Consider the following 60,000-nt stretch of genomic DNA (forward strand, 5'->3'; position numbering starts at 1 on the left):
ACACACACACACACACACACACACACACACACACACACACACACACACACACACACACACACACACACACTAATAGTGTAATGACTTGTGAGATTATCACATTCAAAACTATGATATTGATTTTATGCCTATTAAATTTTTACGTATTTACTATTTACCAGGTTAACTGCCTAACTAGCATACTAATTAGTAAATAGTACTCCGTAATTACTAAAATATTTTAAAGTTATAAAATTTTATTTGTTTCAAATTGAAAATATTACCCTTATTATTACTTAGTAGTTAGTAGTTGCAATTTCTTAACTTATTCTTATTAATAGTATTACATTATTAAATAGTTGAAAATAAATATGTGAATTTGTAAAATGAATTTAGAAGGAATACATAACTTAAATTAGTGAAGGAATACATAACTTAAATTAGTTAATATATAATTTTAATTTTTTTTCTATTTTTTTATTTTTAAGAGTTATGGACCGGGCTGGGCTTTAATTTTTATTTTTTGGACTTGGCCAAACCCAATTTGAACTTTAATTTGAATGGGTAACAGGCTAGTGGCGGGCCAGACCAGGCCGACCCATGCCTGCACATTTGACACTTCTAGTTGTCAGCAAAGTAAGATCATGATCGGCCACCGCCCGATTGGTGCCTGGTTGGTGGGGTTGCATGTCGAGCATCCGCGTCCATGGCATGGCCAGCGGGGGCCTTGCGCCCCCGGCAGTTCACCCATCATCGAGTGTGGCGAAAGGGGTACGTCAAAGGTGTTAAGGAGGTGGTAAGGAAAGAAGGGTGATGTGGTGTAGATCAAGATGGGTTAAGACATGAAACATGTGGGTGGTGGATTTGAAGACAAAATTGTTAGTGTTTAAATGTTGTAAAACTCCAACTTATAATTGGCTTTATTATTATGGCAAATTAGATAGGTTAGGTTTAGTGTCATAGTGTTATAAGTAAATACCTGATGGAACAGACACTATAACAGAGCTTTGGAAACTAGTCGTTAGACTTCATCGACCTATCCGAGATTATATGGCAGAGCAGTTACAACAAGTGAGGTGACTTTACAAGAAAGTCCTTATCTCCTGAAGAGTGAGTCAGCGAGTCGGACAGCAATAGTGTGGATCTCCAAGAAGGGATTTATTGGACTACTGATTGCGCAAATCTCCATCCTCGACAATATACTATAACTTCTACAGACTAGGTCTTTACGGTGTGTGGTACACATTGGGTGAGATTGCTCTTCTCCTACCTTCTGTAAGAATTGTTGGTGAGATAGTAAATTGGACGCACTGATGGTGGTCCTCCAAACGTAGATACAGATTGTATCGAACTAGGTAAACAATACCTTGTGTCATTTACTTTCTGCATGTTTAATTTCTGCATTATATCGTATTCTGTTGCAATCACTGTTAGAACACACGTTTAGGGTTTTCGCGATAAGAACGAACTCTCAGAATCGTTGAGTCGGAAAGTTAACTAGTAATATAGAATATCACGTATACACGAAATCACAAAAATTTCCATAGTATACTTGGCAAGTAGGGAAAGGGATCTCAACACTATAAAAGGTCATCATGCCTCCCACTTTGGAGATCATTGTCTAGTTCACGACATCCCTTAAAACCATCAATATACAAAATAAAATAGTTTTTATGAAAAATTTAAAACTTACTATAAATATTATATTATAGTGTAAGTATATTAATTATTTTTAGTTTGAATTTGAAAGTGGAGGTTAAGAGTGATTGAGTGATATAAGTTTATATATTTATTAGTATAAATGCGTCAATTTATTAAAATTAAAAGTTTAGAATGTTAATTTAAAAAGATTAAAATTTTTAATTGAGCCCGTTTGATAAGATTAACAACCGGAGATTTTAAAGTTAGGGCTACAAATTTTATATTTGAACAAAAAAAATCAATTAATTCAAATCAATAAGCTTGACTATCAAATAAAACTAGCCCAAAATCAAATGAATTGGTTTGATTAACATCCCTATGTGCAAGGCCACTATATGATCTGTTTATTAAAGTATTAGACCTCCAAATCAACAACTCTATCATCACAACGTACGACTCCATCTCGACAAGACCACCGACCCACCTGAAAACTAAATACCAAACCAAAAATGAAAGTAAACAAGACAAAAACTACTAATCATCATACATGCACTCGAAAAAAAAAATGAAAATGAGAAATCGATTAACATGCATCCACACACTACTTAAATTTTCACAATGTTTGACTAAAATGTTTTCTTATAACAAAATAACAATTTGTCTTGACGAAGGATATCTTAAATCACTAACAAAATAATAGAAATTATAAAATTTTAAGTGTATATATCATTATCGTACTAAAACGCCATTGATTGAGTGCTGTATTTTAAACTCTTACATAACATTATGAATTCAGTAAAATGGCTCGTTATCTTTCGCATTCGAAGTGGCATCTTGGTGTTGTCAAGTATATAATCAGAATAAGGATTTGGAATTTTGTCGATTTCAGTTTAGCTATTGTTTGATAGCAATAATAATAATCCAATAATTGGAAAATTTTAAGGAGACATAATAATTACATGAAACAAAAATGACCCACTACTCCTTAATTATTTGGAAACTGTGGCAGAAATATGAGTAGCGTATGGAGAATGGGTACTTCTCGAAATCGCTTTCTTTGTCTTTCTTTGGTTAATACTTGATCATGATCTGACCTCCCACCACCCACCTTACTATACAAGTATATGTGTACATACTTAGTACCGAGATCCAATGTGAAAATAATATATTATTTCGTATAAAAATATGAGTCCTATACTATAGTATTTTTTTCTTCTATCTTAATTTTGTTTAATTTAATTCATGTATTTAAAAAGTAAATAATTAAGGACAATAGATGATGTGGCGCCGATATTATCTCTGTCACATCATCATACTTACATGCTAACTCATATACTATTTTATAGATATTTAAAAGTAATTATTTTTACTACCAATGTATTACGTTAATATTTCCATATATATATATATATATATACATACAGACACACACAATCTCACATAGAGATTTAAACACCTAACATCTTATATATATAGAAGATGCACTCACTAACACTTTACCACTATATTATCTTGTTAATTCATTATAAAGAATGATTAACTACCATAGAGGTGGTCAAAGTCCGGGCTTGGGCTGAGCCTAGCCTGAGCCTTTCATGGGTCGGTCTAGGGCTAGGCCCGGTGAAGCTCATGCTCAATTTTTCCGAATTAATTCAGGAATCATTCCATTAAGAGTCAAGACCGGCCGGTGGAGACCTCTAAAATACATTATAAAATGAGATTTGTAGAAAATTTTAGTTGTATTAATTTTTTTAAAATAAAATTTAGAACAAATTGATAAGTAAATATTTTTAAATTTATATTAATAAAATAATAATAATGACTAAAAATATATAATATTTTAATTTATTATGGTCTATATTATTTTAATAATGGACATTTTTATATTTTGTATGAAAATACATATTACTTATTAGTTTATCAAAAATTATTAACATATAAAATTTTATTTATGCATTGCAAATGTTAATTTATTTTATTTGAATAAATTAAGTCACTTGTATTTTAATTAAATTTAAAAATTTTAATTATTTGTTAAAAATTTTGAATAAATTAAAATTTAATCTTCATTTTTATTTTTCATCAATATAGATTAAATTATTTTTTTGTATCAATATATTATTTTTCGTATTAAACTTCTCAATACAACTAAAATTTCTACAAATCCCATTTTATAATGGTATGTAATCATTTTTTACAATTAAATAACAAGATAAGAGTGTGACAAAGTGGTAGTGAGTCTATTCTTTATGCAATAGGTCAAATCTCAATGTGTGCATGTATATATGTATTTATTTTGGACATATTATAATGTAATATATTAGTGACATAAATAATTAATTTTAAATATTTATAAAATAATATATGAGTTGGCATGTAAATATGATGACATGGCAAAGATGATGTCAGCACCACATCATCTATTGTTTTTAATTGTTTCACTATTTAAAGTGCATGGATTAAATAGAAGAAAAACCCTATAGTACAGAAACTTCATTGGTACGTTGACCAAAAACATGATATGTGCATGTACTATTAGTCTTTTCTATGCGTCTTACGTAAAAATAAATGCTTAATATTATTATTTAATATTAAATTATACTTCTATTAGATATTTTTTAGAAAATAATATTAGTAGTAATAATTGTTAAAGTAAGAATTTTAAATATGATAAACGATTAAATATAATTATGATGAAATTTCATATGAGAACCACTTCACCTGTGAGAACTCTGTGCAAATGAGGGATGTCTATTTAAGATGAACAGATGATCAATAACTAACATTTGTCCATAGTTCTCACATGAGAAGTGGTTCTCATAGAATATGTGTGTGTGTGTGCATGTATTTAAGATGAACAGAAGATCAATAACTTACATTTGTCCATAGTTCTCACATGAGTAGTGGTTCTATATATATATATATATGTATGTATGTATGTATGTATGTATGCGCATAGAAGATTTTTAGTTTATGTTCTTTTAATAACGCTCAATTTTGTTATTATTAATTGCTACTTTATATAAATTATTTTATTTTATTTGCGGTATTGTACTCATTATGTTGTTCAGGGAAAAGATAATTAAAAAGAAATTTGCAAAATCTGTAAGGTGCTGTCCAGAATATTATGAAGTGTCAAACCTAAAGGATTGAAACAGCTAGCTAGGATGTCACTTTTTGTAGAGGTTGTGTAAATGGATTCATGAAAAGTTTGCTTCAATAAATTTCGGACAAAACTAGTAGATGTTGGGGCCATATTACTAGAACCAGAAGAAAGTTTCTCCATCACATGTTGGACCTTCAACTTTGCCAACATCAACAAATTCAACTTCACCAACAATGTTTTTATTGGTCTGTTTAGTAAATGACGGTTAGCTGATAGTTGACTGGGATAGAAGATATGAGTAGTTGATAATATTAGCTGATTATAGAAAGATGTTTGGTATAATTTCTTTTTTCAAAAAGCTAATTGAAAAAGTTACTTTGATTAGCCTTTTGAATTTTAGTAGTTTGGAGTTACAAAAAGTTTATTAACCAAACACCTATATTGATTTTTTAACCAAATCAAACAACTAATAATGATCAAATAAGTCAAAATTGGCTGATAGGCTGATTATTTACCAAACAGGACCATTATCTTTTCTGAGAAAAATCAAACCATTAGTATTATTATTATTTTTTCATATTACATCTATCATCCCTATCAGAAATTTAAATTTTACTTGTAAAAAGACTTGGTTCGAAGCTCTTTTACATAATATCAATCAAAATTTCAACTTTATAGTTTCATTGCTTTACCAACTAGGCAACTAGCCTAAACTGTTGAGTTATCTTTACTGGCCCTTTCTTTGACTAGGATCTAATTAATATTGATGATTTTTTTTTTTGAAAACTAATGTTGATGATTTGATTGAACTTGCCTAACAATAAACTGGTTTACGAATTGGGTAACGAACGCGAGAATAATGGATAATGGATGTTCGGCTGGCAAGTGCAATTTTTGTCCATGAAATAAATACTAAAATGTTGGGCTAGAATATAGTCCCAAATGAGGGTTATGTCCGGGCACTAAGAATACTATTGCAATGTACAATCCTTATACCATGGACCAGGATTCATAATGGACTGTAAAACCTGGCGCATGTGTATGTGTCTTATGTTGTGAGTTTTTGTATCCTATGTTACAGAATTCTGTACCTCAATAGTAAGACTTCAATATTTGAATATTTGAAATAAATTAATAAACGTGTCTTTTGTTATGAATTTATGTGTTTTGTGTTGTAAAATTTTGTGCCTATAGACACAAATTATGTACCTAATTCATATTTGAAAAATAAGTAAATATATTAATATGTGTATGTGTCTTGTGTATGTGAAAAAAAAGTCTAATCTCATATACCAGGCTTAAGACACACACACTCTCTCTCTCTATCTCTCTCTCTCTCTCTCTCTTTATATATATATATATATATATATATATATATATATATATATATATATATATATATATATATATATATATTTCTATGCAAATGTGGCTGCGCCTTCCCGTGTGGTCGGTGCAGAATACAGCACTATGTATACAAATGTACACCATTCAATATTAGAAAATGCACTACAATGAAAATACACAAAAATACCAAAAACAAACCACGCACCCAAAATAATGCACCATAACTCCCCTGCCCCTAATGGTGCATTTCCTAACACTGTGTGGTGTATATTTGCATACCTAGTGGTGTGTTTTTTGGTGATGCTTACCTAATGGTGCATATTTGTGTTGTGCATTTTCTAAGGTGTGTGATTTGTGTGCTTAAGGTGCCTGATTTGTATGCTTAAGATGCGTTGTTTGTGTACTTAAGGTGCGCCATTTTAATGTTTAAGGTGCATGGTTTGTGTTCTTAAGGTGATTTGTTTGTGTGCTTAAAGTGCGTCATTTTAATGCTTAAGGTGCATGATTTTATGTTAACCACACAAGAAGCTATCTCCGCTCATTAAAACTCATCCATATATATATATATATATATATATATATATATATATATATATATAGAGAGGTTCTTAATCAGGTGAGAACCATGTCTTAGGTGAGAACGTAATGACAAATCCAAGCCATCGATCTAGTAGATCTAACGGTCAAAATAAACAAAATTTTATAATGTTTATGTAAATGACCCCGCTCATTTTAAAAGTTTATAACATTTATGAAAATGACCCTGTTTATTTTTTACTTGATTTCTCATCCATTAGATCTTACAGATTAATGGTTTAGATTTGTTCTCACTTGGGCGCATAGTTCTCATATGATTAGGATTATATATATATAGGGACTGCTTCATATGCCACCAATCTTTCCCGTACAATCGTGTTGCCTTGTGCATTTACATATGCTTTGTGGTGTATCCACTTTTATACACCATAGGACACTCATAAGTGCACCATAGATCACTCATAAAGTGCACCACAGACCACTCATAAATGTACCACAGACCACTCCTAAGGGCATCTCCAACCATGGAGATTAGAGGAGGAGAAAGGGAGAGAAACAAAAAGAAAAAAATTGGAGGGGAAGGAAACATATGGGTCGTTTACTTCAATTCTCTGTTTTTTCTTTTCCAATTTTCCATTTTTCTAGTAGTAGCAGTAGTTACTAGCAATTAACCATAAACATTAGGAGAGAAAGAGGGAACGAACGAGTGCGTACAACATAAAAGGGGTGTCTGATTGTCATTTGACCTCAAGGTAGAACACTGCTCATGAGTGTTTTTCCATTTCTCCATTTGGAGAAGTTTGTTTATGGGTTATCCAAAATCCTTAAGAAAAGTGGAGAATTGAGATGGAATAAGAATTTAGAGAAGTAAATTTAATAAACAAATTTTTCATTTTCTATTTTTCTACATCTCCAGTTTTCTGTCTTTCTAGAAAATACTCCATTTTTCCACTTTGGTAAACAACCCTAACCTCTGGAGAGAAAGTTCTCTCCGGAGGTTAAGAGCTTCATTTATGATGCGTGTTTCTCATGTGCCATAAATGAAGCGTAGTAGGTGGGGAACAACANCCCCCCCCCCCCCAATCCACTGCTTTGATATCAAGCTTGACTCTAAACATCTTGATATCTTTCGTTTTCTTTTTGCCTTTTATTTTTATTTTTGTAATTTTTTATATTAAACTTTATTTTTACAATTATAAATTTTATTAACTTTTGGTATATATAGAATTTAAAATATGTTTCTAAATTTTTTATTTCGTTACTTAAATTTATTTTTATTAAAAATTGAAATTATAATTATAAAAATTATTAATTATAGAAATGTGAATAACATAATATATAAGAGTATGACCCACAAAAAAATGGAGAAAATGGGAGAATGATTGGAGAGAAACTAGGAGGGAAGATTATAGGGTGATGTGAAAGAGTTGGGCCCACAAAATGAGGAGATAAGGAGAGGACCATTGTGGCGCATATTTTACTGTGAACTACGCATCAAAACGACGTCGTTTTGATTAATGAAAACAAACGGCTGAAACGACCTCCATTCCGTGCAACTGCAGTTTCCTTTCAATACAACTGCAGTTCTGATCCTTTTCGATATAACTGCAGTACCCAAAAATGTGAAATTGTTATTCAATATCAGTTCAACAAAACTACAGTTCATTTTCGATATAACTACATTTTCATTTGATAATATAAAGTATCATTTGAGATGAACTGTAGTAATAATTACGGTGCTCCATTACGACTAACGACCGCCCTTTCTCCCACTTACTGAAACGGCGTTGTTTTGTGACCATGGTGCATAATGCATTGTGGACTATGGTCCACCGTATAACGACTGCCATTGTGGATGCCTTAAGTGTAGCAGGGGCATCAGGTATTTCCTGTAATGGTTGGTGCATTTACCTATGCTTGATGGTTCACTTAGATATGTGCACCACAACCCCGTACCTCCAAGGACTAGCACTTTATGGTGCACTACAAATCACTATTAAGTGCACCACATACCACTCCTAAGTGCACGACATATTAGCACTTAATGCACCACAGAGATAAACTTGGTGCAAAAAAATTACCAAGATACCACCATTTTTTCCCAATTAGTGCACCACAGACCAGCACTTTGTGGTACACCACAGTTCACTCAAAGTGCACCACCAAAGACTCATAAGTGCACCACACACCAGCACTTAGTGCATGATAAGTTCCAAAGATACTACCTTTTGTGGGGTATTTAAGAAACATATTGTGTTGTAAATGGATTGCCTTGAGCCTATTACATGTTTAGAATAGCTTATTTTGATAAAAGATAGGCATAATGACTAATTGTGGTTGCATTTGTGGAAGATAGCAAAAGCTTAAATTTTTAAGGCATTTTGACGACAGTTTGGTAATTTGAGCATATCTTGAGTTAGAAGTTTCCAAATGAGGTGATTCAAGTGGCCTTGGAACGGAAACCTAAAGGGCTACAACTCTGATGAAAACCAAAAAGGCAAAATTGGACTGTGGAGTGGTCCATGTTCGTGGATCGCATGTGGACTTGAGGCAAAAAGTTCCATGAACCCCGGGCTCCAGCGTGAGTTTTAAAAGAGTGCTTTCAAGGAAAGACTACTTAAGTTAGGTTTAGATATTTGGTAGACAACTTAGCACTTAGAATTTAGTTTACATTCATTTTTCATCTCTCAATTGAGAGCTTAGAGTAGATTTCTTCAACTAGCTACAAGTGATGTTTTTTGGGAGATTCACTTGAAGGCTTCATCAATTTGGTAATTCATTTCTATTTTCACTTCCATTTCATTCCAATTGTGCTAAATTGAATTCATTGCAATTGCTATTTCAAACTCATCATGATTTGTGGCTTGATTAACCTAGGAGTTGGATTTGATGATCTAGAATTGATGTATATTGATCATTAATAATTGAATTGGTGATATTCTTGCTATTATGTCTTAATTGCTTTTGTGTGAATGATGTGATGCTTTGATCCTTTGCTCATTAATGGCAATGGTGAGTGAGGAGTGTGAGAGAGTGGTTGTAGCAAGAGATTGTGCCTCCACGTAGTCTTACTCATCCACATTCCCACCCTAAGTCTGAAAGGACTAGGCCGGTAAAGATTGGTAGACAAAGTGTTTGATGAAATGCCCTAGCTAAATGAGGACTTAGGAGTCCAAGTTTAACGTAACATGGTGCTTGTGCCTTGCAATCCCTTAAGTCTAGACATGATTGCATTTTGTTGAATCCACCTTAGCCTATTGCATGCATCGTTCTAGTTATTGAATCCAACTCCCCGCTTTTATTGCTTTGTTAATTGCTTTTCTTATTTCTTTATTGCTTCCTTATTCAAATGCCTACTCAAGCTTTCCTTGCACCTAGTCATCTCTTGTTGAATTCTCCCTTAGAAAGCATTGCATTCGATAGCCTGATAGCCTATAGTTTAGTGTTAGGACCAACCCAACCAAAAAACAACAAACCAAAAAAACAAAAAAAAACAAAAAAAACAAAAACAAAAACATTTAGCCCAACAACCCTACAAGGCTAGCCCAAAACTTAGTGGGCTAGCTCAATTGACATCCCTACTTTCTACTTATATTCTCACTCTCAAATTTTTGATGTACATTTTTCTTGAGATTCACACGATGAAAATAATCTTTCCTTGTTTATTACTATATCATCGAATAAAAGTGAAAGTGTAGAATTTAAGAGTATATATAGTATTACTTTTTCTAAACCTCTAATTTTGATGGGTATTCATATAAGCTAAAATGTTTTTATAATGAGTAGTTTGCTCTATCGACCTAATTAATACTATCTTCAACATTTCCTAATTAGGTTTGCCTCCAAATTATCAATCAAAGTTCATCATCTAGACATCTACCAATTATTAATCCCTTTAAATGTCAATTAAAGTATAATCTTTTGCAATCTTTCGAGTTGAATTGTGGCGTCATGTGGAAATGCGATGCGCTTCACCATAGTAGTAGTCTCCTTGGAAATCGATCAAATAATACTAATTAACTAATAATGTTTTAAGGTTTAGGTAGCTAGAACAGAAAAGCTAATTAGGTTAGCATAGGGTAAGAACTTAATTATGTATCAAATTTAGCAATCCAAAATTCAACTTGAGTTATCTTAGTATTTCACTTTACTCTTTAATATGGGCCAGTCTCATCTCTGAAATGGTGAAATTTTTGAAATTTTTGAAATTTTATTTTAATTTTTAAATTATTATGATTGTGTGTATTTTTTACCCCTAAGATATGATCAAAGTGGGAAGTTTTGTCCTTGACATTAGGTTTCCGTTTCAACTTGACGGAAAATTCAAAAAATTCATATTATTGGAAAGGTAAAGTGGAAAATTCACATCTAAATCTCCTTATATTGAAATCACTTTTACAACATTATTTTCCACTTCCCAGCCTCATATTTCAAGATTCAACTCCAAAAACATTTCAATAATCCTCGTATGACTTGTTAAGAATCTGGGTCTCGTATAAGGTACATGAGACTCAGTACAAACAAGGAAACACTTGATCGCCATTTTCAGCCGTGTGAAACACACTATCCTAAAAAGTTTTTGATTTCATCACTTACTAAGCAACAAGAGTAATCAAATCAAAATTTTTGAGATACAAGAAGATGTCAAATCTCGCATGTTGCTTTTATGAGAAATTCACTAATGGAGTAATTTGAGATTTTTAGTATGTAAGAATTCTTTTGTAAACTCTGCAATACATTAGTCAATCGTATATCTTAGCAACATATGACAATTCAATTATGTATATCCATCATTAGACATTTTCTTCTCTGACCTCTTTTTTTTTTTTTTGAAACACAAACCAAAACAAACTCATATTAAGATGTTGATAAAGTCACGCATTACAACGGAAGAAATAAAACGCGGAATACTTGCAGAAAAAGCATAAAGGTTTAGATCATGAGCTTTCAGCGACTCCTTTGCAAGCATATGAGCCACCATATTCGCATCACGCCGAACAAAAACCACCTCAACGGAAGAGAAATAGGAAATAAGAGCCCTAATCTCGTCAATAATGGTGGAAATTGAGACTTAGTTATAAGGAACGTGAGACTCAGTTATGAGAATTCCAAAAACTAGCTTCTGTAACTTCCATAACTAAGTCTCAGGTTCCTTATACGAGACCCAAGTTCTCCTTCATTACTATGACTTTAAGAAGATAGTGGAGGGGATGTCTGATGTTGCCAGAATATATGATTCTTGACTAAGCTACTACAGAGTTTACAAAAGAATGTTTATATACTAAAATTAAAATCTCAAGTTACTGTCTTAGTGAATTTCTCGTTGAAGTAACTTGAGAAATTCGACAGCATCTTGTAGCTTAAAAATTATGGTTTGATACCCTTGTTGCTTAGTAGGAAAATTTAGAAACTTTTAGGATATAGTGTGTTTCACACACCTAAAGACGGTGATAAAGTGTTCCCTTGTATGCACTGAGTCTCAAATTCCTTATGCGAGACCCTAATTCCTAACAAGTCATATGAGGGTTCTTGAAATGCTTTTGGAGTTTAAGAACATTTAAATATCATGTGTTTTTTTTTTGGAAAATTTAAATATGATGTTGGGAAGTGTAAAATATTGCTTCAAAAGTGGTTTCGATGAGAATAATATGTGAATTTCCTATTCTACCCCTCCAATAATAGATGTACTTTGGATTTTCCGTCATGTTGACGACACGAAACCTAAATGTTGGGAACCAAACGTGTCACTTCGCTTATAATTTAGGGGTAAAAAATAGATACGATCATAACTGAAGGATTGAATCGTAAGTATAGGTATAACTGAGAGACCAAATATTATAATTTTCCTTATTATTATTATTATTATTATTATTATTATTATTATTATTATTTGCATTGCCATGTTTTCCGAACCTTTCTAAATTTGAAGGCTTTCAAATCGAAGTTGCACTAGCTTTTGACAATAATTGGCAGTGTTTTTTTTTTTTTTTTGAAGAAATAATTGGAAGTGTTTTTAAACATTTTTATAATAATTTTAAATGTTATTACGATTATTATGTTATATTTTGAAAGTGGGTTGAAATTTTAAGGATGTAAATAAAATAATATTGAATTACAAATATGATAATAGGACAATATTAATCACTTTTAAATAACAAAGAATTCATTGTTGAGCATAATATATATAATTAAGAAATGTTAATATAATTATTAGGTTTGACTTTTAGTTACATTAAATACAGAAAATACTTCTTGTTTTTTTTTTTTTTTACTAAGAGAAAATGCTTTACGGAGTATCAAAACTTGACTCATCCAAAAATTAAATAAACAATTTAATTATTAATTTAAACTTTTAATTCAGTAATTATTAGCGGAGACATATATTCCAATTTTCTCAACATTTTCCATTCAGACATATATAATGTCAGTCCAAAGCCTACATGGCAGGGGAGAGAAATCAAAAATGAGAAGAGAGAGAATGGGTGGGTTGCTTCTGCAAAATGGGGTGCATGGAACAGTAAATTTGCAGACATGGGACAATGGAACAACTCTGCTGTGCGCGTGTTCGCGCACAGCACGCACAGCAGGTGCCCAGCGGGCGCGTGCGGTGCACGCCCGCTGGGCGCGTCAGGCGCGAGGCGCGCCTGACAGAACACAGATTTTAATTTTTTTTTTTATTTCAATTTTGTTTTGTTGTTTTTATTCATCCCTCCCTATTTTTTATTTCCTAATCACACTTACAAAAACTCCTCAATTACCGCGAAATATCCCAACTGATAATGATGCTCTTACATGCATTGACTCAAAGTTTGAAGGGAATCAATGTTGTGCTAAGTTGTATGGTAGTAATCATTTGTTGTACTTGGGAATAGGGTCATAGGGATAACAATTAGGCTGTGTGAGTGATGCACATAATACTGAATCCAATAATGCATGTCTGTCTACTCTCCTGGAAATTCGAAATATTATTTTTCTCTATTTTTTTTGTATTATATTACAGTATATATTTAATATTAAATAGTATATATATCTTTATCCGATTAATTTATAATAAATTAATTAATTTATTAATAATTAATTAGGTGACTAGCGTAGACCACCTGAAGGTTCATCGATACCAAATCAAATATATATAGTTTTAAACAAAATCAAATCAAATATTTAAAATTTATATTTTTGTCAAAGTGGAGTTAAATGTATACGGAGTATAATATTTCAGTTTTGAAGTTTATTTTAATTACGAAAAAAGTATGTAACCGTTATTTGAGTGGAGTTACTCCTGTATTAGATCTATTTCTTATTCTTAGATTATGATTCTGTTTGGTAGAACTTATTTTAGAAATTATAGCTTATTTTAAATTAAAAATAAATTAGTTCGGCTTGTTAAACATAAGAAACTTAAAATAATAGTTTATTTTAAAGTGCTATTCTAAGTAGTATTTTAAAATAAGTTAGGAGCTACTAACTTTTAAGTTTTTAACTTTAGATTAACTTATAAGCTATATATGCTAAACTGAGTCTATGATATATATGTCAGCACGAGCTTAATTCAGTAGTTTAATAGACACTATTTGGAAGGGGATTCTATGTGATACTTTCCTTTATAGTTTAACGTAACTTTTAATATTCCAAAATGAAGTTACATATTATTATTATTGTTATTATTATTATTATTATTATTTTGGGTTAAAATGTTTTCTGTAAAATAATATAATTAAAAAAAGCATGGTACACATACAGCAGCAATACATCTTTTGCCCCTATGTAGTAAGGACAGAATGATTGAATGATTCAATATCACATGATGTTGCTGAAACTTAATCAGAAAAGGACTTTCTCCTCCTTGTTTTCACCTTAGGGACCACAATTTTTTTTTTTTTAAAAAAAAAAGATAATAATTTCCACATTCATATATAGATAAGAATATTTTTAAATAATTTATTTTAGTCTACTAGATCCAAAGGGAGAACATTATGAGTCTAGTCAAAAAGCTAGGCTAAGAAAAATCCAAAGAAAATGGCCTGAGAGGGTTAAAATCAAATTCCTCATTCAACTGCGAGTTATTTGCACAGGTAGGTAGCTGATAATGGATGCTCTCTGCACAAAAGGGAAAAGATGCCACTGAGAGCACTGTGCCACTACTGATTCTCATGAGGAAATTTTAAAAACAAAAATTTTATTTTTGGATTTTTAAAGTAAAAAAGGTAGCTGTGGATGAAATGAAGGAAATGAAGAAAGGGAATGAATAAAAAGAGGAGAGGAGAGTTTATGGTGGGAGTGTTTGTTTGTGTGTATGAGAGCGACGATTCTTTCCCTCAAATCCTTGTAAGCTTTGGCACTGAAAACCATGGCATTTCGGCCCTTTCTTACGTTTTGTACGTTTATTGTAAGTGTTGCAGTGCACAACTGCTGAGGAAAAGGACTGCTAGCTCCATTGCTTGATTCCCCCGTCCCCACCCCTCTCTCTTTTTTAGTGGAAAACTATAACACACGAAACCTTCAATAAGGTAGCATTTATCCGTTTTAAAAATATTTCCTTATTTTTAGTGGAAAACTATGATACCCACCCTATCATAACAACTATTACAGGGTAGTATTCTTATTTTTTATTTTTGAGAATGTTTCTTTTTTTGCAATTTATTTAGAAATAATGTTTATGTGTTGTTTCATTTCTTGCTTGTTTCCTGTACTTCCCATTTTTCTGATGTATATAAGTTTTAAAAGAAAAAGTGTACACGGCGAATAAAACTTCTGCTACATGTCAAGTTTAATTTTATTGTAAAAATAAATTAAAATATTTTTTTTATTTGGTGATGTATATATTGGAAATGATCCAAGAATGGAAATTCGGAGTCCGAGAATCCATATCCCAGGGCCCAAGAAGATGTCTCGAGCGGCCCAAAAGGACGACACGGACCAAGAAAGACTAACTGATATAAACCTAATTCTATGTTCAAATAAATTATTGTCCCAAGAATGTAGAGAATGTAGTGATGGGCATTGTGAAGAGCCCACTATGGACTCTTATTGAATCTCATATGTTTTGGTTCCTGTTACCAACGATAGATAGAACACTCGGGAGGCCAAAATAACGACTCGGATATGATGAGGCTACCCGAGTTGGGTGGCTGGACCAAGGAGCGGGGAATCGGGGCCTGGCCTCTGTTGCCTGCCCCAGATGATCATTGTTCTGCCTCAGAGCCCATCTCCAGGGCCAGGGCGGCTAGATTTGACCCAACCTTACAGCTCACCATGCGGGCTTTGACTCGGTATTGTGGCTCACCATGAAATTAGCTAAATTGGTTGGATTCCTCTTGTATAAATTTTCATTATCTAACTATTACAAATCATTTTCTATTCCATCATGTTCTACTCTTACCACCTTCTTGTAATATTCTTGCATTAATCTATTCAATATTACTACAATTATTTGCATGTACCATTTTACCCTTTATATTTTATGCGAGCTTATTAATCCATTCATACCCCAGGTCAATTAGTTCCATCATTCGTGCTTTCATTTAGAGCTCGACGTCCAAGCTCGAACGTGCTTTCCACTTTTGGTCCACACCTATCCCCATCAATAAGGGATTGCTTGAACAACAATTGGGATGAGGAACGAGCATCGGATCATCATTCTCTGCCGCTCACCAAAGCCTCATTGGCCCTATGCCCCATGCTTCGTCGCTTGTCAAAGCCCTGCCGAGCTTGAGCTACATGCTTTGCCACTTGACGTAGTTAGCCACTAGTAACCTCGTCAGCCCCGGGCACCTATGCTGAACTAGGGCGGGTTGCCAACCCAAGGTCCCCATCCTTTGCCACTCTCTGCCACCCAATGGGGTCGCGATTGTATTCAACACATTGGGGACGGGAATCTAGGTCTTGGTGACACTTAATCAGGTCGGGCTTATCACGAGGGCACCGACGAGTCGACCTATCCATAGCCCGAGGTAACCTCGCTTCTTGTGGGGCAGAGCATGGTGCCCACGAACCAACCCCAACGAGTAGGAAACACTTAAGTTGAGGTTGAAATCCATTCGCCTAGGGATTCGGGTCGCAAGTCGTGGTCAACGAGAGCACAAAGTCGATCACCTGGCACGGGCCATTTCCAACTTGAATAGGTTCTATACATGGGCATTGACTCAAGATCACTTGTAACTATGGCCAGTGAAGAACATGTGTCGATGGAAGTCCAACAAATAAATGACTATGTGTCCAAGAGTCTCGAACTAATAAAATTACTCCAGCAAAAGTGCACTTGGTTGTCCACCCTCGAATTGGCCTAAAGTAATTTTATTTTTTCTGAGGGGAAATACGGGGCTTGACCTCAAACATCAACATAGGTTCTTCCTAGTGGAATTATGACGTCTGACCAGACATATCTCTAGGCAAAGTAATTAATCCTTGGTCAAGGTCGTGCGAGCTGGCCTTGACCTTGGCATTCCCTAACGAGATATGAGGCCCGCCCCCGCTCACAAGTCACAACATGATTAAAGTGCTTATTATAATAAAGTATTTTCTATCGAAAAATTAATCAAAGTTTGGCAAATTTTACCCCTCCCAGAGGGAGAGGGAGTGGTATTCTAGATCTCGCCACTTGGTTCAAATTAAAAACAATAAAACAAAAAATAGTGCGTGCTCATTGCATCCCCTTAGGGCCGATACGGGGTCCCACCTGGCTAACCACTTGATGGAAGAACCTTTTATTGGACAAGCCTGCGTCTTGGTCACAAAAACATTAACTATCTCTTAATTAAGGTACAGTACATGGTTTGATCCCGCTAACCACCTAACGGAAGAGCCTTTCTTTGGCCAAACCTACAGTTTAGGCAGTTAATGGTAGGCCAACGCTGCCGTTAGAATAGTGAGAATATAGGAAAAATGTAGCAAAAATATATAGAGAAAATATAGGTATTTTTTTGCCCAGAATTGTTTATCATTTTTCCATGTATGGAGGGTCTATTTATACATATATTGGACCTAGAGCCCTACAAGGAATAAGAATCCTGGACTGCCTCATATTGAATGTCATTGTTACATTATAAATAATAAGTACTAATCCTACTTATATTGCAAATACTATGACCAATCCTTATCAAACTCTTCGGTACCTCTGTACTGGGTATCCTTCTTGGACCTTCTTGATACAGTTACTCTTGGGCCGGTCCATGTGGCTCAAGCCTAGTATATTATCCATCATTCAGTCCCCCACTTTCTTGAGATTTCGTGGATGCGAAGTTTTTGGAAAGTATACTGAGGAGTATTCGTTAATCATCTTCTTGTGCTCATCTTCCATTAATTCAACCTGCAAATACGATTGCTAAGATTTCCTTTTTTTTAGCAGTCGATTGAAGGGTTCCGAAACCGATTGGTCTCGACCAACTAACCCAGCCCGTTGAGACAGACTAGCAGTCGATCTTTTTTCATTTCTATTTTATATTTTATTTATTTATTTATTCCATTTCCTTTTTTTTAGGAAATTATATACATTTGGAGTGTTCTTGCTAAATTGTCAACCTTGTACTGCAATTATTTCTCTAGTACTCTATTAGCCATCTAATACTCATCTCCGTCCTTTTTTTTTTTTTGAAGATGCTTCAAGTTCTTAGTTATGTATCCCCTCCTTCACCTCATGGTGGGAATACAAGTCTTCTACCTCATGGTGGGAATACAGTATTCCACCTCGCAGTGAGCATACGAGTCTTCCACCTCATGGTGGGCATATGAGTGTTCCACCTCATGGCGGGAATACGAGTCTTCCACCTCCTGGTGGGAATATGAGTCTTCTACTATGTAGTGGGTATACGTTTCTTTTACACTATGGTGGGTATACGTATCTTTCACTACCTAGCGGGTATACGTTTCTTCCATATTGTGGTGGGTATATGTGTATTCCATTGCCTAGTGGGTATACGTTTCTTCCACATTGTGGTGGGTATACGTGTCTTCCATTGGCTGCTGGGCATACAAGTCTTCCACCTCTTGGTGGGCATATGAGTTTTCCACCTCATGGCGGGAATACGAGTTTTCCACCTCTTGGTGGGAATATGAGTCTTCCACTACGTAGTGGGTATATGTTTCTTCCACTGGTTAATCGGAATTGTCGATCGTCTAGACTTATTTCTAGGCCTCGTTTTCCTAACTAGCCCGTGAATTCTTAAACTCTACCTTAGACAATTTTACTTACTAGACTATTCCCCTATAACCCCTATATTCTACCCTAAACTTCTTACCCATAACTCCCGTTCGTACCCCATACCCTTCAACACCTGACCTTGTCAGCTTTTTACTTTCGCCGATCATCTCCGTTTCTTCTACCGTAACCTGATTATTACCTTGTAGGCGTTCAGGTGCAAATTGTCTGAACTATGTTCCTGAAGATCTTCAGTCTCCAGTTGGGTAGTGGGAAGATCGAATGATCCATGAAGGGTGTGAGATGGCTCAGTGATAACTCGAACTAATAACTTTATTATCGTACACAATGGTCGAAAGTACATGATAATTGACAATACGCATTTATCTTTCTAACTATAAGTAAAATCTCTTGTGCCGCCTTGAATTCAAAAAACACACTCAATTGGTCTTTTCATATCGTTTTTAGTGGATTACGGACTTGTGTTTCCAGTTTCGCTCTTCCTGTTCTTTACACTCATTGTCTCGCCCCACACACTCATTGTTTCACCTATTGTAACCTTTTAACGGGGGCTCTGTTCCTCGTTTAGTAAGGATGGGGTCCCTACTTGGGTGTCTAGGTTACCGTAGCCATTGGTTGGGACGAGTAGCTGGTCACCCTCTTTGGATGATGTTTTCAATTTGTTTTCGTAGAGTGATGCATTGTTCGGTGGTGTGTCCCAAACGCCTGTGATAACGGTAATATTTAGGCCCCCTATCGGATGGGCGAACATGATTTGGATGACCAGTTGGTCATCTGGTTGCAAGGGAGGCGGTGGTAGGTCCCTTGTAGACGTGGGGCGGGGAGGAGGGAGGGGCGGGGTTGTATCTCATACACTTGATGGGTCCTAGGTATGGACCCACTTCATAACGGGGGCTGGTTGGTCTTCTATAGGTACTTGGTTAGCTTTTATTTATTATTAGTTTTTTTTACAGTCAGTCAATTGGATGCATTTCTGCCTCATCACGGGATCACTTTGCTTCCCGCTTTTCGCTTTTGTCATAAGGCTTCTTCTGTCTCTACATATTTGTTGGCTCGCTAGATAGCTTAGGTGTATGTCTCAGGTGTATCCCTTCGCAGGTTGGCAAATATACCCTAATCTTAGGGCCTGCATGAAGAGTGTTAAGGTTGTCCGATCATCTAGATCCTCCACCGTTTGTACTTTCTTTTGCTATCTTCTTAATAATTCTTTTAGGGTCTCAGCTTCTCCTTGTTGTATGGCGGTCAGAGTACATAAAGAATCGTTTACATAAGGAATTCCTTATGACATGCCTTATAATCTTCATATGAAATGCCTTTTGGTTCTCATGCTTCTCGTTAAGTACATAAGGAATCGTTTACCTAAGGTCTCAAAGCAGTCAATATATCGTGGCGATAATGATAAAAACATTGTTGTGCGACTCCCCCCATTGTTGAGAAGGCTCGGCAATACATTGGGTACTCTGCTCCTATTACCATTATTTTTGCTTGAAAGCCGATAAGGTGACCACTAGGATCTTCCATTCCATTGTATGTGGGCATTGCTGGCATTAAAGTCCCTAGGTGCACGATATTTTGGTATATTTAAAGTGAATGGACTGGTGGATACTAGGGATCGGGTGGTTGGTCGGTCGATTCCTCTTTCGGTTTTCTTTCGAAGGTATTTTCTTTACCTAGCGAGTTCTGCTACCTTTCGGTCTCGGTTCTCCCAATCGGGATTTGGGGTTCCACCACATCTCTCTGCCATGTCCTGCGAAATTCCTTCTCTATGTGGTTTCCCTGCCTAGAGTCCTCCTGCACGAGAGGTAGCTGTTCGGGCGGCTTCGGCTCGTCCCTGGGGTTTAAGTCTCACTTTTCATCGTGGACATTTCGCTATAAAGTTTCATCGTTCTGGTCGTGGGGCATTGGGTTGTGGATTTGGGAGCTCTAGGAGTCATGAATCAAGATCGCTCCATGGTATCTCCTAGTTGGGCTTCCATGGACTCTTCGAGTTACTGGGCTCGCTCACGAGGGGTCTAATAGGAACTCACCCCTTGTTGTATGACTGCGTTGCAGGACTTCAATGAGCTGTTTAGCAAGTTTCACTATTTCGGGTTGGATTTCGACCAGTTGGGTCTGTAGGACGCCGATGACCGATGGGTGTGTATTCGAATGAGTTCCTTCCCCTTCTCGAGAGATCTTTTGAGTCAGCTTCCTGTGAGAGAGCTGGCTGATTAGACGGAACACGAGAAGGGGGTTGGTTGAGAGTTTCTCAAAAATCCCTAACTGGTTGATCAATCTGCATATTTGGTGGTGTCATCACCATGTTTTCTGAAGTTTATAGGAACGTATGAAGCTCTTCAAATTAGTCCCCACAGACGGCGCCAATGTTAATTTTATGACTTTTGGCCAGTCAATGGCAAGCCAACACTACCGTTAGAATCGCAAGAATATAGGAAAAATATATGGAGAGAATATATGTATTGTATTGCTCATAATCGCTTGTCCTTTCTCCATGTATGGAAGTTTTATTTATACATATATTGGGCCTAGAGTCCTACAAGGAATAAGAGTCCTGGACTGCCTCATATTTGGTGTGTCCTTGTTACTTTATTTATAATAAGCCCTAATCCTACTTATATTACAAATGCTAAGTCCAATCCTTATCAAACTCTTCGGTAGCTATGTACTGGGCATTCTTCTTGGGCCTTCTTCATCCAGTTACTCTCTTGGGTCGGTCCATGTGGCTCAGGCCTAGTATATTATCCATCAGGGTCGGTACAAGATCATATTCGACCACGCTAACTACCCAACGGAAAAACCGGCATTTGGCTAAGCTCGTAGCTTGATTGAAGTAAGCTAACTACAAAAAAAAAAAAAAAAAAAAAAAAAAAAAAAAGAAGTGCAAGCAACAAATTGGCATGGGCACCCCCAAGGGGTCTGGGTCACGAACCATGTCTCGATGGCGAGATAGGTGATGCCCTAGAAGCTTAAAAATGGGTCTGGTCACCCCAAGGAGCCCCAAACCATGTCCCAAGTGAAGAAGGTGATACCCCAGATACTCAAGAAATTAGCTTAGATACCCTAATGGGCCCAGGTCCTAAATGATGTCCTGGGTGAGGTAGGCGATACCCTGGAGGCTCAAGAAATTAGCCCGGACACCCCAATGGGATCGGGCCACAAACTATGTCTTTGGGCATCAAAAGCAATACCTAATAACCCAAGAAGTAAGCTCGAATCTCGGGGTCAGTAACCATACTCTAGGGCGACGCAGACCTAAGGACCCCGGACGGAGGACTAACGGGCCTAGACACGTCTCGGGACCCATGAGATAAGTATGAATTCCTCAAGGGGATGAAGGTTGGAGAACCACTTGGTTGATACAAAGGCAATGAGACCCGAGTGCCTTACGGTCCGATCCTAAGGGAATATTCGACTAATGATAAACTTGGACACCGTTGAGGCTAAGAGGACGTGAACAATGTTAGTTCGAAGTCAATCCATAAACATTGACGAGAAATATTCTATTAAAGAGAAGCCCGAGGATGTGATATGTTACAATAATCCATTCTTGCCCAAAAAAAGTACATCCAAGAAGAACTACCCAATATTTTTTAGCTCGGAGGCTTACAAGAAAGGAAAGTGAGTTGTCAAGCTATCATGTAAACCTTTTGATCGGATCGAAATGCCTTGGATCCCTTCTAGTGCGTAATGGCCCCAACTAATTCCTTCTCAAGCTCATCGACGACCCGATAGGTCCGGGCACGTGTACTTTGTCTCGTTGACGACTTCTTACAACTTAGAGGAACTGATGATGGATATATTGAAAATGACAAAAGAATAGAGACATAGGGTCTGTGAGCTCAGAGCCCGAGGCCCAAGAAGATGGCTCGGGCGGCCTAAGAAGATGACCTAGACTAAGATAAACTATCCCAAGATGAATAGAAAACCCGAGCCTAGCGAAAGATACCAGAGGGCGCAAGGCAAGGGACTTAGATGAGGTTACCCGAGCTGGGTAGCTGGACTAGGGAGCGGGGGACCTAGGGCCCAAGTCCAAAGTCCATGGGCCAGCCCAAGCGATTTCCGTTTAGCCTCGAAGCCCTTTTTTGGGGCCGGGGTGGCCGGATTTTACCTAACCCCGCAGCCTACGGTGCGGGCTTTAACTTGGTTTTGTGGTCCACAATGAAATTAGCTAAATTGGTTGGATTCCTCTTGTATAAATTGTCATTTTTAAGTATTAGAAATCATGTTCTATCCCATCATGTTCTATTCTTACAACCTTCTTGCAATATTCTTGCATTAAGCCATTCAATATGACTACAATTATTTGTCTTTACCATTTTACCGTTTATATTTTATGCAAGCTTATTGATCCATGTATACCCTGGGTCAACTAGTTCCATCACCTATCCTAAGAACAAAATGTACAATATATTATTTATTAAATTAAAATCATGAATTATAACATTTTTTATTTACATGGTGTAATTTACAATTATACATGTTAGCTAATTAATTATTTATAAATTCCTTAGTCTCAATAATATAATTACTAGGGATGATAAATACCAAATATAAAATATAAATAGTCTTCATACAAATAAGGATACAAATACACATTTACAAAATACTAATACATTCAATATTTAAATATTATACAAATAATTTTCATTATTATTATTATTATTATTATTATTATTATTATTATAAAAATCGAGAACAGGACAGGAAGGGGAGCTGGGGGGTATCTTATTCTTTGACGAGAAATTAGTGATCGACATATAATATATAAAAATAAATATATAACTCATAATATATAAAAATAAATGTATAACTCATATATATATTAGTTTAGACTTTTAGCTAAAATGGAACACATCCTATCCTATAATTTGATATTAGTCTTACGTAAGGTCATGGATATGAAACATTTTGTCACCTAATTAAAACATAAACACATTCTAATGCGTTCTATTCATATTATCACATTCCAAAATTTACTTTTTCCAAGAATTTCACATTACCTATGAATTTGGGAAGAATAAAAATTTCAAAAAAAAAATAACAAAAATGAATTACAAAATCATTTTCGAAAATCTCATATTTCAACTGCATGCAAGTCTCACAATTCTGAAAAGTGCTAACTCCAGAAATGGTCATTCAACTATTGATTTTTATCATTTTTTGTCATCGACTTTTAATTTGACCAAAGTTGGTCTCTTAACTATTGATTTTGTATCAATTTTGATCTTTCTGTTAAATCTATGTTAAATATGTGTTAAAATTGAGGGCCAAAATGTAAACCAAATATTTGACCATTTTAACATTCTACAACAATAAAATATACAATAACACTCAACATTTAGTTAGAGAATTTACAAATAAATAAATAAATAAATAAATTATTACGAAATATATATTACATTGCAGTAATATATATAAAAGGCTCAAATATTTGATTTTACATTTTTACCCTCAATTTTAACACTTATTTAACATAAATTTAACAGAAAGATCAAAATTGATACAGAGTTAATAGTTAAAGGACCAACTTTGGTCAAATTAAAATTCATGGACAAAAATTGGTAAAAGTCAATAATCGAAGGACTATTTCTGGAATTAACTCTTTTGAAAATAAGGGCATATAATAATGTTTCTTTTAAGTAATATGATATTTCTGGGCGTATAGCCTAAACCAAAGTCACCTGGTTATTTGCTCTAATTCTTGTATACTATATTGCATTTAAAATTATATGGATTTATATATAACAACCATTTTGTTCAATATTTAAAAATAGTAAATAATACTATTCTTAACAAAGGGAGAGAACATATCTTTGTCATTTAATATTTCTTGTAAGAGAAATTTGATATACTTAGGGAATACTTAAAATTTAAAATCAACATATTTCAATTTTGGAAAGTCCTACGTCGTTTACTTGAGGCAAAATGTGTGATTCCAAAGTATCTGAACACAAATTTAAAAATGGTTAGTTTATGAGTGCTTATGTACTTGTCTTCTAACATATAGAATCATTAGATATTTGGGAATTGATCCTTTTCGCATACTTAACTGAAGGCTCAAATTTACTTGTAAGATAAATAGTCAAGAGTTAAAAAGGCAAAAATTTGTGTGAGATCGATTCACCGTGAGACGTGTTGGGTCGGGTCAATGTGAAAATGTGATACTTATACATACAAATACAAGTGAAAAGTTTAGGGCATGTTTACTAACAGAAAACTATTTTTTGTTTTCTTTTTTCTAATTTTTCAGTTTTCATTATCTGTTTTTCATTTTTGTTTTTTGTTTAAAAAACTTGTTTACTAATACTTATTTTTTCAAATTTATTTTTTAAAATTAATGTTAAAAAAATGAACAATTAGTTTAATTTTGAGTGATTTTTAAACCTTATATTTAAAATATTTTAAAATATATTTGGTTTAAATAAAATAAATATAATTTTTGCTTTTAAGTCCAATATATGTAACATTTTTACATTTGATAATGAAGAATAGTGATTTTCTTTATAAAACTTCTTCAGGTTGAAATTTAGTGCACAACAGCGCCTATTATTAGTCTACTAGTAAATTACACATGCGATGCACAAATAATATTTTTTTATTATATATTTAGATAATAAAACTAAAGATTAAAATTATTAACAATTCTAATATTTGAAAGTGTACATTTATTTGATTACTATCTCCGTCCCATTTTGTTTGTCTGATTCGGTTAACGAGGCTTGACTGAAGTTATTTTTAATTTAATTTTTCATAATGTTAAATTTAGTATTAGTATATAAAATTTATATATTTAGAAACTACATTAAAAGTAATATTAAACACAAAAAATTAAATTTAAAAATAATTAAAAATTACTAAAGAAAATAAGCAATGAAGAAAGAGTTGGTTTGACCAATGAATAGTAAACAAGACAGGTAAAATGGGACAGAGGGAGTATAAGATTAGTAAAAAAAATATTACTAATTAATTGAATAATATATGACTCAGTTGTCTGCAATTATCTTGAAAAAATTGAAATAAATCTGAGAATTGTTTTGTTACCTTCTCAACCTACATACTAAAGCACAAAGAGTCAATAGTCGCCTCTACTTCGCCTTCACTAATGCTCAAACCCACTCCCCTTCATGTGAAAGTGTAAATCAGGTGCCACTAGACTACAAGATTTTTGGCTATGATTTAGGCAATTTATTTAATTGTAAAATAAATATGTTTCAGAAGGAAAAAATTAGGCACTAGTCAGAAATTTAATAACAATTATTGTATTATTAAAATATGATACTTCATCCGTTCCATTTTATGTGTCGGCCGTCGGATTTCGTTAACGAGGTTTGAAGTTATTTGCAATTTAATTTTTGATAATATTAAGTTTAGAATTAATATTTAAAATTATATATTTAGAAAATATATTAAAAGTATCTTTAAAAAAAAGAAGAAAATACATTAAAAGTACTACTAAACACAAAAAATCAAATTTAAAAATTATAAGAAAATGCTAATAGAAATAAGCAAAGAATAAAGAGTTGGTTTGACCAAAAAATAGTAAGTAGGACAAATAAAATTTGATAGAGGGAATAATATAGTAAGGTAAAAATTTTATGAATTTTAAACCTTCCTTGTATCCTACGTTTACTGTTAAAATTGTTTTGGAGTAATGTAAATATATATGATTTTTTTTAAATGGAAAGTGTAAATTTGTATAGAATTACAAATTTGTAAATAAAACAATTATATTAGACAATTATGTTAATAAATATTTATTAATTGGTATATTAATATCAACAGTTATTACATAGAATTAATTCCCTAATTATAATAATATTATATACTTTCAAAAAAAAATTATAATAATATTATATCTTAGTTAATATATGGCTATGTTTGGCAGAGCTTATTTATGAGCTTCTAGCTTATTTTAAGCTATAAGCTCTGTTTAGTAATGTTCGCAAAATAAGCTAATAGTTTAAAATATGAGTTTATTTTAAAATGCTATTTTAGGTAGCTTTTCAAAAATAAGCTAATAGCTTTTTAGTTTTTTTCTAACTTTATTCTTATTATTTTAAATAAATGACATGCTTTATCCCTCCCAATTAAAACCATTTTGGCATTTTCTCTTCAATATATTTGGTTGTAATTTCATTTTGACATTTGTGTTTGAATATTAATTTTTGTATGAACTAATGTTATGAATTATAAACATTTTGTTTTACTTTATATATTTTCAAATATATATTCTTACTTTATATTTTATTAAAATATATTGATTTCATTATTTTATATTTTAATATATAAACAACCCTTTTTTTTGAAAACATAAACAAACATATTTAAATTTAAAACTATTTAAATTGTATGATTATGTACTTTTTAATCTTTTTAGATTTATCAACTTATCAAAAAGTTAATTTTACCAAACACTTTTAAACATAATAGCTGGCTTAACAGCTTTTCAAATTTCAGCTTCGAGCTTATAGCTTTTCAGTTTTCAGCTATTTTTCAGTTTTCAGCTATCTTTTCGACTAGGTTTGCCAAACATAGCCTATATATGTGTGTGTGTGTAGAATTATAAATTTGTATACTTTTTCAAAAAGGAAAGTGTAAGTAAGACAACTATATCAGATAATTATGTTAATGAATTATTATTATTTTTGTACATTAATTTTGGTCAATTAGTACAGAGAATTAAATCCTTAACTATAATAGTATTATACCTTAGTTTGTGTGCGCGCGCGTGTGCGTGTGTGTATGTATTATGAAAACTGGTGAAATTGAAACGAATATTCAGCTTGTTCTTCTGAGAACCATCACCAAAAATAAGAGAAAATTTTACCGAATAAAAGATAATAAAGGAGTTTCCCCATTAAGTTGTTACATAGAAGAAAACCATAACCAAATACTAGATATTGATCTTAGAGTGTAGCCTTTTTATTATAATAGTATTATACCTTAGTTTGTGTATGTGTGTGTGTATTATGAAAACTGCTTAAATTGAAACGAATATTTAGTTTGTTATTCGAAGAACCATCTCCAAAAATAAGAGAAAACTTTACAGAATAAGATAACAAAGAAGTTTTCGCATTAAGTTGTTACAAAACAGAGATGACACCACTACATACATACTTTGACCCACTTGTCTTGTTACAAAGTATATTAAAGAGGCCGACCAAATCACATAATTAATCCTTAATCTTTCATCGCACGAACTACATACACAAAAAAAGTCTTTGAAATAATTTTAAGATTATTTTTCAACATAAATTTAACTTAGTCTCGTCTCTACTTTATGTTTTCTTGCCACTCGATTTTGTATCACTCTCAATTGCAAGGGTTGCATGTGCAGTTGTCTCCGTACTTGCACCCATTCTTCGATGCGACTTCCCCTATCACAGATCCCTCCAACTCGTTGCAAAACACAAACAATTCATTTACCAATGAAATCCTTATCCTTATAAAAAAAATTGAAAACTCCAGATCTATCAAATCTCAAAATAAATTTATCTTCAATCTCCATTTTATCATTGGATTATCCAAAAAAGTGAATGAAATCATGACAAAGAAGGAAAAAAGAACACACAAATCGAAGAAGAGAAAAATGACGAAAAATGAAGAATTATGATTTTTTTTTTGAATACTACTAACTCTATTACAATGGGGTTCAAACCCACCACTTCCCATATAAAGGGAAAGATTTGATGCCATTGGACCACAAGGTCCTTGGCAAGAATTATGATTTCTTTAGTCACTCGTCCATTGTATTTATAGGTGGAAAATGTGAGAATTATAAATTTGGATGGTTTTTTTTTTACATGAAAGTGTAATCGTTTATTTAAGGTATTTAAATACTAATTCTAAATGACACTTTTGTCCAATGATGTTGATATTATTAAATTGCCCTGAGTTTAGGCAAGTAAATGTTATATTAACAACAAAGGTTTAATTTGGGGACTTTAAATTTCTTATCTTGAAAGATTGAGCATCATCAAAATCTTTACAATACATTTCTTAAAAAATTTATATGTATGAGAAAAAAAAAACAATAATAAAGATGTGCATAATTAGCGTCACATTCAAATAAGAATTATTATTCTCCGGTTAGGTATTACGGTATCAGCACCATTTTTCTGACCACTCCGCCAACTGAGATTTCCAAACATGCAGTCCAAACACAAAATCTATCGACTCCAAAAATTGAGCCATAGACCAGATAATATATTTAACTTATTTCAAAATTCCCCCTCTCGCATATTACTTACTTTCTCATTCACTCAATTGAATGAACCAAAAAAAAAAAAAAAAAAAAAAAACAACAGAAAATAAGAAGAAGAAGAAGTTGCATTACATAGAAGAAGACCATAACCAAATCCTAGAAATCTCAGAGTGTAGATAATATACTCCATTAATGGCAGATTGGCAGCTTTGTTATAACCCTCATCGTGAAATCCAGCATGCACCAATTTAATAAACAAATAAACACCAAATAATTAACCCTTAGCTTCTTCTTCTTCTTCATACACCATATATTATATTATTTAATTTCCTACCATCACCTCGATCACCTCACCACCTTTAGCCATATTTTCATGCAGAGAAGAGAATGAAGAGACAATTAAAGGTATCACTTTCTTCCGTCTAGGTCGCGGGTCTCCATTAAGGCGGAGGAGATATAGCTCAAGGCCAAAGCGTTGTCGGGGCGGGAAACTATGGCGGAACCCTGGAACTGATGCTTGCAGGCATGACAAGTGATTTGCAAGAGAGTGGAGTTGATTTGGCGAACCGCGTGCTCTCTAAGCGCCTGCGCTTTGTTCAAATCCGCCTGCGCTTGCTGTCTAATTTTCTTGGCGTTCGCGAATTCTTGCTCGGCTAGCTCGATCTGCTTCTTGGCTTGCTGTCTCGCCTCCTTTGCGTAGGCCTTTTCTTCCATGGCGGCTCTTAGGTGCTCCCTTGCTTCCTCTCTCATCGCCCTCGCCCCGTGGAAGCTCTGTTTCTCGTTCTCCGCCGCCTCGTTGTGGGTCCGCTCGGTGAAGTCCGAGGAGCCGATGGAGAGCTGCAGCTGGGTGGAGTGGTCGGCGTCGTCTATCTTCGAGGACACCGAGACGTCGAGGCGGCTCGACGATGAGGTTGTCGTCAGGAGTTGAAGCTCTAGGTTGTGATGATGAGGATTTGCGGCATTAATGGCGGCGGCGGCGGCGTTAGAATCGGTTATTTTTGCTCCGCCGCCGCCGGCCGGCTTTGACACTATCATTAGGCTGCTCGGCCACGGCGGAGCGGCGTCGCTCGATGGGCTCGGGCTCGACGCCGTCCGGGAAAGACACGCCGCCGGCTGTAGCGACTGCGGCGGCTGATCGGATGATCGGAGCCGCCCCAGGCTGCAAGCGTCTTGGTGTTCGATAAAGCTCTCCACCCTAAAACCACCATAAATCATAATTAGCAGAAAATAAAATAATTAATAAGAATATTAAAAAAGAATCTGAATGAGGAGAAAATTCTTCTTGACTTACTGGGAGAAGAATATATGTATCAGAAAAAAAAATAAAAATAAAAATAAAACAATGTACCACAGCCTGTATTATACCTGACCTTTGGAAAATGTGGATTGCTTAGCCTCCTATATCAATGAAAAAAAAAAAAAGAAAAAAAAGGAAAAAAGAAAGAGAATATATTTTGGCCCCATCACCCCCAAAACCAAACCCCATTCCTAAATGTTGTTTCACTTTTCCCAATTCTTTTTTCGAAACTTTTCAAACTCTTTTATTCAACCAGTTTGGTGAAAAAGAAGAAGATCATTTTTAAAAAAAAAGGATTTTATCCACAAAATCATAAACAGAAGTTCTTGAAGATTGTGGAATTATAACATGATTTTAATATAATATTAGAGTATTTAATTGGGTTGATTGGATTGGGGAAAACTTATGAGTTTAGATTAGGCGTAGTAGGTTGGGTTGAATGATGGAGCCTAGCAAGAAAATTAGGTCCTACCATGGTTGGAATGCAGACTTTTCCCGACATTATAGGAAACATTGGATTTCTTATTTGATGCCTGATTTTTTAGGCGATCTTAGTTTTGCTAAACTAATTCTAACCTCACAAGATAATTCTAACCTCACAAGATTTCTGCACCCATGAAGAAGAGAATCAAAGATTTATTAGAAGGATTGAGGACTTGGAGAAGACCAGATGGCTGAATTAATTTTAAGCACACATGATCCTATACTTAACTGATCGCAGTTTTACTGAATTAATTTTAAACTCACAAGACCCTGCACTGTGATGATCGGAACTAATTCTAAACTCATAGGACCCTATCTCCGGAGGGGAAGGGAATTTATGAGGAGGAGGAGAGGACCTGGAGAAGACGCGGCCGCAGTCGCAAGAATGGCCGCGGGTGCCGCAGGTTTTGAGGTGGGCTTTGTAGTCGGACTGGACGGCGTAGGCTTTGGAGCATTTGTCGCAGACCCACTGCTTATGGTTGCTGTGTTTCCGCCGGAAATGCTTCTTGATTCCGACGAGGTCGCCCAGGGCGTGGCACGGGTCGTGGTGGAGGCACGTCGGCTCCGGGCACACGAACACCCGCTTCCTCACCACCGGCGTCTCCCTCTTCAGCAGCTTCCACGGCACCTTGTGCCGCCGCCGGTGCATCTGCAGATTCTGATCCCTCTGGAACCCCTGGTTGCATATCTCGCACACGTACCGATCCGACTCCAACAACGTTTTCGGCGACAAAGACACCACCTCCGCGTCCGGATCTACAAAACACACATACAAATATGGAACCTTTTCGCCCACGAATTCTTAATTTCAGTCACCAACACTACCTACCTGGGGTTCCGGCGGGCCGCCGCTTCCGTTTACTGTTATTAACTCCGTTCTCCGGCGGAGCAAAAGGCTGGGAAGTAGATGAAGAAGGATTATTGCCGTTCAACATGGCAGAAATCCACGAAATTGATTATTTGCTAGTGTGTTTAATTTCTTGGAATCAAGAAAAACCTAAAGGGCTATGAAAATTTTGACATATAAACAGTGGGGGTGAGAGAGAGAAAGAGAGAGAGCAAGAAGCATGAGGGAGAAAAAAAAAGAAAAAAAAAAAGAGAAAGAGAGAAAGATAAACAAAGCTCTTTCTTGCTTTCTTTCGGTTATCACCAGCTTTCTTCCTTTCTTTCTTTTAGCTTTTTGATAACTTTCAGCTTTTCATCAGCTTTCTTTCTCTCACACTAATATATATAGTACCACCCTTGCTTGGCTTCAGATCATATATACCACCACCAGGTATTATGTTCAACACCACTGCCCCTAATAAGCTCCTTCAAAGGATGGGTTAGGGGGGGATTGAGTGTGGGGTAAGGAAAACAGGTCACTTCATGCTCATAAGCAAGTCTAGAGACAAGAATTTCATGAGAAGATTTTTAATCAAATGGATCAACATCCACTAAACTTAATCTCATCTCAATAATTGGATACTAACAAAACACCCTAGGAAACATGTTCTATTACTCAAATCACCTTTTAATATTTATCATCTTTATTTGCTTGTGTTGGACATGTGATCTGCTCTTATACCAATTTTCAGATCCAACATTTATTATTACATCAAAAAGCTATAGGGAGTAGCGAAGACCCAATTTTATTTTCTTATACCTGCATATAACAGTTATTAACATGGTCCGGTAATAAGATGAGGAACTTGACTTTTCAAGTCGCACTCCACCACAATTAGTGTAACGTTTTGATGATATGATACTGGCTGGATGAAATTCGCATTAGCCCTCCAATTCAAGCCACCATCCAACATCATCATAGATGTAATAAAGAATCATACTTAAAAGAGTCTAGTCAAGAGAAGTGAATATTATAGTAGCATTGAGGGAGTAATTTAAGTAAAGAAATATAACCTAACTTTTATTGTTTCAATTTACACATATCAGTTTACTCAATACACCATGAACTATATCAGATTATTCATGCCGCACTCTGTGAAAATTGCTAGATGAAAAAAAAATTAATGGTTTAATTTATGTATCGAAACAGACCTTATGAAAGATCAGGATGCGAGATGAATAATCTGGTATAGTTCATAATGCAAGATTGCACTTTAACCAAAAATTAATTTTATCAAACACTTTTTACCCCATGTAACTTTTCAGATCCAAAGGGAGGGATTGAAGGGAATAACCTGAATACTCTAGATAAGAATCGTAGAGAGAAGTGGGTTTTGATAAAATCAAAATCATCATCCAAATTTGTTATCAACAATTAAGCATCCCCACAAAAGCAAACAAACAAAACAGAAGAATCATCAGTCATGATTTACGTTACACATACAGTAAAAAAAAAATAATAATTAAAAAACTCATGGATACATAGACAGGGTCAGGGCAGCAGCATGTACAATTACAAGGGTTGCAGATGGGATACATGGTCAAAGGTGAAGGGCATTTGTGTCATATGAGATATATATTAACTTTTGGTAAGCAAGAGCATCAATAAAACAGTGAGTTACCAACAGCAGAATTGTCTTTTGTAAATGACCTGTTCAGGATGGGCCACTGCATTACACCATCAATATAATTAAGCTCATCACACCCCACCACCAACTTGGGTGAATGAAAAAATAGAAAAAATAAAAAAACAAAAAAATCTTCCCCTGAAATTTATGATCTCACATTGTGAATATAGTTTATAATTATGAATTTCGATTTATCTGTTGCAAATAATTTCTTGTTACTTATAGCCATTAGCCTAAGGAAGTTTAAAATGTGTCATATATTAACATATTTGTTTAGCATTTTAAAAGAAATTATTTAATTCATAGTTTCAATCATCTAATTAGGGTGGACATTGTGTATAGATTTAGGGGATATCCAAATATTATTTTGCAGATCCAAAAATTCCAAGTGATTTTTTAAGATCTAATGTCTAAATCAAATAATGTTATGAATAAGTGTAAAATATATAGATTTTGATGATGTAAGTGTAAAATAGAATTAGATTATGAACCCCCAAAATTTTTCTTATAAAGTTAATATAGTTTGAAGTATAAGTCGTCATTGCAAAAATTTTTGAAGGATCAACATACAAGAAAACCTCAACATAGCACAATTTTGGTGCTGATGTATTGCTTATTTTATTAGGCAACAAAGGTTTGAAGTAGTAGAAGTTACTCTACAATAAGACTTTGAAGGCGACGTAGTATTTGAGGTCAACAAGAAGAGTTGAGTAGTAGCACAATTTTACCAAGCAACAAGAGTTTTGCTAGTAGCACTACTATGATGCATCTAAGAGATTATAAGCAATAGAAGTCTAAGCAACATGAGTCTAAGAAGTAACATAGGAGATTACATAAGCAGTTGACAGTAGAGGTTTCGAAGAGACAAGACTTTTGGGGACAACACGATTTTATGTGAGTAAGAATTTTCAAAGTAGAACAAGTTTTCTACAACAGAGGATTCAAGCAGCAAAGGGTTGAGAAGTAGCAAAACCTATAAATAGAAAAAGGAGATACAAAACATAACTTTTCTACAAATATTCGCTATTATTACGAGGAATTATTACTGCTTTTAGAGACGATGACACATTATCCAAGATAGATATTTGTCTTTTCTAGAAAGCTATAAAAGCTAGAGTTTGGGAAAAGTTGCATTCAACAATTGAGTAAGGAGTATAAGCTTGTATAATGCAAGATGGTGATTTTAATTTCCTTTAATCAAATAGAGAAATTCAAAATCCAGCTATAAATATGTGAAAAATGCTCAAGAGGAAACAATGTGATACATAAGAGATTTTATCAAACATTCTACAACAGCTTTTTACGTCAGTCATCTAATTATCTAAGATCTAGATTCATTCAAGTCTCAATTAGTTGGAGAAATTCTTTCAATTCAACCTTTATATTGAAATCTTGTTGATCTCTAATTTGTGTAGATAGAGGAAGAGTAACAAGTAGTTGTGCCTTATGAAAACCTTAGCAAACCTTGTTGGCTTTGTGATCGAAGCACTTGTTTGTATTTCACCTGTAAATATGGGCCATACAAATCAAAGGTTGCCCCACCATTTTAGCGGGGTAGCACGGGCTAGCCTGGTGGGCTAAGCCCATTTCGAAAACTCTATTATTTAACCAAAATGTTCGACTCAATCACTCCATCCCTTACTCTATTTTAATTTCTGTTGATCTTGAATTCACACACAATTACATTTTCAAATATGCTACGAACTATTTCAAGGCAAGCTAAAGCCTTCCACTACATTTCAAACTCTGAAATCTATTTGATGAAAAATTTTAAACTGTCTATTTAGCCCCCTTCCTAGATTGTTCGCTTGTATGAGACCAACACTATGGTTTTACTCAAACTTTGCGCGACAACCAAAGGTTTTTTTTTTAAGTGTAAACTCTCATTTACTTTCTTCTTGTTTTTCATGAAACGTCTTATCTTCTTCATGTATTAAGTGAAACAACTCTTTTTTTTCATAAGATATATAAGGTATTTTGATCAGTTGCATAGAAGACAATCTCTTCTTCTTCATCATACTTCAATATGTTGAAAGTCTTCTAGTTTTCAACATAGTTTAATACCCTTGACATATCTATTTTAAATATCCACTATACTATTCATCTAATATTATCTTCTAATAATGATTTTTAGCTTATAATATTTAAACTCTTATGGCATTGAACCTCTTCTACTTTGCTCAGTCTTCTATTAAAACATCTTTCGATAATAAAAGTCACCCAAAAGATATCACAAGTTTAATTCTTCTACCAATGTAATTTTTATGATATCCTTCTTTGACAAATCTTCTATACGAGCTATTCCTTTCGGTTCAACACTTCTTGTGTTCGATCAACATTTTCATTCAAACAACTCCTCTGATTACTAACACTTTTGCCAAATTAAAACATATCTTTTATTTGGCTAACTCTCTTAAATGGAGTTCTCTTTGTTCTAATCACTCTTCTGATTAGTGAAGTCTACTGAAGTTTTAACAATATCTCTTTCATAAGTAGCCCATTGGGGTTCAACCTGAAAACTACAATTACTTTGGAAAATCTCTAATTCTTTAATAGATTAACATAGTATCGTCAAGATCTAATAATTACACTTCCTCATAACAAAGTACACATAGAAAGGACCCTTAGCACGACCTTAGCGTTTATCAGTTGCTAACCTACTAATTAGCTCAATTGCAGGCACATTTTTATAGAGTTTAAGTGGTCAATTACATTATTTGATCAAGCTTGAGGGTTTATTTTACCATTATCCATACAACTCTTCTATTAATTTTAAACCTTTTAACATTTATTTCATTACTTGGACATTGATATTTTTCATATATGTAATTAAACTAAAAAAATTATTAGGACTCTATATTCTAATCACATTATATTTCATTTTCCCTCTCCTGTGTTATTGTGAATCTACCTTTCAGCATTTCTCTTCTAACTAGGACTCTTTGTATTCCTATAAATGCCTCTCTTACTGTACTTTGTAAATTGGATTGTTCAATAATAAAATTTTTCTCAGAACTATTGTCCTCATATGGTATCAGCAGACCTAACGATCTATGGCTCCCAGCCTAACCGTCGTCGCCGCTGCCACAGAGGAATTTGCACCACCGTCGCTGGCTGGTGTGCATCTTCCTCTCGCACTATCTCAAATATTTCCTTCCCATCGCCAACCCGGATAAATACCCAATGGACAACCCACAACTTTATATCCATTAAACTTACCTCTTCAAACTCTTCATTCTTTAAAAAAAAAATTTCCCTTTCTTAGTCAACAAAATCCCAGTGGATATGTTGATGGCACGCTACCATGTCCAACTTCTTTAATTTAGGCTCTGGATGGTTATTCCGTGGTAGCAATCTTCCACTCAAGATTAATTAGGTTCATAAAGATTCTTCTATTTTTTCCATGCTCATCTCGTCTTTATCCAATATGGTTATGTATGTTGCAGTGGGACATACCACGTCCCATACCCTGTGGCAAGCTATTGAACTTGCATTTGGGTCATTTTCTTGGGTATGTTCTCTAAGTTTCCTTAGTTAGCTGCAATCTTTGCACCAAGGGGATTCCACGACGAGTGAGTATCTTGGTAAAACTAAGGTTTGATTGGACTGCTTGTTGAAACTAGCCGATCGATTGCTTTAGATAAACATAATCTCTATTTATTCAATGGTTTACACCCTGAGTACCGCACAATGGTCTCCTCATTAATTTCCAAGGAACTTGTGACAATTGATCAATTCAACGACTATCTTACTGCACATCAATTCATCTATTCGGATGATGTTTCTTTGCCTGCTCCCCCAGCCCAACCATTAGTACTTTTTGCATAGAGAGGACCAACCCCTACTGCTCAAAAGAAACATGCTACTAATCAACCTTGTGATCGTGGTTGTGGAAATAGAGGATGCTAGGGTCATGGACATGGCCGTGGTTATGTGCCAAAGCGTCAAAATCTACAACAACCTTGGTCATACTACCAGATAAGTGCCAATGATGCATTTTTATAAGGTTCATTTTGGGGTTGTTTTTTGCTTGTTTGGAGTCTTTTTTGTTTGATTTGTGAGGAAAATCCTATGATGAGTACATTTTAGTGTTTTGAAGGATTTTAGATCAAAGTAATAGCATATGGGCATGATTTGAAACAATTTTGAAGAGTGTTGCAGTGACAAATCATCAAAGAGGTTGCAGGATCGTGGAGAAGCTTGTGGTGAAACTTCTACAGCTTACATGAAGCTCTACACAATTGTGGCAACATACTTGGGAGCGGCACGAAGTCCTGCACGATCGTGCACGCGATTGTGGCAGTGGGCGTGAACTATTTAAAGCCCGAAAGTGTTGACTTTTTGAAGAAGTTATCTTAGACTTTAGTTTTCCATCTTTTAGTCATCTCAAATACTCTTCCAATCTAGGAGAAAAAGTAGTTCTATGGTTCAAGTAACTTGACAAATTACTTTGATCTTGGAGCTATTTCCTCTTGATTGATTTGGATCACTTGTTGATTAATTGTTACTTTTGAGTTGAAGCTCGGTAATCTCTGCATTTTATCCATTTCAATTTCATTTTCATCTTCATTCCTTGCTTCTGTTAATAAAATAGATCTTTGAAAAAGAGTTTACGAAATTATCTTTTACTCCTCTATATTGTTTTGATTTATGGAATAATATAGTTGTTCAAGATATAGTTCAGAGTATATCTCTATGTTTATACTATAACTAGATTGAGTCTGTACCAGCACTTAGGGTGTGTTTGGTAGCCCGAAAAATAATTTCCGAAAATCATTTTCTGGGCTTTGGGTGTTTGGGAACACCCAGAAAATGTGGTCAACGGAAATTGATTTCCGTTGACCACGGAAAATAGAGGAGTTTTTTCGGAAAATGGCTTCACGCTGCCGTCCCTCCCTTCAATCCGGCGGACTGGTTTCCGGCGGAAACCAGTCCGCCAGCTCTGGTTTCCGGCAGGGGGCCGGAAACCAGAGCAAACTGCGAGCAGCGGCTGCTCTGGTTTCCGCCGGAAACCACAGCAGTCGTCCTCTTTTTTTTTTTAAATTTTAAATTAGTTATAATAAATATTATTAGGTTATATATTTTTTATATTTTAAATAAAAGAATAAAATTATATAATTATATATTTCTACTCATTTTCCACTCATTTTCCGGAAAATGAACCAAACACCTAAAGACAATTTTCCAGAGTACATCCAAACACGGAAAATGAACTCATTTTCCGGAAAATAACTCATTTTCCAGAAAACATTTTCCAGAATTCATTTCCCTGCTTTCCAAACACACCCTTAGACTTAGTTCAAAGATAACATTGAAGATTGAAGACCAAGAGCAGAACCAGTTAACAAGTCACGCTCAAATGAAGGTTCAAGGCAGTTAGTTTGCTGCAAATTAATCCTGAAGAAGACTATAAAAGCCTTGACTCTCACCTAGTTGCGACGATGACTCAAGAATTACTTGGAGAGATTTCAGAAACTTTAGAGGGCAGTTTTAATGAGTTAAACCTGAGCAACTTGATGAATTAATATTCTTATCAAGTTGAATTCAAGCATTGATAATATCAGGCTGTAACCACAAGAATACAACTCGGGAGAACTGCAATTAAGGGGGAGACTCAACTTGTAAGATTGGGAGATCCTTCACCAATTCTTCAAGAAGTTTCTTCGTGTTTGAAGGTTATGGTATAGCCAAAAAGATCGAAGTGTTTTGCTCATATCACTATGTTTGGTAAAACGTTCACGTTGGTTATGAATGAAGAATTGGGCTACTGTTTATGTTGTTCCTTCTCAGATGTAGGAATGATTATTTCGAACTGGGTTAACAAACTTTCTGTGTTCTTGCGTGTTGTGTTTTAATTTCCTAATGCTTGCTATCTATTTGATTTTGTCTATGAACTACTTCTTGAACTAGTTCTAAAGCTATCATTTCATAACTCTATTGTGCTCAATATTCATTAGGTGTACTATGTTAACAAAGTGATCATGTATTGATCTTGAAATTAGAGGTACTCCTGCATTAAATTCATCTTCAATTTAATGTGCTTTCAATTTAGAACATTGAGTGGCTAAAATTCATTATGGATTGGATTAGCATTTACTTTCATGGTGCTAGTGCGATTGTGAATTGTTAATTGGTATTGTGTTAAGGCCCAATTCCCTAGATTGTCTAGGACTTAGTGTGCTTGACAAGAGATTGCTAGCTTGCTAGAGCCTAAGTCGCACTTGCATTTCTCGCCTTAGGTCCGCAAGGGAAAAGTCCAGAATAAGGTGTAAGCAAGGTGTTTGATAAAATGTCTCATAGGTGTAACATTGTCATGTGGGTGCTTTATTACACTATTAGGCCATAAAGACCTAAAATGGCTATAGCAATGGTAATCACCTCATTTGAAGTTCAATGAACACAATCATGCAATTCCTAGCTTAGACACTAGAAACACCATTGCAAGGAAAGGCTAATATATACCCCATTTCACCTTAATTGCTTTGTTTACTTGTTTGCATACTTGTTTACTCTTGATACTTGCACACTTGATTCTTCATACTTTTCACACAATGATTGCACACATTTTGGATCTTGTACTTGAAGGGTTTTAGTCCTTCTTTTGACTTGCTACACATCAATGCATCCAAATGTGTCATCCTTTGAGAACGACATTGTTGGGAAACTACCTCTCCCAACCTTCTTTCCATGTTCAACACGTGTCACAACCAACTTGAGCCACTAACAACACAACGCCACTTCAAACCTGTAAACAAGATTCCTAATATGTTCCTGCCCTATGGAGATCTTTCTTCTAACTAGCATATATATATATATATATATATATATATATATATATATATATATATGATTTCTATGTTTCTAGCACACTTCCCGACCTAGCAAAGCCTCTTGTGCTCAACTTGTATGGAAGGAATATATTATATTGGTCCTGTTTGGTAAATGGATGTTAGCTGATTGGGGTGGCTGTTTGGGTTAGAAGGTATGATTTGGTGATAACATTAGCTGATTGTAGAAAGTTGTTTGATAGATTAGCTGTTAGCTAATAGCTGTTTGGTATAATTTCTTTTATCAAAAAGCTAATTGAAAAGGCTGCTTTGAGTAGCCTTTTGAATTTTAGCATTTTGGAGTTACAAAAAGCTTATTAACAAAATAATTAATAGTGGTCAAATAAGCCAAAATTGGCTGATAGGCTGATTATTTACCAAACAGGGTCATTGTGCTTAGGCTTACCAAACTTATTAGTACAATTAGTCTTTTTTATGTGAGATGCGTAAAAACATATGCCCAATATTTATAATTTTTAAAATAACTAACAAATTCTTACTAATTAAAATCTAAATAAAAAAATTATTTATTATATTAATCTAATATATAATGTCTACAAATATTATTATCATTAAAGAGTATAAGAAAAGATATGGTGAATGCATGCACATGGTAAAATTAATGGAAAAGATAACGTAAGTTATAACGGTAAGGGTATTTTTGTCTAAAAAATTGTATAGTACAACTCTAAAAACACAATGTACAAAATAGTTAGCACTAAAAATATTGACATAAATTAGGGATATAACTTTCATGGAGACTTATTATGTTTTTAGATTAGATATCTTTTATAGTATATCTCATTGACACTTGTATTTTACCTTAAAATCTATGTAGCGTATAGTAGTCAAACCGAATCAAATACGAATAAAATTTTAACATTCAATAATTGAATCAAATTTATATTAAGATATATTCTAATTTAAGAAATATGAACCAACAACTAATTGTTATGATTTGATTTTAGACATTAGTTCAAATAATTTGAATTATGCCTACTCCTACCTCTAATTAATTAGACTCTACCAATTGAGTAATTCACATACGTTGTTGAAAAAAATAGAAAAAAATATACAATTTAAGTGGCCATTCTAATGTATTAATTTGAGTAGTATATTTTGATTTGGATTGGGTCAAAGTAGATGGGAATTCTCCTAGTTAGAAATGATGAATTCAATATATATGAACTCAAAATAGATAATGAGTGAATAAAAAAATTATTCTCAAAGTATATCCATCGAATTGGGAAAATTGAAGTTAGAGCAGTCTTTTAAATAACATTTTTCTTTTTCACATTAGAAAATGATACAAGTTTGGATTATTATAAGTACAATTCAATTTTTTTTTAAGAATTTGAATTGTATAGCATATAAACTCCAATATAAAAAATAACTCAAAAAGCTCTAATATATTTGGTAATTAACAATTACCCACACCCTAATTACATATTAGGGAAAAAAACTCGAGGTTAAGCTAGCTAGCCAGTAGCCACTGGTAAAGGTAAAGACAACTATTCATAAGCTGGAATGTCAGAGTCCTATGGATTCTGTGGTAACTTCTAATATAAAACTTAAAGAAAAAAAAAAGTGAAAAAAATAAATCTCTAAAATTAATTGGATAATTAGGATTTAGGGAAAGGCAGTCAAAAGAAGATTGTTTTGGGAGAAACTAACGTGCTGCCAATTACCATGCATGTGTCTTGCCATCTATTTATTCCCACCAAAGTGTGTTTTAATGTGAGGGATACATAAAGTTCATCAGTAATGTAGTTTTAATTCTTTTTTTTTCCCCTTTTATTTTTCAAAAAGTGTGTTTTAATGTGTTTTAATTTCTTCTTTAATTTGTTTTCAAATAACGTAATTTTAACTTTATCATCACGCAATACGCACCTTAGTCACATTGAATACCCCTCAAATATGAACTCATATCGATCTTTAACACTAATTATATAAAGAAAAACATTTTTTAGTACTGAATTATATAATAAAATAATAGTTTTAATTTCGTCTCTCAATTGTTTATGAATGACTTTTTTCGCCATTCAATTATTTGTGAAGTATTATTTTCCATTAGAGCTCTAGTAAAAAAATTTATTTAGCAAACAATTAAATGAAAGTGACAATAGGTATAATTAAAGGACAAAAAACTATATCCATATAATTTAAAGACGAAAAGTGTTCATATTTCCTAATGATATTATAATACTCTAAAATAATATATCAATTTAAATTCTTAATTAATGATGATGCATCATTTCACTTATATATATATATATGTATATATATATATATATATATATATATATATATATATATATATATATTGTCGTTTTATAATATAATGCATTAAAATGCCGCAGAAAATTGTCCACGTGTGTGTGTGAGTCTGTGAGATACACCATCCCTACCAAAGCTTGTCTAGCATGGATAATCATGTTCAAAGAAATGAAAGAAAAGAGGGGTTTTAGGATTGGGATTAATTAGCTTAATTATTACTATTATTATTATTATTATTATTATTATTATTATTATTATTATTATTATTATTGACGATGAAAAGGAAAAGCATATGTAGGTAGCAGATCCATGCTCCTTGCGTGTACCGGTGTGAGGATAATCATTATACTTGACAAAAAGAAATTGAAATTAAAATTAAAATTTAAAAAAAAACAAACAAACAAACACACAAAAGCTGAAGTCTGAAGATCTAGAAACATTAATGGCCTGTTTGGTTAGATGTAGTTTGGAGGGAATTGCAATTCATTGAATTGCAATTCATTGAATTCCCAAACTACAGTGTTTGGTTGGAGGGAATTGCAATTCCGCAGAATTGCAATTCCCTCCAAATGTTGAATTGCAATTCATGGGGTACCCCCATGAATTGCAATTCGGTGGAGAGGAGGGGCAATTTGTTGGTGTAAAGACAATTTTGCCCCTCCTCCCATACTCTTGAGCTTTTTTTTTTTTTTTTTNTTTTGGTAATTTGAAAGAGTTATTATTATTATTATTATTATTATTTTGAAAGAATTATTATTATTATTATTTGAATTATTATTATTATTATTATACTTATTATTATTATTATTAAAAGAATTATTATTATTATTATTATTATTATTATTACTATTACTACTATTACTACAACATCTAATCACAACATAAGGTTATTTTAGTCATTTTGTCACTTCTTACCTTTTAATTCTCTGTACTCCTATTTCTGCATACCAAACATTGTAATTTCAATTCCTACTTTATTCATTGAATTGCAATTCCACCGAATTACAATTCTTTTCCCCCATAATTCTCTCCTCCCAACCAAACGCCCTGTAAGATCAACGGATATCCATAATTAAATAATTTTTTAGCTTTAATTTCCTTAACAAAAAAGATATATATATATGTAATACCTTAAATAGGTTTTATATCAAAAAATGTACGATAAAAATAAAAATAAAAAATCAGCCCGATACATAAAATTTTTCGTGTTTGAAATTAAAAATTTATTAATAAAAGCTGTAACATGTATAAACAGGATCACGACTTGCAACGCGCAAACAAATTGTGTGAATGCTCTTATGCTCTGCCTTAACATGTGTGGTGATTATAATTTGTCCGGTCAAGAGGAAGGGTAATATTTTTGAGGAAAAAATATAATATGTTTACATTTTGATGCAAAATTATTACATTTTTCATCAAAAATATTACACTTTCCTTTATAAGTCATGTTGACAAGTGTTTGTAACTTATAAGAGAAAATATAATAGTTATGAAAAATGTAATACATTTAAATCAAAAGTGTAGATATATTATTACATTTTTCTTCAAAAGTATTACACTTTCTCATACAAGTAATAAACACTTTATTCCTCATTAGTATTACGTTTTTCAGTATAATTACTACATTTTCATCTTGACCTATCCGACCCATCTCACGGACAAGGATTCATGAGACAGTCTAATACAAGTTTTTGCCAAATATGTAATAACCAATGAGTATTAATTGAATAATAATAATAATAATAATAATAATAATAATAATAATAACATTTTATAATTATTATTATTGTTGTTGTTATTAATTAAGTAAAAAAAATACACGATTTCTGACATATTAAGATTTGTAACAAATTTGTTATAGATTTTATTTAAGTATTAGCAACTATTTGAAAATATTTTGATATTTTAAAAACGACAAAAAATGGCATAGGAAAAATATTTCTAACATACATTTGCATCAAATAATAATAATAATAATAATAATAATAATAATAATAAATCAAATAAAAATATAAAATTTGATGGATTGGAAACTTTTTAATAAATTTTAAATAGGTTGATCAGGCATATATACATACCCAATAACTATAGAAACAAAAAGACAAGAAAATCAAAATTTTAATATATTTTATCAAAATAATGAAAAATATTATTCCTCATTATAAGTAAAGTGTATATACATGTTACAAAAACAGGTCTAATAAAGTTTACATAATAGCAAACATCAAGACAAAAATATATAAAAGAAATAGACTAATAAAAACTAGAGAATACATAGAGATAAAGCCCAACGATATAATACCTATTTTAAGAAAAACCAACCCAATTTTTCCTTCAATCCGAACCATTTAAAAAAAAAAAAAAACAATCTCTTCATAATCGGAAAATTATTTTGTAGACTCGGATCTAAAGATACGCATTTTACATACTAAATGTTCACAATTTACCTTTTCAAAATTCACAATTTGTGATGACCTTTGTATTGTATTCACAAATTTTCAAAACTTAAAAGCACAATATATATTCTAAAAGTACACAATTTTAATACTAAAAATACATAATTTAATACTAAGGTCTACCTGGCAAGGTGGACCCTGATCCTTGGTATAACAACTGCTCACATAATTATCACCGGTCGTCATTTTCATAAAATTAAAATGTGTCTCTCATTAATCTATAATTTTATATATTCGTCTATCAATATGTAAAATACAAAGTTTTCAGTTTTTTTTTTTTTCTTTGGGCTTAAATTATCGCATGGCAAAATGATAATATGACAATTGAGATCTTCAATGCTCTTATTGTGCTTAATCTTCTAAAGAATAACTTAAATTAAAACACGCCCACGAAACCTCTATCCCAGACAAGTAAGAGAGCATGGCAACCAACAAATCCATTTTGAGTCAAAAGAAATTAACCCAACCATCTTAACACAATTAATAATTACAATGACTTTTTAAAAGAAATCGACTCAAATCTGATCTTATCTTAAATGAATAAATTTTATCAATTGAACAAAGGTTTGATGGACTGAATTAATTATATTATTATAAATGAATAAATACATAAATAAATAAAAAGGAGTAGATATGGAAGAACACAAATGGGAGAGATGATTGAGAAAACATTCTCTTGTTAGGGTGCATGTGTGAAAGAATCCAACTACCATCATGGCCCCATTCTCTCACCACAGTTTAATAATAGTAATAATAATCAATAAACACTGTACGTGATACTCTACTCCTCTGCAGCTTTGGCTTTATTTTCTTTACTTAAAATAACAATGAGAAAAAAATTAATAAATTATAAAGAAAATGGTTTATTAATATATTATGTATAAAAATTATAAAATTAAAAAAGATTTGGAAGTATATAAGATTTGTAACATTTAAATGTATTATTTAAAGATATTAACAATTTAAAATAGAAAAGATAAAAGTTTAAAATCAGAAAAAAAAAAAAAAACTTGTTATGTACACAAAATTTATATATAAACTAATCTAAACATTGATCACTAAACTCACCTTAGGACTGATAGCTTTTCATATTAGACACCCATTCTTGCTAACTCTTTTGACTAGTAGTGACAGAGTAATCAGGCTAGCAGCACCCGATCCGGAACCACTGGCAGGACTCAGAGGCAAGGCAACGGACGTTCAACCAACCGTTCAACACCTCACTCCTCAGCATCAATGCGCAACGGTCCAACTCCTCAGCATTGATGACCAACGTTCAGCTCCTCAGACGTTCAGCTCCTCAGCATTGATGACCAACGTTCAGCTCCTCAGACATTCAGCTCCTCAGAATTGACAGCATTGATGACCAACGTTCAGCAGCCTTAATGCTCCATTACTGAGCTGAACAAAATAAAAGGCTCACAAAAAACACTTGTAGGGCCGACACTTGAACTTAGACAATAAATACTGAACTCCCTTGTACACTGAGCACTACGCTCAATACTGTATTCAAACATTCAAATACTCAAATAATATACCGATAAACACATTATTACCGTCAATTCAAAGTTGAAACCACAAGTACTATTTATAAGCTAATATTTGAAAATATCGTTTGAAGAGTAGATATTTCAAACTTGAATTTTGGTCCAAGGTCATTAAATGATGTATATTAATGTCCTTCAACTATTTTTGGCATCTTCTTCTTCTCCCATTTTTTGGTTTTTTTTTTGGATTACTGCTTGTCTAAGTATCAGCATATTATATGATTTTTTTAGACCTTTTTAACGTTGACGTTTTTCCATCTCAACAACCTAGAATAACAATGAGGTGAATAATATACCTTTTTATTTGTATATTTTCCAATGAAGGCCATTGATTTGATGAAAAGACTTGTTAAAGAGGATAATTTTGTTTTTCATCTCTGGTAAATTACTTCAATGCTTTTTTTTTTTTTTTTTTTTTTGAATTGCCTATGGGAGTGTTTGGTAAATAGCTGTTAACTGATTAGCTTAGTGGGTTTGACTAGTTGATAGCATTAACTGATTGTAGAAAAATGTTTGACAAATTAACTGTTAGTTGATAGCTTATTACATGCAAAAATGATTTTCTCATAAAGCATATCGAAAAAACTACTTTGAATAGCTTTTTGAATTTTAGCATTTTGGAATAATAAACTATTACAAAAAACTATTTAATCAAACACTCATATTGATTATTTAACCAAATCAAACAGTTAATAGTGGTTAAATAAACTAAAATTGCTGGCTGATAAACTAATTATGTTACCAAACAGGCCTCGGTCGTTCGATCAATAGTTCTGCTGTTGAAGTTTTACTTAATTGTCTGGTGCATTACTATTCTGCTCTAGTAATTTACTTCAATGTTTTTTTACTATATATTCTCTTACTATTCGATCGGTGTCTTTACTCATCAATGTCATCACACTTCTGCTCTTTTACTCTTCTATTTTATAACTCTACTCTTCTGTATAGTTACTGTTTTATATAGAGTAAACCATGCTGTTTCCGATTACTCTTCAGCTGCTCAAATAGTGAACTTTTCTCTCTGTTTTCTATTTTGAATGAGGCCATACTGTGCTGGACCTCATTCTGATTTTATTGGATTTGTTCTTTGGACTTTATAGATTACTGAAATAAAATTGAAAGACATTGGGATTCTAACTTTCTAATATAATTTAATATGTATCATCAAAATTTATTAATACAGCGTTCGGGGATTAGCGTAGTGGTTCGTTGGCTGACTTGATGTTATGATTGAAGTTGGCAGTGTGAGAGTGCATAATATTTCTGGAAAAGATAACAAGCACAAGATCGTGGCATTAATCTAATAATAAAATTAGTCCATGGCTCTTGTATAAATAGTGGTGTAAACCCACTTGGGAAACTAATGTGGGACAAAAGCTATAGATTTTTCCATCTATTTGTCCAACTCAAATGGACGCTACTTTGAGAACCAATTTATCATTCACCCATTATCCGTTTTGAGCGTACACTATATCGATTTTTCGTTTAATTACGAAGAATCCGAATTCATTTTGACCTGACCCAAATCAGAAGTGGACTCAACATATATTTGTACAACAAAATAGCCACTTAAAAGTCATCATTTTATGCTATTTTTTCAACAAAAACGCCCAAGATAATTCTGTGACTCACGATTTACCTTTGCAGTAACCCTAGGGACGGGATCTTGTGGGCTTAAAAATAATTCAGCGAAAGCTGAAATCACCAAAGTATAAAAGAAAATATTAATAAAGTTGTTCCAAACATCAACTATAAAAGCTAACTCGTAAATTAAGTATTAGACTTTAATTCTTAATTAATAGATTACAGTCATCATCATTATTCTAAGAATCAAACTTTTCTTTCAAGTAATCGCAAGCTTTAAGTATTACTCCGTACATGAGAATCTAAATATTTAAATTCTAACTATTGTCACATTCCGATCCTTAACTCTTTTTGCCAAGAGCTTTCTTCATCCCTCCATGATAGTTACTGCCTTGCTTTTCAAATATTGGTTTGTTTGCTTTGATGTAGATGCCACTTTACGAGCTAGGTTTATGGTTGAATTTGGATTTGTAACAAAATGTATATTTGCATTCCCTTTATTAATTAAATAGTGAATAGCTTTAGGTGTAATTTCACATGCATTTTGCTCAAATGTATCCAATATAACAATAATAATAATAATAATAATAATAATAATAATAATAATTTATTATTATTATTATTATTATTATTATTATTATTATTATTATGTGACAATGTAAAAGTCCGCAAATTATGCTATGGACCCAGGTCCATGTTCACAATTTTAGAACGTTATTTTAGAACTTTATTTTAGAACTCTATGCTCACAATTTTATAATTTTGTATTCACAATTTTAGATCTTAACATACAAAATAACATTACTCAATATTCACAATTTTTAATTCTATATTCACAATTTTGTTATATAGATTCAAAAATTGTGTTATACTGTTGAATATAGAGTTATGAAATTGTGAATATAGAGAGTTCTAAAATTGTGAACATAAACTCAGGTCTGTCTTGCAAGGTGGTGGACCCGGATCCATGGCATAACAATCGGTAAAAGTCGCACATATTAAAGAAAGAAAGAAAGAAAAAAAGATAGAAAGTAAAGCTTGGTGGAAGTGAGGATATTTCGAATGTTTTGGATCCAATTTGAAAAAGTTTTTAAACCAAAAATAGTCACAATAATAGTTATGAGTTAAAAGTGTAAGTATCTAACAAACAAAAAAAAACTTATAAATTTGTGTGAAATTGTTTTGTGAATCCTTATTTGTGAGATGGGTCGGATTGTAAACAATTGGATATGTAAGTATCACAATTTCTGTTATAAGTATAACAATATTTTTTATTAGTAACAATTAATTTTGCTCTAAATAGTATTACAATTTCACATATAAATATTACAATATCTACAATAAGTATAACAATTTCTTCCATAATTAACATTTCACATATAAGTATTACAATATTTAAATTAGAATTACACTTTGAAAGTATCACAATTTCAGTTATATGTATTACAATATTTAACATTAGTGACAATCATTTTTTATCCTAAATAGTATCACAATTTCACATATAAATATTACAATATCTATTATAAGTAACAGTTTATTTATTTCAAGTATTACATTTTCTTTAATAAGTATTATGATTTATATCATAAGTAATAAACAATTATTTTAGATTTGTTCTGTCTCACAAATCTTCACACAAGTATGACTCAAAATAAAAATATCAAAGAAGTAATATCTAAAAACATAATAAGTCTCAATCAAGGTTATATCCTTGATTTATGTCCCTCTTTTTGGATGCTAATAAATGTGTACATTTTATTTTAAATGTTGTATACTTCAATGTTATTAGACAAAATCGTCCCTACTACATTCTTGTTATACAAAACTACCCTTACACCGTTATAACGCCGTTAGTTTTAACTCCATCATTATTACCCTACACCTATATCTATCATATCTTTTTCCTATTATTTAATTGTCATTTTATTTAAATTATTAATTTCTATTTAATGGTTGATTATATTTTAATTAAATTTCTATGAATGGTAAATCATATATGTGTGTATAAAATACATATATTATTTGTGTATATAATTTGAATTATACATTTTAATTATTTTTATTTATTAATATTTTAATATTGAGCATAAGTTTTCGCGCATCGCGCGTACAAAATACTAGTTATTGAATAAGTAGGAATTTTTTATACGTAGGATTAAATTTGGGCTAGCTTTATTGTTGTCGCTATGTTTAGGTTGTGGACTCTACAATTGGGCTATTGTACCACTGGTACTTTTTAGGTACCCACATTGTCACTAGTGGACTTGTTTACCAGAAGCTTTTTTAGATGCTCACAATTAGTAAGTCCATTTTACTCTTGTTCTTATTAATTAAGGAAAGAGTTACGGATTGTTACCTAATTTAATCATTGATTATTGTAGTTGTGTTTTTTTTTTGGTCCTAAATGACTTTTGTATTTAATTGCTTCTAAATTTTGATGGTTTTATCTAATTGAGTCCTTTGTCAAGCCTTTTATCTGTACGTTGTTAGAATCAAGGACTAAATTGAGAAAAATCACTATAGTCAATTAATAAATTGGATAAAATCACAATAACTGATAATTAAATTAGGTAAAATCACTATAGTCAAGAAAAAATCATCGAAGTTTAGGACCTAATTAAGCACAAAAAGTCATTTAAGACTAAATCGAAAAAAAATCACTATTACCAAAGACTATTGGTTCCTTTTTAATTAATTCTTCAAAATTTTAGATCGCTGGAGAATTATGTTAGTGTAGGTCGTTATTAAAGAAAACAATTAAAACTCAGTATTACATTTAACAAGGCTAAAGGTTTCAAAATAGTCACGACCAATATGCAGCTGCTCCTACTCACCCCACCCTTACTCCATATATAGTCCTTGTATGTATATGTGTATATATAGTACATGTTATATAAATATATATTTTTTTTGAAAATCAACCGAGAAATAACTTAATTACATGTTATATAAATATATAAAAACAGATAAAGTAAGCAATAAATGAGTTAGACAAGGTGGTGGAAGTGTGTTTTATCTTTGGAAAGATTTTGGGTTCAATTCCTGTATATAGCATAGTTTCTCTTATGGCTATATATATATATTCTAATCTAGATCCTATAGAAGGATTACTTGGTAGAAAAGGGGAATTTCTCAACAAAGAGCTGCGCGCTTTTTAAATTTATAATGTGTTATCAAATTAATTATATTTCCTATTTTGTTATGAATATTTTTAACCCTACTTGTCACAAAAAAAAANAAAAAAAAAAAAAAAAAAAAAAGAAAAAACTTTGGATTGGGATGATGGGTACAAGTCAAACATCGATGAGGAAGTATTGACAGTGATGGAACAGATCAATCTACAGGAGAAGTTGAGGACCCAAGTGAAGGAGAAGACAAAACGTATTTTCTATATAAGAAGACACGGACGATGCATTTTCTTGAGTCACAAACTCGCAATAGATGAAGCAAATAATGTATGTTATGGAGATGCAAGACTGTGTATTTTAGAATGTAGCATGAGAGGTTGAGTAGTAGAAATTAAAGGCGAAGAAGTAGAAAATGAATTGGACCTATTTGTCAATGGACTAGCGAGAACATGGCATGGAAAACTTGCAGGTGGTGAGGATGACTGAGAAAATAAAATATGACCAAGAGTCACTCTTGGATACCACCCTGCACAACCAACTAGCATTGTTCAACGATTTAAATGAGAACACATCATCAACAAAATGAACATACCTAGAAAAATATAGTTGATTAGTGGTATGATCAAGTCACTTATACGCAGATTGTGAGCTAGAGTACCCTAGAAAAATGCATGAGGAAAAATGCATGACTTTTATCTTCACTGTAATTTATTATTGTTATAAAGACGCAGCTAATGAAAATATAGAGAATCGATTGACTTCAATTTGTCACAATTAGGCTATATGTTGAACAATACATGAAAGAGAGATTGATTATCTAAAATTGGCGTTGGAATCCTATTAATTAAGTAAACAGCAATATGGAAAGAATAAGACCAAAAATATTGAAATAGACACACAAAATGCAACAAAGACAACCCTGTGTTTTAACAATGTGTCTATGACACCTCTTAGTTGTACCATTATGCGAGTATGTGAAGTAATGAAAATATAAAATGTCATGAGTATTGAACAAAGGAATAAGTTTAATAAATGCGCATTAAGCCATTAAGACCAAAAAACTTTTCCACCAACCATTTTAATTGAGGAAAAAATAAGAAAACATCATACTTATGTTTCAATGGATATAACAAAATATACTTCATAAAATGGTCGACAAAGATATATAATATAATAGGATTATCCATCAACTGATTTTTCATTAGTTCCCCAAACATCAGTATAGATCAGTTGTAGAAGAAATAAAGTGTAGACAATTTGAAAGGAACATTACAGTGACTAAGAATTAGAAATATAAAATAACTGCCTAATATTAATCTATGGCGGATAGGAAATAGATGCACAATAAACACTGTCAATATTCTCCCACCATAGAAGAGATGCTCCAGCCCGTTCGACGATCTTTGGCAAGAAAATAATAGAGGAAAGAAAATTCAATCGAAATAGGATTAATTTTACATAATTGAGATATATATGGAAACTACATTCTTGCAAAGTTGGGAACACAAAGTATATTTTTAGAAGAAAGAGCAAAAGAGGACACATGAAGCTAGGATAGTATATGACCAATATGTGATATTCTTTAGGATTTAGTCACCCAAGCAAATTTCATTTGGATCACCGTATTTAGTGAATGTTTGCATAGGATTACGATTGGATAGATGTAGCATGATGAGATGCACCACTATCAAATATCCAAGGTTGAGATGTGCAACAGTAGTATTTACCACTAGGGATTGATTAAATTAAAGCTAAGATTCTAGGTGGAATACAAATTGTTCTCCTTTATAAATTTGGCTAGCTTGCAACATACTTTGTCTCATGTCCTAGGTAGTTGCAAAATTTGTAAACAATGCTAGACCTCTTTTCATTACCATTATGCCAAGGTTGACAATAGTTGTTACCATTAGAATTCTCGCGAGACTTGTAAGTTGTCGATGACGACCCTCATTGCTCACGAGAAAGTTATGATTGAAAGACTTACCAGTTTGAAGTGTAGGAGAACTACGTTAATATTTGACGCACATCATTCGCTTCTTTGAGCAATCGCTCATCATGATCTTGAAAAATTCCACATAACTTTGAGAATGAGATAGATTTCGAACATGAACTGCTGAGATAATGTATGTGGTTGAATTGTTGAAATCATCTTGATTTAATGTATATACAACCAAGTCATCTTCGGAGCTTTGCGTCAATGCTAGATCATCATATGGATCTGCTATGGACTTCATGTCATTGAGGTACTTAACAATAGAACGAGTACCTCTAGAATTCTTGACAAGCTTAGTCTTGAAGGAGATGACTCGACCTCGTGAAGTATTATCATAGCTTGTTGTAAGTCGTTGACGTGCATCGGGAAGGTTTCCGCAAAGGAAATAATAGGTACGGAAACAATATATCTTTAATAGTTATAACTAAATTAAATATCAAAAAGTTATTGATGCTCATAATTCTAATTAATACAACCAAAAATAAAAACAATTGCGTATATGGTACTAAGACTAAACTACAAGATTTTTTTTAATGAAATTGAGAATACACAACTACTGAGGAATTAACGAAAGGAATTGAAAGACGGGAAATTGAAAAGAATTTCACTTAACGAAAAGCAAAGAATTCTATCAATCCTCTGTCTAAAAAGCTCTGGTAATTGTATTCACAAGGCAATCAAGAAAGCGAATGGCGGTGGTGAAAAATGCATGGAAATGGATCCGAACATGGGCGTGCCAACACGACGTGAACCCGACAAAAACATTCTTGACCTTCCCCCAAACGCCGGCGACTACCCAATCCGGATCCCGGTGGGTCACAATGGTCGCCGACTGCACGTAAGCCGAGGCGGCGTGCTTCACCAGCGAGTTCCGTATGGAGATGGCGGAGGAGTCGAACGCGCTGCCGCCTTCCGCCCCTGATCCCCTCTGCTGCGCCATTATGTCCCGCAGGCTCGTGTACTGGTACAGATTATCATCATCGGATTCCTCCAATTCTAGGTTTGGTCGGAATGCCGCCCACGATTTCGCCTTTCTGTGCGCTGATGATTTCATTCCGCAAAGCTAAAATTCATTACAATGTTGATAGAAAAGAATTGCATGCTTATTAGCCTGGGTTGGGATATTACTTTGTGACTATAATGTTGCTACAAAGTAATTATTATTAGTTAAATTCTATTCACCAAAAGGGATCAAAGAAAATACTGTGTATTTGATATTTAACTGATAATCATTTAACACCGTGAATCAATACAAGGATATTTGTAAATATAGTTAAGAAATTTTAAAGGGCTGAGGTTAGAATTTTGTGCAAAATAGGTTGTTCATAAGATGTTTTACTTGAGAAAAAGTCATGCAGTAGATCTCCCAGGTTATAGGACAGGGAATCGGACAATATCTTAGCCATGTAATAGATTTCCTCTCTTTCAGCATGTTATTTATCCCTTATTTCTTTCTCTTGCTTAATATATAAAAATTAAAGGTTAAAATTAAATTAACTGCCTATAATTTTTTCACCATGCATTTTAACTTTATTCAGGGCCGGTCCTGAGAAGGGCGGCCTGGATTTATCGTTCAGGGCCCATGCTTGGAGGTTCTTTGTCGACGTGTTTGTTGGTTTAGGCTGCTGGATCCTAGTATCCTAGACTGTTCCGTTGTAACATGCAACACAAAATATTGTAATGTTTATTTGGATAATACTACCTAAAAACCATTTATCTTGAAGTGAATTGAAAAAAAAAAAAAGAAAAAAAGTAGAGCGCAATTAATAGAATCGCAAAGAGAAGCTATGAAAATTTATTTTGTAAATTGTTGGCTCAAATTTATCTAACTTACAAGATCTTATAAGCAGTAAAGATTTTATGAAAACAACAAAGTTCTTAGAAATTTAAGAATCAGGAAATATTTTAGAAGATTTAAAGCAAATTGTGTAAATTAACTTTAATTCTTTTTCATGACTATAGGAGTATAGGTGCAAATGAATAGGAAGAAATATGGAATTTGATTTGTCATTAACGTGATTTATATAAGTTGTGAATGAATGGTACAATAATCACATTAATAGTTGCAGATTACATTTGATGGTTAACTTTTAAAATGATAATGAATACAAATAGTGTGAATTAACTTCAATTTTTTTAACATGAATATTGAACACTCATAAAACCTCAAAATTTTAATGACCATAGGTGCAAATGAATATGGAGAAATAAAAAATTTGGTATATACGTACTATTCTTATTAAAAGAGATTTATACATGACATGTGTTTCTCATAGTTTTAATCTTATTATTAGTAATATGACACATTCTTGTATTAAAGCAATTTCATTTTTTTTTTTTTGCAGTTTCATTTCATTGTTGAAAATTTTCTAATTCATATTATTTGATATTATCGTTTTTATAGTATTATTATTAAGTTTTAATTTTAGTTTTTCCATATAGGAGTCTTTTTTTAATGTCGTCTCGGGCCTATAAAATGTTTGGACCGGTCCTGACCCTATTTAGGCGTAATATAATATTTCAATCTTTTTTTCATAATATAATGCTTGAAGTAGATATAGTCATGTGCAGAATTTGTGGCACACAATTTCATAGTATTTTTTAGGAAAAATGTTCAAATTAGCCATTGAATTACATGCAAAAGTATAATTGGGTCATCCAACTAAAAAAACGTATAATTTGGTCCATGATCTGTCCAAAATTATTTAATTTGACCAAATTTGACTTGTTCATCAGGTCATCTGGGACGTGGCAGTCATTCTATTAAAAAATTACTGCGTATTATTTAAAACATTATTTTAATAATGTTAAATAAAAATTAAAAAAAAAAAAAAAAAACTCCACCCCCCTCCTCGTCTTCGTTCTGGCCCGGAGACGAAGAAACCATTGCGCGGTACTCCGGACGGAGGCCCTTGAACTAGGGATGTCAACAGGGCGGGGCAGGGAATGGGGTCCCCGCCCCATTCCCAGCGGGGATATTTCGGGGACGGGGAATCCCCGCGGGGATTGTTTTGAATTATGCCAATTAATAAAAGAGATTAATGTTATGAAAATTTTATATTGTTAATCTTGAATCCTTAAACAAAGTCCAAATTCAAAATACATTGATTGATAAAATTAAACTATCCAAACTCTAAAATTACTACACTAAATAAATTAAATAACACACACACAGAAATAGAGAACTAAAATACACAGAGACCCCGAGATGGGGGATGGGTAGTGTTAAAAATTTAAAATAGGGAATTAAAATACAACACTAACATTTATTTAGTGCAATAATGCAGCATTCATGATTAATATTGATTTCTTCAATTTTTATAATAATTCTTAAGTTAAATAGTTGAAAATAAATATGTAAAGTTATAAAACTAATTCATAATTTAAATGAATTGATATATAATTTTTAATATTTTTTTATTTTTTAATTTTGAAGCTATGGACCGGGACGGACTTTAATTTTCATTTTTTAAATCGGGTCAGTCTAGTCCAAAAAAATAAACTGACCAATGACGGGCCAGCCCAAATCCACCCGTTTGACACCTCTAATGGCAAGTGAAAATTAGGCCATGGATTACGTTTGTAAATAATTAATAGGTCGAGAACAAAAATCATATTTAATTCAAATTTTTATAAACTAAATACTCCGTAATATTTTCTAAACATGCATTTAAGAAAAAGACACTTTAAAGGGACAATCTCTAGTCTCTCTACCAAGTGGATTAGACGGTTGATTTGGTAACACAAGGTTACAAAGTTTACTTCCGACAGAAGCATCATATTGACTTTCTTAATTTGAGTTAGTCAGGTATGGACAACTTAAGCCGGTAACAAAGTAAATTTACAAAGTGCACATCCTGTCAGCTAAAAAAGTTTCTAAAGTGATTTATTATGTAACATAGTGATAAATTATACACATCTCCCACCAAATCAACAAGAAAAGAGAACTTTCTATCAACAGCTGCTAATTGTAAGTACCCAAAATGTTGAAATAAAATGGTACTATTTGTCAAGGCAAGAAATATTAATGAAACCAAAGCCTATTTTGTAATAGTGGGATATAACATCAAAATGCCAAATAAAAGCATAATAATCCACTACTCTGCATTTACTTGGATCATTCTTTTCTCATCTCTTGAAACAAAAGAATGAAATTAAACAATTGCAACCTTGGGAACATATAACCAAATATGTAAGAAGCATAAATAACCTAAAATTTTGTTAGCAACTCCAGGAGATATTGATTTATTGATTTCAATCTATTTTGTCCTTTTGGAGTATGAAACCATCATCAACAACCTCACTATTTTCTGAGGAATTCTTGATGTTTTTTGAGAGCTGAGATGATAGGTGGTCTCATTATCTTTAGCACAACTGTTACTGTTTAGGTTAGGCAAGAAGATCAAGGTTAACATTGGCATCCCCTTTTCTAAAAGCATTTTAAATTGTAGACTAAAATCTCACAGGTTGCCACTAAACTGGAAATAAATGATGGTTATATGCTCATTCTCAACCGAACAAAAAGGAACTAGGATGTACTAAATAGTGCATCTCCGGTCTTAAGCATAGTGTTTTGAGTTATCTGCCATATCTAAGGCAGACTTCAACAACAGCTATTTACTTACACTAGAAGGTCCAGTAGAAGAATAGCATAAACATTGCAAGATTACAGAACCTTCAGCAGTGAAATTCTATTTGGAAATATGTATTTTCAGTATCATTGACATATACACTAAGGAAGTGTGTACTCCTAGTTTCAATGTAATATGTACTAGAAAAAGCCTTTGTTATCTTCCCAACAGGCAGTTCACATAAAAGTGGAACTATGGCAAACTTGTCAGTTTCAATTCAAAAAACCATCCATATATAGCACCAAAGGTATAGATGAGACGGGGGTAACCCCAGCCAAAATAGCTAAAGATACAAACTTGTAACCACAAGGTCACGAGTTCGAATCGTAGACTTCTTGGTTTGAACCAGTCAGCTATGGGCAACCTAGGCTGGTTTACCCCCTTGTGGTCCTTTGCTGCCTAGGGTCACAAGGCGGGTTTCCCTCGTAACCGAAAAAGGTATAGATGAGATAAATGATAATTTGAATGAAATAGACCCTTATAAAATCATAATAGGAAGCACGAAAAGACGGAGACAAGCAGTAAAGATTATCTATATCAAATGAAAAAAAGAGCCCGCAATTGAAAAAACAAATAAATATCATCAATAATTTCCGAGCTCTGTCATTTCGACAAGAATGATATTTCCTCTAACAACGAAAGGTAGTGACAAAAGAACATCTTATCGAAGTGCCAAAAGTTCAAAATTTAGGAAAAATTGGTGCAATTCTGAAATTCCACTAGTTAGAAACTACCTGAGAAGCCTCAGTTCGCAGCCATACTCAAATATGTACACCAAAAATGCACCATAAGTAGTTGAGAGGCCAACTAAAGCATTTCCATCATAAGTTTACCGGATTGTGACAAACTTGTTGGTTCCATGCTTTGCCCAATAAGGCTTGAGATCAATTGGGTTGGAGAAATTATAACCTTCAGATGCAAGTTTCTCCAATACTTTCTTAAATGCTCCTAGACTCATCTTCCGTCCCGCTATCCTTGCACCACGTCGTTTTGTGCTCATTGGCAATGGATATGAGGACAAATTAGTGGTACAACATGCTGATTGCCACCCACCAGAGCCCCACCTATAACACTGCTGCGGGTTCCCTGTACATGAACAAACAGGTACAGGAATTCCTGAGATGTCCATACTCATACCATTAATAACAACCTCTGCACTCCTTTTGGGAGCCCTTGCCCGTGAAATAGATGGGGTAGAAGTACACTCGTCTATGGGCATCCTAGGGCCTCTCTTTGCCTTCTTCGCTTTCGGAGACTTCTGGACTTGAGATTTATCTCCTTCCCTCTTCTTAACAAGGGCACTACCAACCTTTTCTTCACAAACCACTTCCATCTGAGAAGATGGAGTTTCAGTTTTTAACAGATTCGTATGCTGCAGTGTATGAATAGACTGAGCAGAAGACGTCTCAGGCAAGACACCATACCCTGGTTGGTGATGGTGTTGATTCCCAGAGAGCACATTCAGACACTTTTCCCTACTATGGTTAAACCAAGCATCCCTCATGTACTCCACCGGCATTGCAGATTCTGAGATCCCACCAACCCGGTGATGTTGATAAAGACCTGGACTGGTTGATGCCATGACAGCTGAGAGGTGAGGATGGTGGGGTTGATAGTGATGGTGGCGGTCACGACCACCACCACCACCACCAAAGAGTGGCTTTTCTGCAATGGTGGGCATGAGTTGCAGACCCAAATGGCTCTTCAAGGCCGTGGCTGTTGGGTCAAAAAACCCCCAATTCTTCAAATTCAAATTGCCATGTCCATCCATCTCGGCTGGAAATCAAAGGGCATAAAGAGATAAAAATTCAATTTAAAAATTGAAACTTTATGAGTTTATGAATACCCAATTTTGAGTTCCTCTTAATCTACTGCCCAACAATTGTAGTTTCCATCATAACAAATCAAACCCTACAAAAACCCAAGCAATAACATACATCAAAATCAAACCACAGAAAAACCACAAGGCAGTAACTCCAACAATACTTAATGCAATGACTAGAAGAAGAAAGGAAAACATATAATCAGAATGCGAACAAGAAAACCCGATTCATTCTTCCGCCTAATGTCAGATCTCTAAGCAGAAATTGAGAAAACAAAGACAGCAGACATATAACGAAAATGCTGATATTGAATTTCAAGCAGATATACACACATTATACAGATATATACATCTAGAGAGAAAGGGCACTTACTGAATGTGAAGCAGTCGGCCGGCTAGGGTAAGAAGACGAAGAAGAGGCTTTGGGAGTGGGAATATCACGCCTGAGAAGTTAAGTGATGAATGCAATCA

At 33.4% G+C, this 60,000-nt stretch overlaps 2 protein-coding genes across 3 annotated transcripts in view; both read right to left on the reverse strand.

Moving 5' to 3' along the window:
- Positions 1-28,923: 28,923 nt before the first annotated feature.
- LOC115997057 (zinc finger protein SHOOT GRAVITROPISM 5-like) lies at positions 28,924-32,035 on the reverse strand. Its single transcript, XM_031236520.1, has 3 exons — positions 31,578-32,035; positions 31,105-31,504; positions 28,924-30,163 (listed from the first exon to the last, which is right to left on the reverse strand). Exons 1-3 carry the CDS (start codon positions 31,681-31,683, stop codon positions 29,377-29,379), a joined length of 1,293 nt encoding a protein of 430 aa, XP_031092380.1. The 5' UTR covers positions 31,684-32,035; the 3' UTR covers positions 28,924-29,376.
- Positions 32,036-58,268: 26,233 nt separating this feature from the next.
- LOC115996399 (protein BASIC PENTACYSTEINE2-like) overlaps positions 58,269-60,000 on the reverse strand; it is a 1,773-nt gene continuing 41 nt past the window's right edge. Inside the window, exons 1-2 of one of the 2 annotated variants that reach the window (XM_031235606.1) lie at positions 59,903-60,000; positions 58,269-59,483 (exon numbers count right to left, since the gene is read on the reverse strand). The exon at positions 59,903-60,000 is cut by the window's right edge and continues 41 nt beyond it. In XM_031235606.1, the coding sequence (XP_031091466.1) occupies positions 58,537-59,478 (942 nt within the window). In that variant the 5' untranslated portion in view covers positions 59,479-59,483; positions 59,903-60,000 and the 3' untranslated portion in view covers positions 58,269-58,536. Of the gene's footprint in view, positions 59,619-59,902 lie in introns of both variants that reach the window. The other variant, XM_031235605.1, reaches the window with a different exon arrangement.

The sequence above is a fragment of the Ipomoea triloba genome, chromosome 11 (genome assembly GCF_003576645.1).
Source record: "Ipomoea triloba cultivar NCNSP0323 chromosome 11, ASM357664v1".
Lineage (NCBI taxonomy): Eukaryota > Viridiplantae > Streptophyta > Magnoliopsida > Solanales > Convolvulaceae > Ipomoea > Ipomoea triloba.

What these genes read in the sequence shown, in the direction of transcription:
- LOC115997057 (XM_031236520.1), bottom strand. Translation starts at nt 31,683, where the DNA reads ATGTTGAACGGCAATAATCCTTCTTCATCTACTTCCCAGCCTTTTGCT. An exon ending in GCGGCCCGCCGGAACCCCAG is followed by an intron (nt 31,505 to 31,577) that starts GTAGGTAGTGTT and finishes TGTGTTTTGTAG; the next exon opens with ATCCGGACGCGGAGGTGGTG. An exon ending in TGCGGCCGCGTCTTCTCCAG is followed by an intron (nt 30,164 to 31,104) that starts GTCCTCTCCTCC and finishes TGGTGGTTTTAG; the next exon opens with GGTGGAGAGCTTTATCGAAC.